The following is a 72089-nucleotide window of genomic DNA, read 5'->3' on the forward strand; positions in this document are numbered from 1 at the left end:
AAGCCCGTAATTAGAATTCCTAGTGCCCACTTCATCTGAGAAATACATTTATAGCTACAGCTTATAGCTCTGAGGAATTAGAAGATTGTCTGGGATTCATAATCAAAAACCATTCTCTCTAAAATGTTCACTATATTCTGAAAGTCACAGACCAAAAGGAATCCACACAATCCAACTACCAGAGCAGTTCAGAGTCTAATGCGCTGATGCAACTACAACTGTTCAAATTAAATGTTTAAGTGAATGCTCGCCATAATTTGATGATAATGTTCATCAAACGCCACACTAATAATGGTAGAATGTCTGTCCTGCGGAGGCACGTGAAAACACGACATACGCAAACTGAAGATAGATCATTAAAGTCATCCCAAATTAACACTTCACTCGAAAACGATTTCATGGTTACGCGTATCCCGAGTAACTTATTACTGCATCCGAGGGTGTTTATATCAACGATACCGACGCGACGCGACTCCCAGCACAGGTGGTGGGCTAATCAGCGTCTGGAGAGAACTGGGGCCTTCTTCTTCTCGCGCAGCGTTCTTATATATAAAGCCGCGGTGCCGACGGCTAAGGGAACGACTGATCAAATCTGCTCTCCCGACTAGCCACTGGGCTAGTAATGCGCCACTTTAAGTTATCGAATAAATTATTGCTTCCTGTGCTGATGACCGATGAAGCTTTCAGTTTAATTGTGCAATCACCACACAAGTAAGTAATCATAATAAAAGTCTGACGTGGCTAAGTCAAATATTTTGGGCGAGAGAATTAATTTAATTACACTACATGCAGTAGACGAGCTCTGAACTTGCTCTTTGGAGATACGCTATAGGTATAGTTTTATAGTTATTCTGTTGAAACTTCTCACATTTTTATGATTATAGCGGGTCTCCCTTCCACTTAAATTTAAACATCCTAGCCTTATTTATTCACCTACTTAATCTATCTTGCTTCCTTAATTTCTGAGACAAAAACCAGAAAATCATGAATTTCAACTAAAATTTTAATTTGTGAGATCCAGAATACTGTTTCTACTAAATTATTATGCAAAAGGAATCCAAATATAAATTTTTAAGTTTCTAGCTCTTTTCTGTTGCGCCAATGATTTTTACAGAAAAACGTCCAAATTTCGAAAATGGTTAAAGTTATTGAACTGATATCCAGCACATATTGATTTTGTATTACTCCTGACATGCTAGAAACGTTTCAGGTAATTCACTTCATTTTAAAGTATTGCGCAATATTTATGACGTCAGAGCTAGTTACAGCGGACTAGGCTGGCACACAATGGAAAGACTGATGTGAATTTTACAAGACGTGAGTATGCTGCTTCCCTACAGTCCGTTACTTCGCGAAAAATTGGTGACCATGAACACTGGCTCATCTCATTCGCTTTTCTCGATCAGAGCATGACTTGATTTTGAGAGTATGTTTGTTCTGTAAATCTTTTTATTTTAGTTACGTTTTCTTGCCTTACCTGAGCTTTTGTCTAACAACCTGTACAGGGTGCACCCGATGCTGCAGCTAAAATGCTGTGAAACCGATCGTACTTGTAAATAAATTACTTACAGCTGAAGCGGTTTTACCTTCAAAATATCACTTATTCATTCTCTTACTACATTTGCTAACGAGAACAAAGTTACGAGAATACAGGAATGTGTACAAATATAAAAAATATCAGACTCGTCTGAAATAAATAAAGTTTACATATGTTCATAAGTATTTATTGTCAACGTTTACTTTCACTCTTCGACCAATTTGAAGGCCATGTCGGCGCAGGAAGCTTTCTTGTCTTCTAGAAATGACTCCACGTGCAACTTGTAGTCCCCTAGAGGCAGAAACATAGAGTCCACTGGCATCTTCAGAGTCTGATCTGTGAAGCTGTAATTTCCCTGTGTACGTAAAGGAAAAATACGGATTTTTAAATGTCATAGCACAGCAGGGAAGATCATATGCGCAAGCAACACAGTCTTCTGCAGAAACACGAATGTCGAGGAAGACATATATACATACATATATACAAAAAGTCATGACCTAACTATCGGTAAAACCACATGGCCACAGTCGTTTGTTCTGTATGAACAGTCAGTGACGGTTGTAAGACAGCTCCGTTCGAGCAGCAGCACAGGAAGGTACAGTGTTCGTTTGTGTATTATTTTACGAGCTTATAACTAGAAGCTTGGCTTGGTTTCACCTACACCTTTTACACGCTACCAGATAACTTCACTGTCGCACTCCACTTCGACCTCAATAGGTACAATATTTTTGTCAATTTGCAATCAACACTCCCGCTCCCCCCCCCCCCCCCCCTGCTATGGCCGCTAATCTGTCTTTCCTTTGCCGGCCGAAGTGGCCGTGCCGTTCTAGGCGCTACAGTCTGGAGCCGCGCGATTGCTACGGTCGCAGGTTCGAATCCTGCCTCGGACATGGATGTGTGTGATGTCCTTAGGTTAGTTAGGTTTAAGTAGTTCTAAGTTATAGGGGACTGATGACCTCAGAAGTTAAGTCCCATAGTGCTCAGAGCCGTTTGTCTTTCCTTTATACATTCCTCGACTCGCTAAATACACTCTTGGAAATGGAAAAAAGAACACATTGACACCGGTGTGTCAGACCCACCATACTTGCTCCGGACACTGCGAGAGGGCTGTACAAGCAATGATCACACGCACGGCACAGCGGACACACCAGGAACCGCGGTGTTGGCCGTCGAATGGCGCTAGCTGCGCAGCATTTGTGCACCGCCGCCGTCAGTGTCAGCCAGTTTGCCGTTGCATACGGAGCTCCATCGCAGTCTTTAACACTGGTAGCATGCCGCGACAGCGTGGACGTGAACCGTATGTGCAGTTGACGGACTTTGAGCGAGGGCGTATAGTGGGCATGCGGGAGGCCGGGTGGACGTACCGCCAAATTGCTCAACACGTGGGGCGTGAGGTCTCCACAGTACATCGATGTTGTCGCCAGTGGTCGGCGGAAGGTGCACGTGCCCGTCGACCTGGGACCGGACCGCAGCGACGCACGGATGCACGCCAAGACCGTAGGATCCTACGCAGTGCCGTAGGGGACCGCACCGCCACTTCCCAGCAAATTAGGGACACTGTTGCTCCTGGAGTATCGGCGAGGACCATTCGCAACCGTCTCCATGAAGCTGGGCTACGGTCCCGCACACCGTTAGGCCGTCTTCCGCTCACGCCCCAACATCGTGCAGCCCGCCTCCAGTGGTGTCGCGACAGGCGTGAATGGAGGGACGAATGGAGACGTGTCGTCTTCAGCGATGAGAGTCGCTTCTGCCTTGGTGCCAATGATGGTCGTATGCGTGTTTGGCGCCGTGCAGGTGAGCGCCACAATCAGGACTGCATACGACCGAGGCACACAGGGCCAACACCCGGCATCATGGTGTGGGGAGCGATCTCCTACACTGGCCGTACACCACTGGTGATCGTCGAGGGGACACTGAATAGTGCACGGTACATCCAAACCGTCATCGAACCCATCGTTCTACCATTCCTAGACCGGCAAGGGAACTTGCTGTTCCAACAGGACAATGCACGTCCGCATGTATCCCGTGCCACCCAACGTGCTCTAGAAGGTGTAAGTCAACTACCCTGGCCAGCAAGATCTCCGGATCTGTCCCCCATTGAGCATGTTTGGGACTGGATGAAGCGTCGTCACACGCGGTCTGCACGTCCAGCGCGAACGCTGGTCCAACTGAGGCGCCAGGTGGAAATGGCATGGCAAGCCGTTCCACAGGACTACATCCAGCATCTCTACGATCGTCTCCATGGGAGAATAGCAGACTGCATTGCTGCGAAAGGTGGATATACACTGTACTAGTGCCGACATTGTGCATGCTCTGTTGCCTGTGTCTATGTGCCTGTGGTTCTGTCGGTGTGATCATGTGATGTATCTGACCCCAGGAATGTGTCAATAAAGTTTCCCCTTCCTGGGACAATGAATTCACGGTGTTCTTATTTCAATTTCCAGGAGTGTATCTCAGAACTCTCCACTTCGGGTTTCAGCCAGCTTTCGGCTCCAAGAATAATTTGTGAACGAGAGCTTTCCTGGAGGGCAGTAAATTCTAGACATCTGTTACTAATACGTTGACGGTTTACTGATAAAATTTTGACAGTCGAAGTGTCCTTACTCTCAACACGGTCTGACTTCCCATGCTGCATACTTGACAGAGAAGAGTTGAGTTATCCATTGCAGATAAGAATCAATCGTAGGGCCTAAACGATCTTTCTGAGGTGAAATTAGGGGAGTATATTCATTTGTAAAATTTTCATATAATTCTGTAAAACCATTTTCTAAGGGTGCATAGTTTAAATACGCGACAGTTAAGCAATGTGTTGTGATTGATGAAGAAGCCATTCTGTGCATTGCTGATAGCCAATCTTTATACTCAATTTCATTAACAAATAGTCAGATTCAGTTTAGAGCAACTGGCAAATGAAAGTGATGTGTAAAGTTAATGTTCGTGTTAGAAGGAGGGTAGCAAAAGCTATTCTAGATCAGAATACAGGACAACTCTGTAATCGAAATTTAAAAGTTACACAGTCCTGAAATACAAGTTTTCTTAGATAACAGATTTTAAAGTGATTAGTTTAAAGTCAGTAACTGACCCTAACAGAGGGTCAACTGTGAAGCTGTTACGTGGACAGAAAATCCCTGTGATCTAAGCAAGTTCTTGAAAATCATTCTGCACTGGCCATTGCCACAGCTGCTGCGTGCGCAAGGGCCGCTATATGTCTACACTAAGGACATGAACAGGATTAAAGCATATTGCACACTTTACCATTGGAAGCAGAGCAATGATTAGTACAGGACAGAAACAACAAGTACAGTTCTTTCTATCGAAATTGCATATGGCGAGGGAAGATTCCTGACTACTGGCATCATAGTTGGCAACTCCCGACCGCGAGGAGCAAAGTCCTGCCTAACACCCATAGTTGCTATCAATAACGATACCACAGTGCTGTTGCCACGGAAACGTAAACAAACGCTCTTTCCGTTACTGGCCGCGGTAGACGCGCAACGCAGCCACACTAAGTGCGCTTTAACTGTTAGGAATCTTCTTTCGCCGTATAGCGACAGAGAGCCAAATATATATCGGGTGATCAAAAAGTCAGTGTAAATTTGAAAACTGAATAACTCACAGAATAAGTAGATAGGGAGGTACAAATTGACACACATGCTTGGAATGACATGGGGTTTTATTAGAACCAAAAAAATGCAAACGTTCAAAAAGTGTCCGACAGATGGCGCTTCATGTGATCAGAATAGCAATAATTAGCGTAACAAAGTAAGACAAAGCAAAGATGATGTTCTTTACAGGATATGCTCAATATGCCCACCATCATTCCTCAACAATAACTGTAGTCGAGGAATAATGTTGTAAACAGCACTGTAAAGCATGTCCGGAGTTATGGTGGGGCTTTGGCGTCAGATGTTGTCTTTCAGCATCCCTAGAGATGTCGGTCGATCACGATACACTTGCGACTTCATGTGACCCCAAAGCCAATAATCGCACGGACTGAGGTCTGAGGACCAGGGAAGCCAAGCATGACGAAAGTGGCGGCTGAGCACACGATCATCACCAAACGACGCCCGCAAGAAATCTTTCACGCGTCTAGCAATACTTTGTTTTTGTTTTTTTGGTTCTAATAAAACCCCATGTCATTCCAAGCATGTGTGTCAATTTTTACCTCTCTATCTACTTTATTCCGTGGTTTAATAAGTTTTCAAATTTATACTGACTTTTTGATCGACCGGTACGTTATTGTAAAGCTGGCAACGTTTAATTTGTGAAAGTATGTGATATACGTACCTTTGGACCAGGACACTCTGCCTCCCGGTTGACCATGGAGGCTATGGCATCCAGCATGCCGGGCATGGCTGACTTCAGGGTGCGACAGGGGTCCGGCAACTTGAGCACCGTAGGCTTGTCATCTGTCCCGCCCTCTCTCATCGGCAGGTACAGTTCCAACATCAGCTGCGACAGTACAGCGAGTTCATTACCTTCTTACATCGAACAAAAGCTCCGACAAAGCACACGTCTACATTTACTCCTAGCTCTTTTTGGCTTGCCAAGTTACTTTTTTTTTTTTCAACTTTTATCACTCACTCCAAATGTTATCAGTGGGAGCGGGCCGATTAAGTTCATGAAATAACTTGTGATCGGGTACAGTGAGGTCTGACTTCGTTTCCTCTGATTAAATTGGCTATTGGGTCTGGTCTCATTTCTATATTTTGTAGAGGGCGGTGGCCTGGCAGAAGAAGCGATTGGCTGGCGTCTCGCAAAATACACTACTGGCCATTAAAATTGCTACACCACGAAGATGTGCTACAGACGCGAAATTTAACCGACAGGAAGAAGATGCTGTGATTTGCAAATCATTAGCTTTTCAGAGGATTCACACAAGGTTGGCGCCGGTGGCGACACCTACAACGTGCTGACATGAGGAAAGTTTCCAACCGATTTCTCATACACAATCAGCAGCTGACCGGCGTTGCCTGGTGAAACGTTGTTGTGATGCCTCGTGTAAGGAGGAGAAATGCGTGCCATCATGTTTCCGACTTTGATAAAGGTCGGATTGTAGCCTATCGCGATTGCGGTTTATGGTATCGCGACATTGCTGCTCGCTTTGGTCGAGATCCAATGACTGTTAGCAGAATATGGAATCGATGGGTTAAGGAGGGTAATACTGAACGCCGTGCTGGATCCCAACGGCCTCGTATCACTAGCAGTCGAGATGACAGGCATCTTATCCGTATGGCTGTAACAGATCGTGAAGCCACGTCTCGATCCCTGAGTCAACAGATGGGGACGTTTGCAAGACAACAACCATCTGAACGAACAGTTCGACGACGTTTGCAGCAGCATGGACTATCAGTTCGGAGACCGTAGCTGCGGTTACTCTTGTCGCTGCGTCACAGACAGGAGTGCCTGGGATGGTGTACTCAACGACGAATGTGGGTGCACGAATGGCAAAACGTCACTTTTTCGGATGAATCCAGGTTCTGTTTACAGCATCATGATGGTTGCATCCGTGTTTGGCGACATCGCGGTGAACGCATATTGGAAGCGTGTATTCGTCATCGCCATACTGGTGTATCACCCGGCGTGATGGCATGGAGTGCCATTGGTTACACGTCTCGGTCACCTCTTGTTCGCATTTACGGCCCTTTGAACAGTGGACGTTACGTTTCAGATGTGTTACGACCCGTGGCTCTACCCTTAATTCGATCCCTGCGAAACCCTACATTTCAGCAGGATAATGCACGACCGCATGTTGCAGGTCCTGTAGGGGCCTTTCTGGATACAGAAAATGTTCGATTGCTGCCCTGGCCAGCACATTCTCCAGATCTCTCACCAGTTGAAAAGGTCTGGTCAATGGTGGCCGAGCAACTGGCTCATCACAATACGCTGCATGGGCGGCTGTACCTGTACACCCCATCCAAGCTCTGTTTGACTCAATGGCCAGGCGTATCAAGGCCGTTATTACAGCCATAGGTGGTTGTTCTGGGTACTGATTTCTCAGGATCTAAGCACCCAAATTGCGTGAAAATGTAATTACATGTCAGTTCTAGTATAATAAATTTGTCCAATTAATACCCGTTTCTCATCTGCATTTCTTCTTGGTGTAGAAATTTAATGGCTAGTAGTGTAGTTGCACCGCTGAGTACGGCTTACTGGTCGACGTCACGTCGCCAGGCATATGGATTGTGAGGATGTCCTTCTCAGAAGTCGATGTCTGACAGTGTGGGGTGCCGGACAAGCAGGCACCGCACACAGACTCTGTTTTGCGGTGCTCGGGTGCAGTTTCTCACGTCTCTGTCCTCCTGCGCTCGGTAAAACAGGAGAAAGATGATTGGAGGACTGGAAATTGTTCATTCTGAGGTCATAGAGCGCCATTGAAATTTTGTGGCAAGTCTCTCTATTAAAGGAGGATTTCGCGTGGTGGTTTTGGAGGGGTTTTGTATGACCTCCCGGACAGCCACGTTTGGAAGTGTTGAGCCGTGGAGGGCCTGAGGCACACTAATTATACAGAGTAGATGCGCCGAGGAGGGTTTTCGAGGAGTCTCATCTGGGCCGCCAAAGACAGAGGTCCTGCCGTCTCCTCTAGTCCGTCAGAGACAGTGTTTCACCGTGGGGTAGAAGACCAAATCTGTGGTCGACATAGGAGTGATTACTGTCTGTGTATCCCGGACGAAGATCAGCAGATTACATTCATAATCATGGGTTGGAATAAGTTATCTTCCGAATTCATGACATGTCGGGAAATTATCCGCTGTTGCAGCTCGTAATGGAGGTCGGCAATCCTGTCTGCATTCTGTAGAGCAACCCAGTGCTGATAGCTATCTACCCGCGACTCGACTTCACAGTCTGATAAAGTACTCACAGGACCAGTAAGGGAGGGACCTGTTTATTCATGCTCACTCTCTCAGCTGCATGCACCATCGCACTGTGGTGGCCACACCAGGAATTTTTGCGTATTTGAACCTATAGATGAGTAATCTTACTCAATGACTGTTCACAGCGTAGTCGAGTTTTTAATCCATTTGAAATTCCATCCTGCTCACAATACAATGCAGGGAACTATAGTTACGTAGTAGGACCCCATTTGACTTCGCCAACAGCTTATTTTCAAATATCTTTTTTGCTTATGATATTACAGAACCATTACATTGTATATTGAATTATCTTTGTGTCCTAGGATAACAAATCCTATAGTGATACTCAGTCTGATTATCGTTTTAGAAGTTAAGGTACTACGTTTAAACCCTGTCCCTGAACCATTCATTTTTGGGGACATTAATTAATCAAAATAAATTATGATGTGCATTTTGTTTTTGTGGCTTACATATATTCAGGGACAAACTTGATGTCTCCTAGTGAATGTGAAATTTCTAGTGATGACGATGAAGAGGTATATATCGCAAAATACTCAGTACACAGAGATGATCATCATGAAGAATCCCTTTACGAAGGTGGAGAAGAACAATTTAGTGCAAATTCTGTTGAGTATGACTTATTATTTTTATCGTAATGGGAATGAAATATGGGCTACAGCTCCTCAACAGAAATTTCTGGTAGGCAGAGTAAATGGATGTATTGAAAGAAGACCAGGGACAAGTTGTTCGATTAGGAACTGCGATAATGAAGACTCTTGTTTTACGTTCTTCTTTCGTGTATCCCTCACTGACAAAGTGTGAACGTGGACCAACTAGGAATGTCGAATCTTTTATAAGGACTGGGTGGATATGGACATGAATGAAATAAAAAAAGTTTATAGGTGCTCTGATCCAGGACTGGAGTTTACAAATCAAGAAATTAAGGAAGCAGTCAGATATGGAGTGTTGAGAATTGCCGACCACTGTTCATTGAAATTATGTCTCGCAACTGCTTGCATGCTATTCCGAGGGTGTTGCGCTTTGACAATGAGACAGCCCGACGTGAATGAAGGTCAAGTGAAAAATTGGAACCAGTGAGAGCAGATTTTGAGATGTGGGAAATTACCTTTGGGGATGACTACATTCCTGGATGGTGCGTGACTGTGGATGAACAGTTGCTCACATTTCGAGGTCGCTGTCCATTTCGACAATACATCCCATCAAAGCCTGGTAGATCATCTAGTTCTGGGCAGATTGTGACAGTACAACAACCTGGTGCTGGGAGGTGAAAATGGACATCGGGAAGAAGGAAAAAACCAGTGCCATACGCCTTGGAGAGAATATTGTGAAAACCCTGGTGATTGAACTTGAAAAGTCTGGACATAATATCACCTGTGATAAGTTTCTAACATCTCACGATTTAACTGATAGTTTGTTATCAAAATATCTGACACTAGTCGCTACTGTCAGAAGAAACAAATGTGAACTGCCTGTCTATTTTATTATACCTAATGGACGTTAAGTATGCTCTACATTATTTGGTTTTCAACCAGATGTAATGATAGCCTCTTATGTTCCTAAGAAAGACAAAGTTGTTACCGTCCTTAGTTCTCTTCATGACCAGGCAAGGGTGTCATCATCACAAGCCTGAAGTTATAATAACATACAATGCCACAAAGCGTGGCCTTGACACCACGAACCAGAAGATGAGATTCTACAATGTGAAGAGAAGATCAAGGCTCTGTCCATTGGTGGTTTTCTTCAACATGATCGATGTAAGTGTAATGAATGCATACATAATTTGGAACTTGCTGGCTACCAATAAAAAAATTGAGATGTCAGACCCCCATCGTCAATTTGAGAAAGCAACCAGCAGGGAGAAAGAAGTCAATGAATTCATTAGTAGCACCGGGTCCAGGAAGGGCAATGAAACCACCAGCTGAGAAAAGGAGAACATGTGCATACTGTGTAGAAAAGAAAGAGAAAAAGTCAAATTACATGTTATAAGATCACCAAATCTGTGTGCTCGGAACGTTCTGCTATTGTCTGTAGACCCTGTGCAAATTTGCAATGAGAATGAAAGCTACTAGGAAAAGCATACAAATTGTGTTTTTTAAAATGTAAACTTTAAATACATAACATTATTTTTAAAGTATTTACACCTAAAAACTCGTTCATATCATAAGAAGTCAAAATAGTGTCAATTTGTCTCCTTTTAAACAACCGGTAGGTAGATGGATGAAACAAACTATGCACATTTAACTCGGGCTTCGTGTGGACGCACTAAAACATTTTCGGTGTCTCTGCATTGCAGCAGTCCAACATCAAAAGCCACAATAGTGCATTACCCATATGTTTTGCACGATTCGTTCCATTCAGTTGTATTTTAATCACTTAACTAAAACTCTATATTTGCATTTGGATGTCGAGTAAGGGAACTCATGATTTAGGAAATATCACTCAGAAAGTACTGCATGAGTTAACACATTTTGTTTCAAGGAAATGTTTATCTTTTTGCCGAATATTACTTCATTTGTGACTCTTGTGAATCTGCTGGTCATAACAGTACACGATACTGCCGCTTCAGTGACCGCCAGCTACCAACTATCCACAAAGACAGGCAACTGTCCTTGATGAACGGCAGAACAGACACATCCTCGTATTTGAAAACTATTTGTATTCGATTATAGCCGTTGGATATAGGGGTACTATCCGGGTAAGAACCATAAATATGGAATCGAAGGAGTTATAGTATACAGCGAATCAAAACATTCCTTATTCCCAATGAAAGGTAAATGTTTGATATCAAGGTACATAATTATGTAATGTACGAGGGTGATTCAAATAGGTAAAAATCGCTCTGCGAAAACAGGTTTATTCAAGAAACCAAAGAGATACACGAAGTTACCACGGTGCTAGTGCATATTGCTTTTCCACATAGTCACCACGGTTGTCTAAGTACGTACTTGTTCCATCGGTAAACCACTCGCTCGAAATAGGCATAAAAGAAACATGGGTCCTGGTCTAGGACCCACAAGCACACACAGAACGTCGGCATAGGTTCCGAAGAGACGACTGAACAAGTCTATCTTTGAGGTCAGAAGAGATGAAAATCGCTTGGTGCGAGTTCCCGATGGTGTTCCAACTCTCCGTCAGAAGAGCCGGATCCTAACATGCGTAAAAATAAGCGGTCTATTGTTGTCGTGCAACAATGCGACACCTTCAAAATGCAGTCCCACTCTTTTCTGCCGAATATCTTTGTCCAAGCATCCTATCGTTATTGTCATCAGCGACCGTCTACCCACGGACGAGGAAATCAACTAGCAGCACACGCTGTCCATCTAACAGTCAGTGACGATACCCTTCATTGCAGATAGTATTGTTTTGAAATTCTTATGGGGAAGGGGTAGATGAGAGGTGTTCCCTTGACACTGGTTCCTTCTTCATATCTGTTGTCACGTGTTGCACCCATGTTTCGTCACCAGTGGTGATAAGATGTAGTGAAGGAACACCATCCATCTGATACCGCAGTAAGTGCTCGAAAGGAAACCTCATTCGCTTGGTTTTGTTCTCATCTGAGAGTTGCGGCATACCAAAAGAGAACACCTTTTCCCAAAGAAAGAAGGAAGGAAGAGTAGGATTTAACATCCGATCGACATCGAGATCATTATACAGAGAGTGCAGCGGTACCAAACGACAACACGTTTTGCGGAAGCAGGAAGGGAGGAACTTGGGGGTTAGCATCTGGTCGATATCGAGAGTAATGAGATGGTGCACACGCTCGGATTCATTCAAGAATGGAGAAGGAATTCGGCCGTGCATTTTCATGGGAACCATCCTGGCATTTGCCTGGAGCGATTTAGGGAAATCGCGGGAAACCTAGATCAAGATGGCCGGACGCTGGTTGAAACCACTAGCTCTCCCGAATGCGAGTCCAGTGTTCTAACCACAGCGCCACCTTGCTCGGTAACACGTCTTCCACTAGCCCACCGTGTTGTGCACGAGACATTGCTGCAATGCTAGATGTCGAGTATGTGTGCAGTCTGTCACACATGAATGCAACGATCATCTTGAATGAACACGGCTACAAGGCACGGATCTTCGTCTGACGTGCAGGTGCTTCGTCGCCCAGATCTTTCTTCCTATCGCGTATCTTTCCTGGCTTTATCAGCTTACCAGCACTAAACCGATACCTGTTTTCGTGACACTACACTCGCTGTGTGAAGATCCCCGGGTTAACAATGCGTTCCAACCAGGGACTTTCCTCTAAACTCGGTATCCCGTTAAACTTCGCACTTCAGTCGGCGGCCACAATAAACGCTATCTGTATCTTCAACTGAATTTGTTAGCACACTGGCACCGATACTTCCATGTATTGGCGGCGTTTGAAAGTTTTGATCATCTTAACTACGTATAAATGACATTTAATTTGTTGGTAGTATTGATACACCCATGAGAGCTCATACCTGCACTTTGCGTTGTTAGTAATTTAAGGAATATGCACACTGGACTTGGGAACTAGGAAAAGGAGAGCCTTTTACTGCTTAAAGAAAGTCAAATGGAAGTACAAAGTGTGCTTGGAACTGAGGCCAATTCGAGAAAGATAATAAAAGATTGCGTGTTGCAACTGTGGCAAAATGAATGGGACAGTTCAAGCACAGGCAGGAGAACGTATGAATTTCTCCCTAATATCAGGGAGAGATTAAAAACGAGGTTTCTTAACCCTTCGAGTGGACTGACTAGCCATGGCCGAGCTTGTGAGGACTGTGGTAGGGAAGGCGAATGGTAAACTTCGGTTTATTGGGAGAAGTTTAGGAAAGAGTTGTTCACCTGTAAAGGAGACCGCATATAGGATGCTGGTGCGACCTATTCTTGGGTCCTGCTCGACTGTTTGGCACCCGTATCTGGTCGGGTTGAAGAAAGACATCGAAGCAATTCAGAGGCGGGCTGCTACATTTATTACCGGTAGGTTCGAACAAACAGGTAAGTGTTGTGGAGATACTTTAGGAACTAAAATAGGAATCCCTGGAGGGAAGGGTACGTTCATTTCGAGAAACGCTATTGAGAAAATTTAGGGAACCGGCATTTGAAGTTGACTGCCGAGCGATTCTACTACCGCTAACATATACTGCGCGTAAGGACCACGAAGATTCGAGAAATTAGCATTCATACGGGGGCCTACAGACAATCGTTTTTCCCTCGCTCTATTTGCGAATGGAAGAGGACAGGAATTGACAAGTGGTGGTACAGGGTACACTGCGCCACGCACTGTACAGTGGCTCGCGGAGTACCTGTGTAGATGTAGATGTAGATGTGTTACGTTTCTAAACAAAATCAATAGACCGATGAATGACAGCTGCAGCTGCGGCAGTGTGGGCACACCAGAACACACATTGTGGGATGGCGCGTATTGTGAAGATGCGGATGCTAATGGACGTCAGGTATTAGGATATTTGATCCGAAAGCAACACTAAGGAGCGAGTCGACCTGGCGATACTGCAGCCGCAGTATCCAGGAAGTCCAAGGAAGACGAGACATTCAATCTTAAGTCATCATGCTACCAATCAGGCTGGACAATACTTTCTGGAGATTGAGAGAAGATAACTGAGGCCGGCCACCACCGAATGAAACAATTGCCCAAAAATCTACGCTATGTTAGTGCAAGTGATCATGGAAGTGTGGAGTTTAAGACGTAACAGTAATGGGTGGAACTGCCTGCTACAGTGGAAACACTGTTGACGAGCTGTCCGACGGTGGAATCCAGCACATAATGGCTGTTGACCGGTGTAGTATGGGGGCGGATCCAGCAGTGCAAACAACCTTCTCCAAGTTAAGTGAACAAAAATAAATGAACAAAATGAGAACGGATTCTGTAGGGCTTATATGAGGAGTAGTAGTTGGGTAACTGGTTAAGGGTCTTTTCGTAGTCCTGCAGCAGTAGAAGTAGTTGTAGTATTTAAAAAAAAAAGAATTAAGTGTCAGAGACAAATAAAATTTATTGCTATTCAAGGAAATGTAATTTGTATGGCCTGTTTTAGCTTATCAGAGAATAGATTGTAATTGTGAAGAGTAAATAAATAACACAGTCGCCTGTGAGGCCAACATCGTGGTGCATTGTGCGCACCTCCGCAGTTCAGCAGCGCCCACTCACCATGAACTTTTCGTCGACATCTACAGGCGTGTACACGTAGCCCGAGAAGAGATGCTGGCCGTCCGCTCCCTCGTGCTGCTCCACGGACGCCTCCATTATGGTGTCCCCCCCGCACCACGTCACCTGCTCTGGGATTGCCATCTTCCTGCCCTGCAAAATCATTGTAAACGCCTTTATAGGTTTTGGGGGCAACTAATTCTCAATAATAAGTAATTCTCAACAATAACTAATTCTCAACAGTAAGTAATTCCAGTACTTTTTTCTAAAAAAAAAAGTTTGAGGGTACTTCGACATTGGATATAATGCAGCGAAAATTACTTACAATTGAAGCTTGGGATACCACCCGTCTGCTTTTAGTCATGGCGTCATCAACATGTCGAACTACAAAAAAGTGCTATTGGACTCTTCAGTTGACTTTACGTAAAGAAACCATTTCCTCTTTTCTGGAACCACCTGAAGATGACACAGATACTGTACCCCAAGGCTGTGCAACGCATGCTTTGTTTATTTCATTCTACGCCTAAACTTCCTACTTCTTTGCAAATTCTTCAGCCAAGTTTTTTGTTTGAAACGATCAACCAGTCATTTTTTTTACAAAATGCGATTTCTTGTTCCAGAGTAGACTTGGGCACTGTTTCTATGTTTCGATACAGTGTATCGATACGTCGAAATGTTTCAGTGTTTCGGAACGGCTGTGGTTCACTGTTTCGAAACAGTGGTGTTTCATTCCGCCCCTGTCTCGGATAACCGGACCAGATTCGATCTCGAGCCAGACACAGAAACTGTATCGTTGTTTCAAAATAAGGCTGTTTCAGTCCACCTGTGCTTGGAACGGACTAATTGTATCGAAACAGTGATGTTTCATTCCGCTCTGTGTCGGGCGAGATTCGGGCTCGGCACAGGTACTGAAACACAACATACCACTTCGTGAAACACTTTCAAGAGTGTCGAAATCTTTTTGACAAGCAATAGCATGAAGCTTAAGATATCCGAGAATAAAGCTTCGTTTCTAGCTGACTGTCCTATTCCGAAATGGCGTAACATCTGCTTTATAAACACTAACCAAACAACAAAACAACGCATACTATTCACATTCAAAATAATAAATAAGTGAAAATCATTCAGTTAAATTACACTTTTTTATAACATACGCTTCTCTGTTCATGTACAGTAATCATATTAAGAAACGCAAGTAAGCCTACAACATTTCGAATAAAAAGAGGCGTAGAGTGACAGTTATTAGACATATACATAAATTTGATGTAGGTATAATTGCAAGCAATCTGTTTGACATATCACTGATAGTGTAATGGTGAACGGGAAGGGCTGGCAAGCATGGTGAATTTATAGTAACGGTTCGAAACACCTTGAAAGACAAAATTGAAAAGTATGAAAGTCATACGACACAAAAGCAGCGCATTTGCTGCAGGAAATACGAAACTACCAAGACACCTGCGATATGATTAGCGCTCGCGTACCTCATTTGTGTTTATATACTGTATAAGTATGTCCATACTTATACAGTAGACATTCAAGATGATAAAATGTGTAGATTTATTAGATAACAAAACAGAAACTGTTTCACTGTTTCGAAACAGCGTATCGAAACATTACATTGTACTGTTTCATTTGTTTCGAAACAGTTACGTGTTTCAGTTTGCCCATCTCCATTCCAGAGTCCAACATTCTGGACGATCATTTAGTCTTCTATCATGCACACTTTCGTTCACTGCATTTTCACACGTAAGTTCAGTGCTCGGGTTTACAGTTTCACTTTCGTCATCCACTGATAAACTTCCTAGATTTTCACTCGCACGCGAATTATTGACAGTTTTTGGTTTTTTAACTGCAGGAGAACAAGTAAAATACACTCCTGGAAATTGAAATAAGAACACCGTGAATTCATTGTCCCAGGAAGGGGAAACTTTATTGACACATTCCTGGGGTCAGATACATCACATGATCACACTGACAGAACCACAGGCACATAGACACAGCCAACAGAGCATGCACAATGTCGGCACTAGTACAGTGTATATCCACCTTTCGCAGCAATGCAGGCTGCTATTCTCCCATGGAGACGATCGTAGAGATGCTGGATGTAGTCCTGTGGAACGGCTTGCCATGCCATTTCCACCTGGCGCCTCAGTTGGACCAGCGTTCGTGCTGGACGTGCAGACCGCGTGAGACGACGCTTCATCCAGTCCCAAACATGCTCAATGGGGGACAGATCCGGAGATCTTGCTGGCCAGGGTAGTTGACTTACACCTTCTAGAGCACGTTGGGTGGCACGGGATACATGCGGACGTGCATTGTCCTGTTGGAACAGCAAGTTCCCTTGCCCGTCTAGGAATGGTAGAACGATGGGTTCGATGACGGTTTGGATGTACCGTGCACTATTCAGTGTCCCCTCGACGATCACCAGTGGTGTACGGCCAGTGTAGGAGATCGCTCCCCACACCATGATGCCGGGTGTTGGCCCTGTGTGCCTCGGTCGTATGCAGTCCTGATTGTGGCGCTCACCTGCACGGCGCCAAACACGCATACGACCATCATTGGCACCAAGGCAGAAGCGACTGTCATCGCTGAAGACGACACGTCTCCATTCGTCCCTCCATTCACGCCTGTCGCGACACCACTGGAGGCGGGCTGCACGATGTTGGGGCGTGAGCGGAAGACGGCCTAAGGGTGTGCGGGACCGTAGCCCAGCTTCATGGAGACGGTTGCGAATGGTCCTCGCCGATACCCCAGGAGCAACAGTGTCCCTAATTTGCTGGGAAGTGGCGGTGCGGTCCCCTACGGCACTGCGTAGGATCCTACGGTCTTGGCGTGCATCCGTGCGTCGCTGCGGTCCGGTCCCAGGTCGACGGGCACGTGCACCTTCCGCCGACCACTGGCGACAACATCGATGTACTGTGGAGACCTCACGCCCCACGTGTTGAGCAATTCGGCGGTACATCCACCCGGCCTCCCGCATGCCCACTATACGGCCTCGCTCAAAGTCCGTCAACTGCACATACGGTTCACGTCCACGCTGTCGCGGCATGCTACCAGTGTTAAAGACTGCGATGGAGCTCCGTATGCCACGGCAAACTGGCTGACACTGACGGCGGCGGTGCACAAATGCTGCGCAGCTAGCGCCATTCGACGACCAACACTGCGGTTCCTGGTGTGTCCGCTGTGCCGTGCGTGTGATCATTGCTTGTACAGCCCTCTCGCAGTGTCCGGAGCAAGTATGGTGGGTCTGACACACCGGTGTCAATGTGTTCTTTTTTCCATTTCCAGGAGTGTAGTTCTATAGTTTTCTGCTAATCTCTCACCTCCAACTTAACTTACAAGTTGCAACGAAAGACAGGACACACTGAAAACTTCGCACAACCGACAAGAACGGAACAGCAAACGCAAACGAATAAAGAGCAACAAAACAAAGATGGCAATGAATCGCGAAGGATCATGGTAGCGGGACCGTAGAGACATCCGCCGGTAGCTCGGCGTTTGAGCGTACGCATATGCGTTTAGCACTACTAACACCCAGTATTAGCGGGCGAGGGCACGACATGCTTGTCGAACTGTCTGCCAGCGATTCAGTTGTCGAGAACGGTTGCCGTAGCTTAGAAATGCTTGAAGCAGTCAATGACATCGCTTTTCCCACCAAAAACTGCACTGGTATCGTTCGTATTGCAATTACCAACACTAAAAAATGAAGTAAAAAATTTACGTCCGTCAAATAAATCTTTGGCACTCTTCCAAGTTCTCAACATTGTAAATAAATTACTTTGTCGACGAAAAAGTTTAGGGGTACGCATCCCCTAGCGTTCCCCTAGAAAGACAGCATTGAGTAATTCTCCTCCTCGTCTTCCTGTTTACTGCAATAAACAGGGAATTGTCAAAATAGCGAAAGGAATTATTGTGACGTCAGTCGTTAAAATAAACAGTTAGTTTCTTCCTAGAGCTGACTGTGCAGATAAGGCGTGAAGACGGGGCTCTTGCGCTCATTGTGGGGGAAGTGCATAGTGCTGAGGGTCAACTACGGCTGGTTTAATTAATATTTTTTTCAACAGAAACAATATATTTATGAAATAAAACAATGTACATACAGGCCAATGTCAGTTGAGTAGGTCCATGCTTGGACTTGGAAACCCAGCCCTACAGGAGACAAACAGTTACAGATTCCTGGCTGCGGTAGAGGCCAGTTGTATGACTTGAGAAAATCACATAGATAAGATTTATTCGGAAAAAAGCTGTAACTCATTTCTTATGAGGAAAATATCTAGTACTTTAGACGAAGACACTTCATTAAAAAAGTGCTACAGTCCCCTATATTCACACTTAGTTTACTGCAGTTTGTTTCTTACTTCCTTCATTGTTTCACTACATTTCTTTTTCCTGTCTACAGATCAATTTGCGCCAATTTTCTTTTCCAACAGGAGTTTTCCTCTTTTAAAACATTTTCCCTAAAAATCTCTCTTTCCAGTATCTCTTCTTCTCTTTTAATGTTCCCTTCTAAGTCGTTCCTAGTCTCTTGAATCACGGTGGTTGTTAATTTCTTTTCCCTAAGATATCCGAAGAGCTGCTTGGTAAGTCTGTTGTCAGCCATTCTGTAGATATGTCCAAAAAATAGTACTTTCTTCATCCTTGTTGTTTCTTATTTGTTTTCTATGTTCTGAAAAATTTCCAAAACGTTGCATTTTTCTGAGGATCTAATTTTTCCGTAAGAATTATTCTCCTTTCTAATAGTCCTACACTGAAACGCCAAAGAAACTGGTATAGGCATGCGTATGCAAATATAGAGATATGTAAATAGGCAGAATACGGCGCTGTGGTCGGCAACGCCTATGTACTGCATGATCAGCCAATATGTTTTACAACGTTGCTGACCAACTTCGTAGCTGTAACTCGTTTGTCGCTGTAACACACTCCTTACTATGGGGATGACTTCTTCAAAAAATCATTAGCGTAAAAGTGCACTCATTACTGGTAGGCACAAATGCTCAAAAACAGTATTGAGAAATAACATTCACAGCCGATGTAATATAACGGAAAATAGACCTTGTACAGATAGACGTGTTCCTCTTTCACTTCAGCTCTGGTTTTTGTGAATGGCACATGGTACCATAACGAATATGCGCTTGTGTTCTAAGGGGGTTCGGAGGAAACGTCATGATCGAATGATTTTCTTCTAAGTGACCTAGAGTTCGGACAATCGTTAGAGAAAACCCAATCGCAAAACATTTGGAAGGATCATGGTTCCGCTATCTATCGTTGCCTGGACATAATGAAGCATGTTTCTCAGTGATGGGTCTAAATTAACGGATCAGACGAAATGATTTTCAATCGTACGGCAGATTAACTTTGAATTCCAAAATTGCTGCCAGTACAGCAGATTTGTGTAATCGATTTCAACGTTAAAACTATAGGCATATAAATGAATATAACTCCTGATTGTCTTTTTTAAAGTTGAGTAGCTGAATATTATATTCTACCATTACCGAATAATCGATTAAATTTCAGTCTTCCACATCAAGTATACATCCAGCTTAAAACGTAACACGAATGTATTGTAATTTTAGGAGTCATAACCAGAAAAGACATCACTATCAATACCATATGATCTAGCATGATGCAAAATGATCTTAGGGATACATATACGAAAATCTTAATAGGTAATGGTCTAGGTCTCCTCGATATCAGGAAGGCCTAATTTTCTCCATCACAACCAGCCATATTCTCCGGAGCAGATGCATAGTTGTTCTTTGCATTCTCAGATTACTCTCACTAGAATTTTCCATACTGATTTGCTTACGACAAACAGAATCATCTCGATGTGCAACATCAGTACTATCAGTGTCCCGTTTGGTATTTTGTGTAACCCTTTATCATTTTGGGTGAGTGGGAGTGGGGGGGTGGAAGCGTATCAGCCCAGTCATATTTACATTAATTCTCCGGATGGTGGTGAGCTGATCTCATTTCACTCTATCTTAGTAACTTTATACAGGATGATTTTTTACACTGTGTACAAACTGCAGAGATTTATCGATGAGAAGATACATAACAAAGAAGGTCTAATGAACTTATATTCGGAAGTGCCTGGTTTCCATGCTAGTGACCATTTATTCAATCACATTTTGTTACAGAGACTGCGGTCTACTACGCTCTGTACCACGCAGTCACAGTTAAAGTACGCATGGTTTCCTCCTATAGGGTGGTACTGTTCATTATACGTCATGCCCTAGCGCCCTTTCCTGCCATAGTTATTAGTAATGTTGTGTCCGATTCACTTCTCTTGTTGACTAAACCTGTAGTGGATGTAACATAGCGTTGTACACAATGGTTTCGTATTCGAATCGAGAGCTTGCCGACATAATGTTTACTTACGGAAAAGCAAATGGCAACGGACAGCGGGCAGCAAGGTTGTTATCAGGAGATCTATCCCCGCCGACAACTGCTACAGCATTCAGTGTTTGCAACAGTGTTTCGCCGTTTGGAGGAAACTTTGACTAACACTGTGGAATGAGACCGCCGTGTCAGTACAAGGCAGTCGTCCCTCCAGTACGGGGCAAGCTAGATGACCATGTGGAGCATTATTCATGACAATTTTACAACCCTTATCTTTTCCAGCGTGTGCAAGGCTTACTAGCGACAGACTTTCCGCACTGGGAACAGTTTTGTCACTGGTTACTTCACCACGCAGCCACGATTCAGGGATTTGTGTCATCCATCCTTTTCACAGATGAGGCCACCTTTATGCGAAGTGGTACCTTTAACTTTCGTGACAGTCATCTGTGAGATAGTATGCAGAACCCCCACGGCGCGGTGACAGCGAATCACCAGCGTCGTTGCAGCCGGAACGTGTGGTCCGGGATAATTGTCGACCGTATTTTGGGACCAGTCTTCCTTCCACGTCGCGTAACAGGCCGGAACTTACCGCGTTTCTTGCGTGTGACTGCTGGAAGAAGTGACATTGATGATTCGAATCGTTATGTGGCTGCTACATGATGGTTCTCCAGACCAGTCCGCCGCTAACATCCTGACGCAACTCAATAGTGTCTTCTCTTGTCGATGGGTCGGGGTCCAGTTGCATAGCCTGCTCGTTCACTGGATCTCAATCCGTGCGATTTCTGGGTAAGGGGTTATCTCAAAGTATCGTGTATGCAGATCCCATTCCAGATGTGGAGACACTGGAGCAGCGTATTGATGCTGCCTTTGACACTGTTCGGATGCAGCCTGCCCGACATGAACGTGTGAGACAGAATATGCAACGGCACGTACACTCATGTGTTGAGGCACATTGAAACCATTTTCAACAAATATTGTAACTGTGGCTGCTTGGTATAAGGCGTATTAGACCGCAAACTCTGTGACAAAGTATAATTGAATAAATGGTCTCTAGCATGGAAACCATGCGTTTCCGGACATAAGTTCATTAGACCTTTTCTGTTCCGTATCTTCTCGTCGATCAATCCCTAGAGTTTGTACACGGTGGAAGAAATCACCCTGAGCCGGCCGCTGTGGACGAGCGGTTCTAGGCGCTTCAGTCAGTAACCGCGCAGCTGCTAGGATCTCAGGTTTGAATCCTGCCTTGGGCATGGATGTGAGTGATGTCCTTAGGTTAGTTAAGTTTAACTAGTTCTATGTCTAGGGGACTGATGACCTCAGATGTTAAGTCTCATAGTGCTTAGAGCCGTTTGAACCATTTGAAATCACCCTGTCTGTATGTCTGTCACTTCGCTATTATTGTGTAGGTCAAATCCTGGAATGCATATTTCAATGGTAAATAATTAAAACTATGGGGATACAGTTCTATAAAAGATCATTCAACTGATTGTCAGGAATACATGTGACTCTTTACACATCATCCATATTTACCTTGACTACCAGGAATATTCTGTTTTAGATCTCACATCGACCTTAATGTTTACGATCTCTCTCTCACATGTGTCATCTTGTGTATGCATGTGGTAAACTTGGGATGACGATTATTCGTACCGATGATAGGAAACAACATCCGGGTAAACAGGGAAGCACTTCCTGCCATATAGCGTCGCTAGCCTTTCAAACACCTATTATACGCGTGCTCGAGACATCGCACCCTTTAGACATCTGTACAACTACCAGTTAGGTACCTCCTTTGCATTATCAGAATTACTCTTACTAGTTGCTTGTTTCTCCATTATTCTTAACAAACCAGTAAAAATCACTGGGAAAGTTGACGCTTTTGGAAATCATAAATAACAACCATGCCTCCCAGTCTTGATTCAACAGGGTTTGCCAGACCGCCAGACGTAACTATGACGAACGGACGATCATCCTATCCCTTTCACACTGAGAGAGAGAGAAAAAAAATACGTTTCTACAGCATTTTAATCTACTTACGAGGAGTGTCGAACACTGTCTGGAAAAAGCAATGTTGTTTATAAAGAATAATTTTTCAAATATTTCTATAACTGGAGGCTTGAGACGGGAGAAGCTTCCTGGATAGCAGGCAAAGCTGTCGTCGATCCTAGACGGTTCAGTATTGATGGACATGACGTACCACACCCAGTGGGTGGAGCACGATTTTGACGTCCCTGATGATTCGGTTACGACGGTGGGATGACCTGCCGCACAGATATACTGTTGTGGCCATTACAGTTTGTGGATATCAGTCCTAATTCGGCGTTATCTTTATTTGAACGTACTGAAGTAGAAAAATGGTTCAAATGGCTCTGAGCACTATCGGACTCAACATCTTAGGTCATAAGCGCCCTAGAACTTAGAACTACTTAAACCTAACTAACCTAAGGACATCACACACAGCCATGCCCGAGGCAGGATTCGAACCTGCGACCGTAGCAGTCCCGCGGTTCCGGACTGCAGCGCCAGAACCGCACGGCCACCGCGGCCGGCTACTGTAGTAGAGATCAATGTCCGGGATTGAGAGAAATACGTTCTCATGCTTTAATATTGCACAACTGAGTAATACTTACGTCGTCTTTGTTGGAGTCATATTAACCTCCATGTAGTAGATAATTAAAACAGTATGCAGATAGTTCAATCCCGCGTCTGACCATCTTGATTTAGGTTTTCTGTGACTTCCCTTAATCGCTCCAGGCAAATGCCGGGATGGTTCCTTTGAAAAGGGCACGGCCGACTTCCTTCCCCCTCTTTCCCTAATCCGATGAGACCGATGACCTCGCATTTTGGTCTCTTCCTCCAAACAACCCTACCAGTATGCAGACAGAATATAATTAACAAGCCTCCATCGGTCTTGCGTCTCAAGACGGTTTAAGGCAATTTTCGGGTATTCTTACCATCTCCAGTAGACAAACTTAACGCTGTTCTGCAAGTCGTCTGTTAGTTGACACCATATGGGTGTAATTGGCACAAAGTGCAGTGCGCACACTGTAAATACAGTTTGTTTTAGTTCAAAAATAATTAGAACGTCTTGCACAGGATCAAACACTTGATTCATTCTGTAGTTACATATTGTAGCCTTTAGCCAAGGAGTACGTAAAAGCTCCTTATAGTCACACGCCTGTACACTTCATAAAATTTACAAGGTGGTTTGTTCACGCCTGGGCTTGTGATTTGACATATAAATTTATTATGTATCTACATTTCACTTTAAACATTCTATTCCAACTGCCAGTCTCCTTCCATGCAGAAGTCGTGGTCTGATTTTACGTAAACGGTATATGTAGCGTCACCACTACCCCAAATCTACTCGTTACACCTCCACTCCACCGATTACCCCATCTGTGTAATGATCATGTTTTTTCTAAGCTCATCAATGACGCCATGTCTATGACTTGAACCTGCCCTGTATTCCTACTGATGTCTACCAGAACTTCCTGCGTCCTCGTTATGAAGGTCGACTCGCTATTAATCAGCCTGTCGGATCAGACTGTATCGATTCCTATCCATTACTAACTAATTAATTAACTAGTGTGATGTAACGATTGTTCCTACAGCGACTCATTACTGCTTCAGCCACGCTAAGAGCGATAGTTGATCCTCCAGAATTGTTGCATGCGGAGGGCTACATTGACCAAATCGTAATGAGAAGCTCCGTGACTCACCATTAAGAAGTTTGCTTACCTCGTGTCATGTCAAGTTTCCTCTTTGTCCCAAATGGTCGTCACCTCCGCCGTTCGTGGCTCCACACAAGCATACAACCGCCTATGTGTAATAGAATGGCAAGTGGGAAATCTCATCGCCACTTTAATGAAAGTCTCGGAATAATGTCATTTCACAATGGTTTTTAATTGTCTTTAGAGCCAGCCTATCGATAATACTTGAATGCAAGTTCGTGGACTCTAGTCGTCACATACCGAGTACCATTTCTTCATAAATTTATCTCTACACGAATAATGACAGTTCGAAGTAGCAGACTCGCGAATTCGCATATAAACTTTCTCCAAGACACTGTTAACCTACCAAATCAATTTTACGCGAAAGCATATTCATTCCACTGCTCAAATGTTGGACCTCTCCAGAAACTAATCCAACATTGTCTAGTAAACAAGAAGGCACTTGGTATGAGGGGCAAACACAACTATAATAATATATTTGAACTGATGAATACCGCAACAACTGCGTCAAAATGATTTATCGATCACGACTTTCTCGCAAAACGACAATGTTTTCACACTTTCTGGCTCGCTAAGTCGTTTCTTCTAGTCTGCGAATGCGCTACTGAATTTTCTGCCCAAGTCGGTGCCCACTTATTCAGCATATGTTTATCTAGTGTCCTGGCCGCTGATCGTGAAAAGACGTACGGCATATGTCAGGGTTACATCCCGCTTTTGTTTCTCTGATTATTTTATTGATGATGGCTACCTACTTTATGACTCTAGTTTTTTGTAGGAAGATATGGGACTTTGTTATTTACCTGTACGTAAATTTTAAGGATATTATGTATTGAAAGGACAGAGGTTTGTCTTCTGAAGATGTGAATATAATGTTTCAAAACTAGTCGTGATTAATAAATCATTTTGACGCAGCTGTTGCGCTTTTCGTCAGTTGAAATGTCCAGTTAACTTTTCCCGACGCTGACTAATACTTAATCTGAACAAAGTAAAGCATTCACTCGCATTGAGTCATGTTGCCAGCCTGAATATTAGTCGAATACTGACTGTTTGAACCGCTTTAAGGTTCGTTGTAAACTGCATGAGCCATCAGCTTCAGTGTTTCGCGTCTAACTGCACAGGGATCGTTTCTGATTATTCGGTTTATCCGGCCAAAGACTGAGAGTCTTAAATAAAATGCTAATTAAAATGTGAGTTTGATTTTGTAATTCGTGAAATCATGGATAGGAAACTGGCAGTGTGGATAACATCGACAGTCTAGTTGGAGGCGAATACACGTATAAACATTAAAACAAGTAATGTAAATTAGCAAATTTATGCATTTGCCGCCGAGCCTCGCAATGTGAATCACCGCATTCTCTGTACAAAATTTAACCAAGATTATGTTTATGTAATTTTTTTATTGTTTATTAGCCATGCTAATGAACGACATGAAACTTTGTTCCCAAATTTCAATATTTTACATATAATTCCAAAATATTCACTTCTACTGATACTAGACTAATGTAACTGTTCTGTTCGACAAACAAAAATAAATAATTAAAAGAACGCCAGGTCTTATGATACCCAACAGGCATTCCAAACGGGTATTTTTTGTTTGGTGAGAATTTAAATAAAAAAACAGCTTTCCCGTGTATGTGGTACTATCTCCATTTCATGTACTAAGTCCAAATACAGTCCCACATTGTAGATGTATCCCACGTTCCTTGTTTTTTTTTTTTTTTTTTTTGCATAGCCTGAATGTGTTCGCGAAAACTTTCACCATGCTCACTCACATTTCCCACATTCTGCTAAAGAAATCAATATGTGAACGCAAACAGTGCATTCTAATTCATATTCTGCATCCAAGAGAACTGTAGCTTTGAATTAAAGCATCTATAACTTCTATGTAATTCTCATTTCTTTTCTTGCCTAGAAACCCAAGCACCAGCATTCCGAATGACTCCCATACATTACGTTCTTCTAGAGTCATTGCTTCCTCCAAATATTTTGATTGCAACATGACCCGAGTTTGAGGCCAGGTAAAGATTCCACTATTCAATTTTGTATGAGATATCTGGAATAACACTTGTCTTACAAAGTGTAAAGCAGCAGAAGCACTAGCCAAACCTTTAATGAACTGCTTAATTAGTCCCAATTTAACAAGCAGACATATTATTTAATATACCAACAACTGATGTAGCACATAAGGACGAGTCAGCAAATAAAGTAGAATACTGCAAATTTTTGGGTTCATATATTGATGAAAACTTGCACTAAAGCATATCACTGAGCTTCTCGAACAATTCAGTTCCGCTGCTTTGGCTCTTTGTGTAGTTGTAATCTTGTAAACAAATGTACCAATTTCCTGACATATTTTGCACATTTTCACATAATGATATCTTACGGAATAATTTTATGGGGCAATTCATCATTTAGAAAGAAAGTGATGATTGCACAAAAGGGAGCAGTATAAATAATATGTGGTGTTTACAGATGGACGCCATGTCCTCGTCAAGGAGCTAGGCATTTTTACTGTATAGTCACTATATATATATATATATATATATATATATATATATATATATATATATATTCGCTAATGAAATTCGTCATACATAATCCATAATCCAAGAAATTATTCAGATAGTGAAGGGAGACGAAAATTTATTAGTCATGGGTGACTGGAATTCGATAGCAGGAAAAGGAAGAGAAGGAAACGTAGTAGGTGAATAAGGACTGGGGATAAGAAATGAAAGAGGAAGCCGCCTGGTAGAATTTTGCACAGAGCATAACTTAATCATAGCTAATACTTGATTCAAGAATCATAAAATAAGATTGTATACAAGGAAGAAGCCTGGAGATACTGTCAGGTTTCAGTTAGATTATATAATTGTAAGACAGAGATTTAGGAACCAGGTTTTAAATTGTAAGACATTTCCAGGGGCAGATGTGGACTCTGACCACAATCTATTGGCTATGAACTGTAGATTAAAACTGAAGAAACTGCAAAAAGTTGGGAATTTAAGGAGATGGGACATGGATAAACTGACCAAACCAGAGGTTGTACAGAGTTTCAGGGAGAGCATAAGGGAACAATTAACAGGAATGGGGGAAAGAAATACAGTAGAAGAAGAATGGGTAGCTTTGAGGGATGAAGTAGCGAAGGCAGGAGGGGATCAAGTAGGTAAAAAACAAGGGCTAGTAGAAATCCTTGGGTAACAGAAGAAATATTGAATTTAATTGCTGAAAGGAGAAAATATAAAAATGCAGTAAACGAAGCAGGCAAAAAGGAATACAAACGTCTCAAAAATGAGATCGACAGGAAGTGCAAAATGGCTAAGCAGGGATGGCTAGAGGACAAATGTAAGGATGTAGAGGCTTATCTCACTAGGGGTAAGATAGATACTGCCTACAGGAAAATTAAAGAGACCTTTGGAGAAAAGAGAACCATTTGTATGAATATAAACCCAGTTCTAAGCAAAGAAGGGAAAGCAGAAAGGCGGAAGGAGTATAAAGAGGGTCTATACAAGGGCGATGTACTTGAGGGCAATATTATGTAAATGTAAGAGGATATAGATGAAGATGAAATGGGAAATATGATACTGCGTGAAGAGTTTGACCGAGAACTGATAGACCTAAGTCGAAACAAGGCCCCGGGAGTAGACAACATTCCATTAGAACTACTGGCAGCCTTGTGAGAGCCAGTCCTGACAAAACTCTACCACCTGGTGAGCAAAATGTATGAGACAGGCGAAATACCCTCAGATTTCAACAACAATATAATAATTCCAATTCCAAAGAAAGCACGTGTTGGCAGATGTGAAAATTACCGAACGATCAGTTTAGTAAGTTACGGCTGCAAAATACTAACGCGATTTCTTTACAGACGAATGGAAAAACTGCTAGAAGCCGACCTTGGGGAAGATCAGTTTGTATTCCCTAGAAATGTTGGAACACGTGAGGCAATACTGACCCTACGGATTATCTTAGAAGCTAGATCACATAACTAATGAGGAGGTATTGAATAGAATTGGGGAGAATAGGAGTTTGTGGCACAACTTGACTAGAAGAAGGGATCGGTTGGTAGGACATATTCTGAGGCGTCAAGGGATCACCAATTTAGTATTGGAAGGCAGCGTGGAGGGTAAAAATCGTAGAGAGAGACCAAGAGATGAATACACTAAGCAGATTCAGAAGGCGCCATAAGCGCCTATTCATCGGCGAAGAACGGCAGCTTCCAGTACAGCATTGCCGCGTTCAGTTTTTATTGAAAGTAGAGGGACATAATTTGGGAAACTGCAAATAAATGCTCGATATGCAAGCAGCTGACAGTAAATGAACACTTATGCAACACATTTCAACAGTAAATGGGAAAGCCGATTAGCTCGAATAAACTTTACAGTAAAGGGTGATAACTAAAATAAAATCTACCTTAATCGCTTTCACTGCTAGCTGAGGTCTCGCTGCCGCTAATGCACTCGTGCACTTGGACAGTTCTATTGCTGTGTCAAGACAGTGGGCTCTTTGTGCTTAACTGTTTTCAAGTTTGTGTACATGACTCACTGAATTCCTCCAGACACTTTGGGGGCACTTTCCAGAGCGGAGCAGCACAACTGTAAACTATCACTTATTTTAAAATTCTCGTCCTCCTTTGCTATCTTGTTCTTGACAAATGCCCAAATAAGTTCAACGGCATTCAAATCGCAGTACGCTACAAACAGCTAGTGAACTTTAATTTCCTTGTCCACTGATCGCAATATAGTTTCCAAAAGGTACTCCCGCGCCCTGAAGTGCTGTCGCGCGTGTTCAAGTAGGCTCATATGATGTGTCATTAGATGGAACTTCTACATTATTGCTTTCCATCCATTTAATAATAGAATCCTTTCTCTATTCCGTAAATGGATTTCATGATACTGGATTTATCATCGTGTGATATGGAGCCTGATCCAAAACAATCGCAGATCTGTTTAGTAATTTTTCGAGAACGCTCCCAAATCAGTTTTCATAGTGTCTGGCATTCACTTCAGAATGATACTCTGCACCTCCTTTCTGCTCAATACCATAAAACATAATCCAGCATTTTGCACGAACCCATCTTCGTTCCCAATGCGGCATAGTATAATCCTTTTTTCAGAACTGGACGGTGTTTGAATTCTTCGTTTCCAGCCATTCCACTCTTGAACACTTTTTCTGTCATAATCGTATAGATTTTCTGATGAATAAGGAATCTTTTGTTCCTGCTAACCAAACTTTCTGGGATGATTTGCACCGCACCAACTCTCAGCGTAATAAGTAGTCCACCCAGTGTTGGGCAAGTGTATTATTCCCCGCAAGAATGCGGCTCTTTTTCCTGCTATTTGGTTATTTTCCATCAGCACAGGTTTTCTGTTGAACTTTTTGTATCTGAAGCCCAAGTTTCGAATAGCACGCGAAAGGGGTGTTTCACTCATATCAGGAAAATCATCCACTTCTGTCTTCAGCTTTTCCAACAAGGCTGCCACTGTTGGAAACTGCTTTTCCACACAGAAGTGGATTTTCTTCTTATGACTCCCTACGTAAACTCGTTCAGCTCAAACTTCTTTCGCCTGTCGAAACTCCTTTTTTGGTGATACAAGACGTAAAGTTTCTCGATATTCCCTCTAAATTCGCTTCACTGCTCTTCCACAAATACCGAGACACTCAGAAGTTCTCTTTACTGGCTGTGGTACGGAACTGCTCGCGCCCTGTTCTATTTCGGCGTCAAAGTAAGCACGCGCACTGATCGCCATAGACTTTTCACAACTTCGTAAGTGTTACATGATTTCACACAAGTACAAGGCATCTTTTTATGTTACGAGCACTGTGTCACATCAATACACAACGACGCGTGGAAGCACAGTTGTTTCCTATCTGGCAGGAAGCCTCGATGTAAACACTGCAACAACAGAGCTTGCATTTACACTTTTCGTATTGTTAATATGTATCTCCATTAAGCGAATTGCGGCAGTCTATGCCCACCATTGTTAGGACAAAACGACTGATTGGAAACCAATGACATTTCGCCTGAAAGTTCAGCATGGTTGCATCATTAAACTGTGCAAAGGAAATTTTTCTACTAATTGCGGTCTGACTTCTATGACTCCTCAAACTTGAAACTCGCCAAAAAATGGTCGAAAAAACACGCTTTCTCTTTAATATTACCGCGTATGCCGTCCCATATTCAACTAAAATGTAGTATTCATACACCAAGTAAAAGCAGGTATTTCCACAACTCCGACAAGGTGTAACACATTGATGTTCGTCATGCGATGTCACCAGAATATGAGCTCAAAGTCAGGGGCAATCATTATGAAATGGGTAATAGTAGAAACTAATTCTTTTATAGAATAACCACATGTACATGGATGCTCTTTGATCAACATCGAAATTCCAGCTTATGACAAAAGAAATAGATCACTTCGCGCGATATATAAAATAGTTCTGACTACCACGTGGCTGAGCAGAACTAAGATAAGAACGAGAGCAACTTACTGCGCCTCACAGCACGCCGAGTTCAAAGCGAATTCTCGTGGAAAGCATCGATTGGCGGCCACAAGCCAAAGAGCCTTCCGTAGGACGTGTCACACGTCCGTCTAGACGAGAAAGCCACACCATCTAAACCTTCATGACTACATGCGTGGCTCTTTGGCAAGACAGAATACCGCAATTTTAATGTATCAGTGAAACAAGTCAAGGCAAGACGCATAGATGTTTCATAAGGTACCTAAAATCCCTTTGATGTTATTTCAGTAGAATGATTGAGACCCCCCCCCCCCCCCCCCCCAGAAATTTACGCATATTTGAAAGTCAACATGAGTCAGCAAATAAGTACTACTCGATTCTCTTAAATAACGGTTTGGATGATCTGAATGAAATCCTATGGAATCGCCAGGGACATAATAGGATTATTAAGTAAGGGCAGCAAATTTCAATAAAATGAGGGCAAAGATTTTCAGTGCTCGACATTGTAAGTGCGATTTTTGCTGAAGGATAATTTCAAGGATTCTGTTCCTGTAGCGTAAGGGGATAGAACCACGGCCACATAGAGTGGTAACTTGGGCAGAGAAGTGGAGTGCTGTGAAAATAGAAGGTGTAAGTGGAGATCCCTCATCTGATCTCGCAGTTCAGTGCTACTGTACATCAGCATGTACTGACTCCAAGGATCAGAGACTGGGACCATGTCACCCAACTGGGGGCTGAAATGAGCCCTAGATGTAGAAGTATCTGCACACATTTTCGTGTCCCTAACAGAATGTAATAATACTAGATAGAATATGATACAGAATTATTACAACGTCGTACACGTACACAAAGGAGCCTAGTTAAGTTGATTACATTAACAACACAGGTTTAGCTTATATCTTGATTATAACTTGGATGTAATATAATAACATACTAACAATTTAGCTCAAGACATGTAGTTTACTAACGTTCTGGCGTAACTTAGCACGAGAGTATCCTCATCTTGGTATGCAGAATTCATATGCCATCAATTAAATATTTCTGTAAGATGACCTGGTACATTACCAGACAGCAACTCAGTGGTCAACGTGTAACGGGTCCGCGATCCCTTACCGAACTATTAACACTTGTTTGCCCCACACAGGTCGATGGCGGGCAAAACTGACTGTCAAGCGCCGCTAGAGCTAGAGAGTGAAGTGTCAGTTGAGTTTGTGTTTGGAGTCCGGGCGAAGCTGTGAGCTACGCGTCGTGTCGTGCCAGCTGAGTTGAGTCCCCACCGCCGTGGGTTGACCCTCAGCAAAAACATTCTTTTCTTTCTTTTACTTGTGCCTTTGTTCCCGCGGATACGCAGGGTCGGCATGGTTAATCGGATGTGGCAATTTTAGTGGAAGGGGTGGCCGGATGCCCTTCCTGCCGCCACCCTGTACCCCCCCCCCCCCCCGGGACGGAATTAGGGTACCCCAACTGTCTGCGACTAGTGTAATCCGTGGAATAGGGAATAGTGCGAAAGTGTTCAGACGTCTGCGAGCCGTGTAACTGAGGCGGGACGTGGGGACCAGCCCGGTATTCATCTATGGGGATGTGGACAGCCGCCTAAAAACCACATCCAGGCTGGCCGGCACACCGGCCGTCGTCGTTAATCCGCTGGGCGGTTTCGATCCGGGGCGGCGTGCCTACCCGAGTCCAGGAAGCAGCGCGTTAGCGCTCTCGGCTAACCTGGCGGGTACCCTCAGCAAAAACATTACTGATTCGTAGTATATTATATTCCTGACAAGTGTTTTACAAAGGTCTGGCGTATATTCGTGTTCACGTCAGCCGCGCCTGCCGTATCTTGTATTGCAGTGAGGATTGTGTGTGGTGAACATTATTAGAGCGTGTGACGTAATACTAAAAGTCTGATCTTTAATGAGATCAACTGCAACTAGAAGTGTGAGACAAATGTAGTGTTTGCCTCATATAGTGTCTAACAGAATATGTAAGTCAAACAATTTAAAACATCTTAGTAATGGCTATTGCAAAACTCTTTATGATTGTGTGAACATTGTTGAGCAGCCGCACTCCGATTAGAAACGACTCCTGAAGCAGCAAAATCCGGTTAGCATTCATTAGGCCACAGTCACATCAAAATTACAGTTAGGTTGCTGTTTCGGTTAACAACACTCGACTCCATATTAATCGGGAGCATTACAAATGTCACAAAATAAGTAGGTAAATAAACAAGCGTGATTATTGCAGCAGTTGCAAAGAAAATTTGAACAAGTAGTGTCAGACACTTAACTGCCGACAACCAGCTGAATTTGTCACTGTAGCAGCTTTTGAAGAACATGAGAAAAAGACGCTTTTCATTGAATCGGATCGGTCACATCGATTTAATATAACTTCGTCTCGATATGACGTAATTCCAATGTTCCATTGCCACTAGCTGCCTGTATGCGACGGTAGCAATCATCCAGAAGGGAACGAGTCATTGTTCACACCTGAATTTTGTGTAGCTGCGTCTTTTCTGTGTCCTAATCCTGTCATTAAGCCCACAATTAGGATTGTGTTTTATTTGAATGTGTATTTCTCGCTGGTCACGGGACTCTGTAGCCTGCTATAACAGTTTTCCCAGGATGAAGTGATGTAGGCAGAGAGGTTAGCTGTATGAGCAGGACAAATTGGTTTGTCATGGGGCTACTGTTAGATCGATGAGGGGAGCTTCGTTCCTCTGTGGATGGTTACCCCCAGCAGGAGAGATGGTCAACAACGTCCTCTGGGTCCGACACTCTGACGGTGGTATTGAGTAAGGGCAGTCGTGTCTTGCCCACGCTCTGTTATTGTTTGGCTTCAGGTATTCGAACGTGTCATAAGTGAGCTACGGTCGTGTTCCATAATTTTGCTTCAGTTTTTGGATGTTAGTAAGAAATTTGGTAGTTGTTTCGAGTGTAATTTTGCATGTGCACAAATGACTGCGATTTCTGTGGGAAATACTCTGTGCACCAATTTAACTGATACCACATGCTGTGGTATTACAAAGAAACAATGTCTTCTTTGAACAACTAACAAGGTAACTTCACCGCCAATGTATCAAGTAAATTAAAGGGAAGCAATTGTGCTTAAATTTTAACGATATGTGGGAATTTGATAAATTGTACCTTGGCTAAGCCTTATTCTCTCATGGCACTGAGGTAGGGTGTCTTTCCAATCTGTAATAAATGTTTGAAGCTTCAGTGTATGTTCGCTGTAGGTGTGGATTTCCGAATTAAAGTTTTTTTCTGACGAAGTAGACGGGTTTTTCTTTGTCCATGGTAATGCTATGTAAATCCACATGCTTCTTAGGTTGTACATGAGGTCATATTCTCACCTGTTGGCGTGTAGTAATCAGTTTAATGAATTTGTCGTGGTTTGGTACATGCCCACAATTGGAGTCCCCTTCTCTGCCGAGTATGCAGTGTAGTTTTTATAGATGTCTTTTTATAGTTCAGAATGTCATTTGCTACTTTTATTTAATGGACGAACGAATGTGCGATTGTTTTTTCCTTTCTGTATGTCCACATCTGTTACCACATGCATTTTACAAACCTTTCTAATACAATGAACATTCATGCATATCTAGAAGGCTGTAGCTTCACTGTACTGATGTGGAGATGCTTTATTTCATCATGAGTAAGGACCATTTTTTGTTTGCGTAGGTGTATATCTTTTCTGTTCACCAAGATCTTCTTTTACTTGCTAATAAATCTGTTTAGCGGAAAATTTCAAGATCTTCTATGTTAAAACCTCTGCCAAATCCTTATTTACATTCATGGATTTTAAGATTTTGTATCCACTGTCTAATTTAAATGTTGATTTCTTATTTCTGGTTAGGATGGCAGTCACCAAAGGTAAAATAAGCATAATAAAATAAATCCCTGCTGGGAACAATGCAGGTGATAACTTTTATATCGCCGACCCTGCCAAGATACCTTTCACATAGGAGACCCTGCCAGATAACTTTGATTGGGTTATTAAAATTTTTAATTTGACGTGTGGTCTGCTGGACAGATAAAAAAACTGTCTAATCTGAATTTCATGGACACCCTGCACTAGCACTGGTGACCACTTACTCGCACTTTTCGGCTACCGAGGTTCAGCGTGGTTATAGGAAGACTGAATATAAAAGTTGTCCAAGTGTGAGTAGGACTCGCACTCTGAGGGTACAAACTTAATTATGTGCATGTACAGTTTATTCCATCTCGGGAATCGAGAATCTCGACGGTTTTTCTCTATTACGAATATCGATACTGGCGAGATATGGATCCCAGGAATTACAAGACTTTCGAGAATGTTTTTTACGAGTGGTATAATTATGTTGTTGTTGTTGTGGTCTTCAGTCCGGAGACTGGTTTGATGCAGCTCTCTATGCTACTCTATCCTGTGCAAGCTTCTCCATCTCCAAGTACCTACTGCAACCTACACCCTTCTGAATCTGTTTAGTGTATTCACCTCTTGGTCTCCCTCTACATTTTTACCCTCCATGCAACCCTCCAATAAATTGGTGATCCCTTGATGCCTCAGAACATGTCCTACCAACCAATCACTTCTTCTAGTCAAGTTGGGCCACAAATTTCTCTTCTCCCCAATTCTATTCAATACCTACTCATTAGTTATGTGATCTACCCATCTAATTTTCAGTATTCTCCCGTAGCACCACATTTCGAAAACTTCTATTCTCTTCCTGTCTAAACTATTTATCGTCCATGTTTCACTTCCATACAAGGCTACACTCCATACAAATATTTCAATAACAGACTTACTGCCATTTAAATCTATACTCGATGTTAATAAACTTGTCTTCTTCAGAAACGCTTTCCTTGCCATTGCCAGTCTACTTTATATACTCTCTACTTCGACCATCATCAGTTATTTTGCTCCCCAAATAGCAAAATTCATCTGCTGCTTTAAGTGTCTCATTTTCTAGTCTACCTTCCACACCATCACCTGATGTAATGCGACTACATTCCGTTATCTTCGTTTTGCTTTTGTTGATGTTCATCTTATATCCTCCTTTCAAAACACTGTCCATTCCGTTCAGCTGCTCTTTCAGGTCCTTTGCTGTCTCTGACAGATTTACAGTGTCATCGGCGAACCTCAAAGTTTTTATTTTTTCTCCATGGATTTTAATTCCTACTCCGAATTTTTCTTTTGTTTCCTTTACTGCTTGCTATATATACAGACTGAATAACATCAGGGATAGGCTACAACCCTGTCTCACTTCCTTCCCAACCACTGCTCTCTTTCATGCCCCTCGACTCTTATAACTGCCATCTGGTTTCTGTACAAATTGTAAATAACCTTTCGCTCCCTTTATTTTACCCCTGCCACCTTTAGAATTTGAAAGAGAGTGTTCCAGTCAACATTGTCAAAAGCTTTCTCTAAGTCTACAATTGCTAGAAACGTAGGTTTGCCTTTCCTTAATCTATCACCTAAGATAAGTCGTAGCTTCAGTATTGCCTCACGTGTTCCAACATTTCTGCGGAATCCAAACTGATCTTCCCCGAGGTCGGTTTCTACCAGTTTTTCCATTCGTCTGTAATTATAATTATAAATTATCAATTTTCGAATTTTTACCTTTATGTGCATTCTAAAAATTTCATGATTCTGGATCAACGGGAAGTGCCCAATAGGTTTTGATGAATGCATTTGAGAGTGTCCAAATACACTCCTGGAAATGGAAAAAAGAACAGATTGACACCGGTGTGTCAGACCCACCATACTTGCTCCGGACACTGCGAGAGGGCTGTACAAGCAATGATCACACGCACGGCACAGCGGACACACCAGGAACCGCGGTGTTGGCCGTCGAATGGCGCTAGCTGCGCAGCATTTGTGCACCGCCGCCGTCAGTGTCAGCCAGTTTGCCGTGGCATACGGAGCTCCATCGCAGTCTTTAACACTGGTAGCATGCCGCGACAGCGTGGACGTGAACCGTATGTGCAGTTGACGGACTTTGAGCGAGGGCGTATAGTGGGCATGCGGGAGGCCGGGTGGACGTACCGCCGAATTGCTCAACACATGGGGCGTGAGGTCTCCACAGTACATCGATGTTGTCGCCAGTGGTCGGCGGAAGGTGCACGTGCCCGTCGACCTTGGACCGGACCGCAGCGACGCACGGATGCACGCCAAGACCGTAGGATCCTACGCAGTGCCGTAGGGGACCGCACCGCCACTTCCCAGCAAATTAGGGACACTGTTGCTCCTGGGGTATCGGCGAGGACCATTCGCAACCGTCTCCATGAAGCTGGACTACGGTTCCGCACACCGTTAGGCCGTCTTCCGCTCACGCCCCAACATCGTGCAGCCCGCCTCCAGTGGTGTCGCGACAGGCGTGAATGGAGGGACGAATGGAGACGTATCGTCTTCAGCGATGAGAGTCGCTTCTGCCTTGGTGCCAATGATGGTCGTATGCGTGTTTGGCGCCGTGCAGGTGAGCGCCACAATCAGGACTGCATACGACCGAGGCACACAGGGCCAACACCCAGCGTCATGGTGTGGGGAGCGATCTCCTACACTGGCCGTACACCACTGGTGATCGTCGAGGGGACACTGAATAGTGCACGGTACATCCAAACCGTCATCGAACCCATCGTTCTACCATTCCTAGACCGGCAAGGGAACTTGCTGTTCCAACAGGACAATGCACGTCTGCATGTATCCCGTGCCACCCAACGTGCTCTAGAAGGTGTAAGTCAACTACCCTGGCCAGCAAGATCTCCGGATCTGTCCCCCATTGAGCATGTTTCGGACTGGATGAAGCGTCGTCTCACGCGGTCTGCACGTCCAGCACGAACGCTGGTCCAACTGAGGCGCCAGGTGGAAATGGCATGGCAAGCCTTTCCACAGGACTACATCCAGCATCTCTACGATCGTCTCCATGGGAGAATAGCAGCCTGCATTGCTGCGAAAGGTGGATATACACTGTACTAGTGCCGACATTGTGCATGCTCTGTTGCCTGTGTCTATGTGCCTGTGGTTCTGTCAGTGTGATCATGTGATGTATCTGACCCCAGGAATGTGTCAATAAAGTTTCCCCTTCCTGGGACAATGATTTCACGGTGTTCTTATTTCAATTTCCAGGAGTGTATGTGACATGAATTGCCGTATCTTTAGACTACAATGACTTATAAGCTTAAATGTTTTACGCCGTCGAGGGACTGTAGACCCTAGTATGCGACATAATTTTGGACTTGATACGTCTGCACGTCCCTCGGAAACAGGTGTCCTAACAGTTGGACAGACATACAGACGGATAACAAAGTGATCCCGTAAAGGTTTGTTTTTTACCGACTGAGGCACGGAACGCAGAAAAATGCTGGGACACGTCAGTTGACGACAGCATGATGAAAAATCACTGAATAAGTTCATGATATCACGGTGCGAAATAACCAGTCGTGCGCGAGGTAATTGAGTACGAGTACACAGTACCATTCACGAACAACTGGAAATGAAAGATATGTACTCAGTATATGCAGCAATTGCTGACACTTAAAAAAAATTACCCAGTATTCAGCGATATTTCACTGCACTCAATGTTTCTGCTTCTACTTCTAACTTTGGATGAAATGCTAACGTATCGTTGCACACCAAATTCAAAGAACAGTCAAAACAACGGGCGAAGTTCCCTAAGACTGTGTCGAAGGGAATAAATCCGTTTTGTTAGTAGATGATGACATGCCCATAGAATTTTGGGAACCCAAGGGAATAATACTCGTAGAGTATTTGTAAAAGTGCAGCATCGTGAAAGAGGCCTGTTACATTTCATGCTGCATCGCCTGAAACTCGATTTGAATGAAAAATCATCATAACAGCTTTCAAAAAGATGCTATACGATTGTGATAAAGTCCCACACAATGGGAATGAATTCGTTCGTAGTTCATCACATTGTCCAGATTAACCTCCAAATGAATTCCTCCTGTTTTTCAAATTTAAAATTTCGCTCTGTGAGAAGAAATTAGAGTCAACCGAGCAAATGATGTTTGCAGAGTTTGACAAAAATTTTACTTGCGTATTGAAAAAACTTATTTTGCGGACGGAATGAAAACATTGGAAACTCAGTGGACTATTAGCCAAATGAGAAAGTAATCTTTCCACACTGTAAACATTAGAAATTCGGGCGCCAATATAAAATGACTTTTATCTTAATAATATGAATATTTATATACGTGTCTGGAGAGAGAGAGATGGATTTTTGATTGAGACTTTACTTTACGTCGTAACTGCTGCTGGCTGTTGCCTCCTTAAATGATCAACTTCTGAACCAGTTGGTGACGTATTATAATTTGGAGGAAGTTATTGTTCTTTAGGGTTTAAAATACGGCTCTGTTGGTTACTTGGCCGTATTGCGGATAGCTTTGAGCCCAAGTTTTCGTAGCTTTTCATACCTAAGGAACCACTGTTGTAAGAATATAAGATCAAAAAACAATCTGCTTTTCGTGAGAAAAGGAGGTTGCTTGGCACGCAAACTTCCGTCAGACTACACGTCCTGCTGCATCAAAATTGATCAGTGGAGTTCAGCACCATACTATTATACAAGAACATAATCCATTTACTCCAATTAAGAAATTATGAGAGGTTGTTACGTATTGAATGAAAACTATAGAGAATGCATTTCCTTTCCCGTAATTTAGTGAACTTTGTACACTTACAATTCTGTCGATTCATAGCCGGTAACGACAATGAAGTTCACTTCCTTTTCCAAAAACAAGATATTTCTATTCTTCACTTCCAGAAAATTTGTATACACGAATGTTTGGCAACTGTTACACATACATTACTCTGTTTTTATCACTGAAACAGCAATTTTCATTAAATGTAATAATACCTTCTGAGCGACGGCCTAGCAACACGTCCTCTTTCCACAAGATACAGGTTAACTGTCCTCTTCTTTTAAAATAAATCAGTTTTTTTGTTTTGAGTCCATACTCAAAGAATAACAACTACTTTCGTTGCGGGGATGGCGCGCTAAAGAGTTTCTTGCTGTCCAGCTGCGAGTCACTTCACTTCAAGAACTTTTTGAATCAAATTTACATTTACTGTATTAACATACATTACTGAGATTCTCATAATAAAACCAGGCATAAATTATTTTTTTAAAAAAGGGCAGTGAGTCTCACATAACATTACACCACCCTGACGGAACTTTCACTTGCAGTTTGATAAAAACCTACTTCGCAGCGGTAAACTCTTTTAAATATGTGTTTACAGTTTTGATTGTTGCTTGAAGTCAAGAATACGATTATGAATCCAAGATGCATTCACAGTTACAAGTGGATGCAAACATCCTTCGTTTCGTGCCTAACACTGGCACATTCTTCGTTAGGTTACCCTTCCACATTATTTGTTGGTCAAAACTAACAGTCACGAAACCACGCTTCAAAAGGGCTTTTTCTTGTTTAACTTTTAACCACGAATGTACGCGCACTCATTTACTTGAGAAGCCTAGCGTCTTGAACACATTCGTTCGGCGATTTTAGATAAGCATCAAACGAATTTTTCAAAAGGTTCTTGTGTTGGTCCCAAGTACCGGCGCTTTGCCAGTACTATACAAAGACTATCACATTTAAACTCACTAATCCAAAAATAAATATTATTGTGTATTACAGTGCGTAATCCACATGAACCTAGCACGATTCTATTGTCCTGTGCGCAATTCTGGAGCCACTTATATAAATTTTAAATAACCTCAAAAACTCGTTTTCCTCTATCTAGGATCTAATAATTAAGAATAACATGAAGTCAATTTCAGTCTTTCAACGAGCACTGTACAAGAATTGTGATAAGACTAATGGTGCGGTTTAGCCAAAAGTCTCGTTCCGTCGTAGAAATTCGTACGCCTTTACAATCTACCCACATATGCGGCTAGAGAGGTACTCACACTCACTACTCCAAGGACTGCGCACAGCGCGACTGCGCCAAGAACCTTCCAGCTGCCATACTGTGCTCCCATCTCATCGGCCGCGAGCTGTCGAACAGATATGCCGCCAGTCGCTACAGCCCTATATCGTCCTCGCCAGAGCAGTTTGCGTGTTGACCCGCTTGCCGGAAACCATTTCTACAGTGCTGACAGGAAACACACCTAGATAGCAGTCACGTATTTCCGTATGCCTCCTGTTGTTAATGAGTAGAACCCGGGTTATTATGTAATCATACGTTTTTCGCCGTCGCTCCTATGTACCTGAAAAGTGTAGATTTTCACGAATTACATTGCAACATCGATGTGTTTCATTTCATCGCAAATTTTTACACATTTCAAAGAAGTTACATGTTTTTGCATAGTTTAACTTCATGATACGTAATATTACCTATTGCTACTTTTTACTGTACTTCATATTTCCCCAAACCCTCAGTAGGCCGATCCATTAGATAAATATCTGAATCCGACTTAACACAAAAGTTGAACGCACGAAGTGAATTATCTGTAACAATCACGTTCTAGTGCAATAAAATGAGGTTAGCTACACTTTGAGCTAGATTATGAGGTAAATGCTTTTTCTTTATTTTCTAAAAGTCGGAATTTCAGTGTCAAGAGGAAAGCAGGTAATATAACAATAACGTTGCAGCAATCATTATTGTGTGTAGTAAGGAGCTTCGTGTGCTATGTAGATCAGGGGTTCCCAACTTTTCTTCTGAAGGAACAGTTGGAGAGTCCTGGTACTTTGGTGGATCACCTTGGTTATTTTGAAAGTTAATAATTTTTTTAAATTGAGAGAAACTTGTTTTATTCAGTGATTATGTCCATTCTGAACCATAACTAATAACAAATAAATCGTAGTAAAAATTTAAAAAGTAATTAGTATCGTCAAAATGTCGACAAAAACAGACGCCGTGTTATTAACTGTTTTTGCGGAGCACCTGTTCCCGGAGTTCGGGAAGCCATGATTTAGGTTGACAGTGGGACAAACGTAAAACTAGCAGTCTGAAGTTTTTCGACTACTAGCTACTTCTATTGATTCAGAAGTACGTAGCGTGTGCGCATATAAAAGTTGATCACATAGTACTTCTTAACAGTTAACATCTGTTTATGTTCATGATGTCCCCGGCTGCATCAAAATTTTCAGTTAATTGAGATTCTTGGTTACTACTGACGATGCTCCTTTCACTGCTGACGGAGAAATTGTTCTATGTCGAGCGTACAGAAAGTAGATCGGGTGCTTATGAAATCCGACTTCATCAACATATATTTAGTGATGCACACACAAGGAACAAAGCAGGACAATTGGCTAAGACGCAGATATTATTGGGGCTGATGAAAAATACTTCGAAGTCCTCGACTTAATTCTTTTTATGAAGTGCTCCGCTTATGGTTGCTGCGAACATTCGATGGTACAAACTTCAGTGTGTAAGTAGGCTGTTTAGGATTTCTTATTTCTAACGCCACGTAGTGCTCTGTATGAAAATCACTGGCTGTGCTGTGTGCAGTCTGTGGCTAGTTTGCATTGTTGTCTGCCATTGTAGCGTAGGGCAGCTGGATGTGAACAGCGCGTAGCGTTCCGCAGTTGGAGGTGAGCCGCCAGCAGTGGTGGATGTGGGAAGTGAGATGGCGGAGTTTTGAGAGCGGATGATCTGGACGTGTGTCCATCAGAAACAGTACGTTTGTAAGAATGGATGTCATCAACTACTATATATATTATGACTTTTGAACACTATTAAGGTAAATACATTGTTTGTTCTCTATCAAATCTTTCATTTGCTAACTATGCCTCTCAGTAGTTAGTGACTTCAGTAGTTAAAATCTTTTATTTAGCTGGCAGTATTGGCGCTCGCTGTATTGCAGTAGTTCGAGTAACGAAGATTTTTGTGAGGTAAGTGATTTGTGAAAGGTATAGGTTAATGTTAGTCAGGGCCATTCTTTTGTAGGGATTATTGAAAGTCAGATTGCATTGCGCTAAAAATATTGTGTGTCAGTTTAGTGTTGATCAGAATAGGTAAGGAGCGAAATGTCTGAGTACGTTCAGTTTTGCTCAGCTGTTTGAAAATCAAATAATGTAAGAGATTTATCAGCACAGTAATTCAATAATTTTTCTAAGGGGACGTTTCATATGTCGACCCTTAGCCGAGGATACCTCACTGGAATCTTCTGATTTTTTCTTGTAGTTTGTGTAATTAGTGTAGCTTTTGTTTATTGCTAGCGCGTAATTGTAGGGAGAATCTCCTTTGTAGTTGCAGTCTTTCATTGTTGTCCAGTAAAACAGTTGTAGCATGCATGTAGATTTGCACCAAGTATTACGCAGCTGCGCTTGCAATGTTAATGTGTTCTCTTATTTTTGCTCTTCAAATTGTGCTTTTCTGTGTTATCGTGTGAAATATTGTGACAATAATGGCGTGTGAAAAACGTAACACTAGGCTCCAAAGTAAACTGAGAAATAATGGTGACGACGAGCATAGCTTATCAGCACCACTGTGTAATGAATTAACAGACATTCGAAGTAGTAATTTGGTAATCGTGCATAGGGAAATGGAGCGGGCGGCAAATAATGGTGTAGACAATGAAACAAGTAGTGAACAGGGAAGCATTATCGATCGATCGGTCGGCAACAGCTCGCCTCAGGAATCCGAAATGACAGAACAAAATATTGCAAATACTGTTGACTCAGGTTTTGGGTCCTCACCGTTTTCTCAAATGAGTCAAGACACATTTTCTGCTTGTCAAAATGTGAATTTTGCCGGTGAAAATGCACTGCCAAAAAGCATAGAGAAACAGATTCCAGACACTAATACATTATTATTGCAATTAATGCAACACATGGAACAAAATCAGAGACAAACACAGCAAAAGCTTCAAAAGTTAGACACAATGGAACAAAATCAGAGACAAACACAGCAAAAGCTTCAAAAGTTAGACACAATGGAACAAAATCAGAGACAAACACACCAAAAGCTTCAAAAGTTAGACACAATGGAACAAAATCTTCGGAAGTTAGACACCACACTTGAACAAACACGTGAAGATTTAACTACTGAGTTACATAACATTGAATCAAAATGTCAAAAAGGCTGTAATGACGTAAAAACATAAATTTGTGAGCATTTTCAACCTATTTTTTTGCGGCATGAAAATGCATTATAGAATCACGAAGCAGCCATAAAAGAACTGCAAACTATTGTTCATGAAAATCATGACACCTTGCAAGCTAAAATTGACTCAGTTGCATCTACCGATTCGGTTACGCAACTTGCAAAACTCAGGAAAACTTAAAGGACACAGTAGATAAGATTTCAACACAAATGGACACTCTGAAACTTGGTTCAGAAAAACACACCGAGGAAACTGTTCACTGTCGGAGAAAGTAGCCGAACTTTCGGATCAGTTCACTAACTTATCTACAAAGGTAGATGATGATCTGAATGACACAAGACCCGTAGCCTTCACTGAACAGAAGAGTATGAACAAAATAGAAAATTCAAACAAAATCAAAATCAAATCAATACACAGTACAAAAGAGAAATCCGGGAAGTACAAGATCAGTTGACGCTGGTAATACAAGAATTACATATTTCAGAGGACACTCGCGCTCCAATACAGGAAGAGGGACATAGAAATATGGAACAGCCACAAAATAATAACACGAGGCACTTCGGAAATTATGAAAGAAATTTGCAAGGTACACCGAATTTTGAGATGGAACCGCCGAAACGAAGTAACAGTGACCGATATGCGACTTGCCGACATGATGATTTTGACTATAAGCTGTTTATTACTACACGTAAATTCAAAACATTTAAGAATTCCGGCAACAGCATTCATCCACAAGCGTGGCTTCATCAATTCTCTCATTATTTTTCTCCCAACTGGTCATTAGAGCACAGATTAGAATTTATGTGTGGCTATTTAGAGAATGAACCAGCTGTAAGAATGCGATTGGGCATTCACGACTGTCACGGTGCCTTCCTCTCAGCATACTGGTCTCAAGCTACACAAGACCGAGTAAAACATAGCATCATAATGATGAAACATTTCGAACAATCTGAATTTTCCAGTCTTGTGAAACATTTTGAAGACATGTTGCACAAGAATCAGTACCTGTCAAATCCATACAGCCCCTCAGAATTCATCCGCATTTGCTTAATCAAATTACCTGAACATTTACGACATATTATTTTGGCAGGACGTTGCAAAGACGACCATGAAGCTTTTCAGGGACTTTTACAAGAATTAGAAATTGACGCTGACAATTGCGGAACGCGAAAACTGGAACACAACAATTACAGGTCGCATCCATCACAATTCCGCCATGACAGAAATAATAACTGGACACGACAAGTCTATTCTTACAACGCAAATCGTGAACAAAACAGACACCACCCATATGACAACCACTGGCAATGTAATAGTTACAGAGAAAGATCGCATTTCTGTAGTAATGAATATGACAGAGACAATCGTAGAAACAGACAATATGGCAACCAGAACTATTATTATCACGGGAGACAGAATAACTTCAGACACAACGGTCCACCGTGCAGTGATAATTCAGGGAGAAATTCTCCACCACTTAACCGACAAGAAAGAAACTACAGGAGCTACCGACATGACGACAGACGATATAATCGAAACGACAGACCTGAATTGCATCAGAACTGGCGGAATTCAAAGAGGGCAGGGCCCTATCGACAAGGTGAATTTGTAGAAGTTAGGTCTCCTAATCGCAATAACGATGCACGCCAACAAAGAGACAGACAATGACTCGCACCGCAGGCAGCCACGTGCGCCGTCTGGCTCAGAGAAAAATAACATAGACGCTAACCTTGAGAAAAATTTTAGCATTCCTTACCGACATATACCACATGATAATTGCATTCAAGTTGTAACTCTGCGTACTAGGAAGAGTAAAGGATCACACCACATTTCACATGTACAACCGTTTATTGGAAGATAATCTGCTTTTTAACTTAGTCTTTGATATAAAATTTTTCACTTCACGTTACTAGTACTCTTTGTCACACTTAGAAACTGTTAAAATGCAACTATGTTTTGAAGTTAAGTATCCAGTCTAGAACCTAGTGAACATATTTAGACAGTAATTACGAATGCATTGTTGTAGTGAACAGATGATACAGTGTTATTGTGTGGGTACATTCTTGCTTGTTAGTTACACGATTACGTAAAGACTATAAGGCTTACCTACTTAGAACAAGTAACGGTACTGCTAATGAGATTTTAATACAACACTTTGGAAAATACATTCTGGATTTAAAGTACTTTATGAGAGATACCAGATGGCACAGTGGTTAATTTATTTGACAGCTACACGATTATATCATGACGCTACTAATATGTGACACAATTTACATTGTTGCTTTTGCGCTGCATCTGTTTTATCTCTGCACAGTTTTTCTGAATTCTTCTGGGAAGGAACACATGTTTTAATAGTAACTTTGTGGTATAGGTACAATGAGACAGCCTTTTCCATAGCACAACAACACGTTGCAATACAGCACTTACTTCATCATGGCAATAAGCGTAATAACTAAGATATCTATACGCACAGCATTTCACTTCCGTTTATTACGAGGTAAGTACAGAACTTCTACAGAACTTCTCTTACGGACGACGATAATTACGACACTTGGCACATTTTTACCATTAAGTAATGACAGAGATCGTCTTACAACAAGATGCACAGTACACGTATTTGAGTGATTAATTTTGTACTTAAAACATTTATTTTTAAAGATTTTTGAATTACAGAGAAAGTTTTCCATGATACATTTCATTCCATTGCTGTTATCTGTAACACTTGATGGTATAATTACATCAGTCCTCAGGGGGTACACGCCTACATTGTGTACTATGTGTCTGGCAAGCACAAGGAGCCCTAGCTAATATGGTATTTGCTTATACAACTTTACACATCGGTACCATATTTCTCTGACACATAAATTACTCAGCTATCTGATCATTTAACTGAGAGAGACAAACTTTTTTTTTACTACATCAGTGACAGATCTTTACACAATTACACAGTTGGAATAACTTCACACTTACGAAATTGTATTTTGTTTGTAGTTTGTGAACTGTTCATATTTTTTCGGAACTATTGTGATACTATGAGAGCTTTGAATGATGTATTTGGTAAGGAATCATGATTTTTAAAGTACGTTTGATGTAGATGACACTATTGAAATGAGCAGAGAATATTTTTTAGGTTCTGAAATTATTGCAGAAAGCTACAACTTTTTTGAGATTTGATTAAGGTGTTATGATATTATTACGACGATGATGTGTATTATGCTGTTGAGGTATGTTTATGATCAATAAGCTGATGCTATATGAGGAATCTGATTATGCTACGTATTTTTAAGGATGAAATATTGAAGTGTCGATGCAAGATTGACGTGTCAACGAATATTTATATGTGTAATAAGGTAAGGAATAATGAGTAGTGGTTAGGGACTCTGACTTGTGAAAAAGGATCTTGGAAACCAAGAATCGTACTTTAAGAGTTATAAAATGTGTGTAAATGCGTGAATGTATCACAATGCCGGCGAAAATTTTTTGGACACTGTTATATTTATAGGATTTTGTTTCTACAGATTTGTAACGCAAATATTTCGACCTGTGAAATTTTATTTGTATCAAACTGTCACTGTAGCGGAAACTGATATCATAAATATTTCGGTAAGGAAGGTAGGTCACTTAAGCACGTAGCTGTGCTACAGTCGCCTGGAAAAAAGCCATTACTGTGTGCCTTTCAGAGGCACAGGTGGAGAAAAAAAAGAGGCCATTATCCTCGCTATTGACATTTCTTTGTAGAAAGCATCGCAAATATGACATGCCCAAACTTGAAAACATATGATTACACTGTGGAGCTCTTAATTTATGATATTTACTAAATTGCCTAATGAAATGATGAGAAACATTTTTACATCTATTGTCTTTCTAGTTGAGAGATTTTTTACTGCCTTTGGAGACGCCATTTGCCTAGTGAATTATGTTTCATGCCTTCCTTTGTACATATTTGCTCATTTTGTTTAATATCTAGTTTCTAGCTGCACTGCAGCATTGGTTAAAATAAAATTTAATAGATGTACTAATATCAATATTTTCTGTCTGCAGACCCAGTAAAGAATAATTTTATGATGTACTTTCGTAGAAAAGAGAGCACAAATAGACATTTCCCTTCAAAGGAATTGCAAAAATAATTTTTTAATGGTTTGGTAACTTGTGTGCTAGAGTAAGTCAAGGTGATGCATCACTCTAGCGTTAAGATGTGACATAGGTATTAGACATGGCGATCTTTACTGTAATATTTTTTCTGCTTGAGCTTTGTCATGTTTAGATATAAGTTATTGCATTTGCTGCTGCTGTTTGCCAGACGTAGTGCTACTGAATTTCACTTTGTATTACTCTGTTAAGCCAGTTTTACTACTGATTTATTTTTCTTATTTGCTGCACATTGCCTTATATTAGTTGTAATGTTGCATTTGCTTTGCTAATTTAGATATACTGCTGCTTGCTTTGCCAATTTGCATTTTTTTGTCATTCTGTTTGTGTTAATTGTTTTGTAGTGCTGTATTGCCTCATCCCTTAGTATATATATATATATATATCTGAGGTCAGTAGATTTAAGTTGGCTTAAGAAGGGGTAGACTATATAACAAACTAACTATGGAGAATAGGGGAAGAATGCTTTGAGAAGTTATATGAAAAAGATTTGGGCCAAAATGAGTATTGTACATTGAGAAATAATTATTTTGAAAGAAATATGAATAGAATACAGAAAGCAGGTATAGATAGGATCTTTTGGGAATAGTGATGAATGTAGGGAGATCTCCAAGAAGTAAAGAAAGTTCTGTTGGCACAATCCTGCAGTAAAGCAAACCCTGTCCTTTCCTTTTGTATTATTCCGCTATGTGTTTGTATACCCTTGTGTATTTGTGTTTTTCCTGTCTTTATGTGTTTAGCTGATGAGAGTAATGTTGTAGAATTTTTCTAATACTATGTTATTTACTTTGTAAAAATGTTTAGACACTATTTATTCTGTTTTGTCTTAATGGTGACATGTGAAGTTGATGTTTCGAAAGTTATTCAGACCTTTTATGTATTTACTTATGTCATAATTCCTGTAACACTGATGTATATGTTTATTTCTATTCTTTTGTAAAGTCCCTATTACTACAAATGTTATTTGTATTGTTTTGTTCTTTAATGATGTATTTTGTACCTTTCTCATTGTATTCTCACGTTATAAAATCGTAATTGACACCAGTTCATCAAATTAAGTAACTTGTAAGCATTAATTTCACTGCACACATTCCTGTTGGTCATAGTATATGCACAGTATGTGAGAAGTTGGAACTTTTAGTGCTCGCACATGTGTTAATAATTCAGCAAGAGACTGGTTAACAGCATTGCTGGTTCTAAGGATAATTCCAAAAACTTTGTGAGTGCACAAGTGGTGGTTTATGGACTTGCTATCTTCTCTGCAAGACTCTTCGATGGTGATTGTGCACCTGCACAGTCGCAACAGATGGCTGCTGGCTCTCTCTACAAGGACTGAAGTGGGTCTGCACCTTTGATGATCCACCAATACCATTATTTCTACAAGGACTGCTGTGGGTCTGCACCTGTGGTGGCCCACCAATACCATACTCTCTACCAAGACTATAGTGGGTCTGCTCTGTGATTACCAATATTCTTCAAAACTTCGAATGACTCTGCTGTGGGTTTGCTCTGTTGTGGCCCATTACCTGTCTGCATGTCAAGAGTCAGCACTGTCTTTCTGTTGGAAGGACAACACTATTTCTTCAAGACTGCATGGAAGTCCACTACTTCCGTGTGTATTTTCTTTTACTGCTTAGACTTTGAGAATGCAATTTTACTGTGATGCACGGTCAGGACTGTCTTTATGGACTGTCAGAAAATTTTAGCTTTTGACCAACATTGTATCAATAAGTGTGTGCATTTGATTTCTTTGTTATTGTAATTGTGAAAAATTTTTAACAAATATGTATTGCCCAGTGCCCAAAACAATTTGTAAATTTTTTTGTGGGGAGCATGTGGGCTATGTAAGTATGCTGTTTAGGTTTTCTCATTGGTAACGCCACGTAGTGCTCTGTATGAAAATCACTGGCTGTGCTGTGTGCAGTCTGTGGCTAGTTTGCATTGTTGCCTGCGATTGTAGTGTTGGGCAGCTGGATGTGAACAGTGCGTAGCGTTCCGCAGTTGGAGGTGACCCTCCAGCAGTGGTGGATGTGGGGAAGTGAGATGGCGGAGTTTTGAGAGCGGATGATCTGGACGTGTGTCCATCAGAAACAGTACGTTTGTAAGATTGGATGTCATCAACTGCTATATATATTATGACTTTTGAACACTATTAAGGTAAATACATTGTTTATTCTCTATCAAATCTTTCATTTGCTAACTATGCCTATCAGTAGTTAGTGACTTCAGTAGTTTAGAATCCTTTATTTAGCTGGCAGTATTGGCGCTCGCTGTATTGCAGTAGTTCGAGTAACGAAGATTTTTGTGAGGTAAGTGATTTGTGAAAGGTATAGGTTAATGTTAGTCTGGGCCATTCTTTTGTAGGGATTATTGAAAGTCAGATTGCGTTGCGCTAAAAATATTGGGTGTCAGTTTAGTGTTGATCAGAATAGGTAAAGAGCGAAATGTCTGAGTACGTTCAGTTTTGCTCAGCTGTTTGAAAATCAAATAATGTAAGAGATTTATCAGCACAGTAATTCAAAAATTTTTCTAAGGGGACGTTTCAAGTGTATAAATGTCATGTGTTTCAACGAAAGCACAGGGGATAGCAGGTTCCTGATGAATAGACGTTTAGGAAAAACTGTTTTGATTTTTGTTAATAGGAGACTGTGAAAAGTGTACGATGTTACATAAGTAACCACTACATATGGATAGCGTTAGACGAAACAACAGATATATGTGGTAATGTGTATGTTTCATTCGCAGTCGCTGAAAACCACTACTGATTTCCTGAAAAGTGCTGGAACTCACACATCATTCAACATTAACAGTGTGGTACAATTAAATAACTTTTCCGATTAATATCGCGTCCCGCATTGGGACAAGACAGAAAGAAGAAAGCTACCAGGCGGCAAGCAACGAGATCAGAACGGGAGGTACGTTAGAAATCCTAAGAATAGTTGTGGAGAGTTCTATATTTACTTGTTACCATCTCGTTGTTATTAATACCTACTCATTATTTATAAACCTACCTATGTGTCACACTTTAATGGGCGTTTGTGAGATATACTGCAGTGGTGAGGCAGATCCTCCTCCTTTCCGTTCTGCATTGTTTCAGGTAATGTGGATCACTGTGCTTGCATTTTTCTTCTTTCGTGTCATCCGACATTGCGGTACGTTAAATCAATGAATTTTTAATGTTCTTTGGCTTTCTATTAGTCCTGTATTGTTTTATTCTTACTGATTTGGCTTTCATTTCTTCTTCAGAAATTTGGATTGTTCGTTTGGTTTTCATTTTGGGTTGGAACTTCTCTTTCTTGTCTTTGGTTTTATCCGGTTTTATATATGAGTATATTTTCCGTGATTTGGAGATCTTGTTTCTTTGTTACGGAAGTTGTCATTTTTTTGTTAATTTATTTTGGCTCATTCTGAGGATGTCTCCATAAAAATCAATCGTTTTTTATCAGTGTGTTTAAGAGTATTTCAGTAGTTTGCTAAAGGGTTTCATTTTTTATGTGAATTAGTATGTGTGGAATTTGGGGCCAAGGATTTTTCTTAATATCTTCCTTTCTTTGTCCTCCAGCCTTCAACTGGCCGTTGTTGGTGATGGACAATGTTTCAGCCGTGTACAGTGCTTCCGGTGCGATTACTGTACTGTAATCTCTTATTTGTGTATTCTACGAGAGGGATTCTTTGTTATACGTGTTTTTGGTGAGCTGGAACGCCAGTTAAACTTTACTTTTTCTAGATCTCGTTTCTCGAGGGCATTCCACTTGGTCTGTTCTCCCAGATATTTGCATTTTTTTGACTTTTTTGACAATCTCTATTTTTTGGTGTCCAACTTCAGTATGTTGTGGTGTGTTTTTTATGTTTCCCATTATCTTGGTCTTCTAAAAGGTGTTATGAGACCTATTTGTTCAGCTTGTTTTTGTAGTTCGACGGTCTGTCCTTTGGCTTCTTTCCAGGTCTCAGCTAGTAGGGCCATATCATCTGTAAAAGCTAGACGGTTGAAAAAAAAAATGTTCAAATGTGTGTGAAATCCTATGGGACTTAACTGCTAAGGTCATAAGTCCCTAAGCTTACACACTACTTAACCTAAATTATCCTAAGGACAAACACACACACCCATGCCCAAGGGAGGACTCGAACCTCCGCAGGGACCAGCCACACAGTCCATGACTGCAGTGCCCTAGACCGCTCGGCTAATCCCGCGTGGCTTAGACAGTTGACTCTGATTCCTTTGTTTCTTGTTAGAAACCGGATTTCACTATGGAACTTCGTATTCCGCTCTCTGAATACTTTTTTAGGGGGGAGGGGGGGGGGCAGTTAAATAGCAGTAGGGAGAGACCATCTCCTTGCCGTACACCAGATTTCATCTCAAAAGTGTCGGATAGTTCGCCCATGAACCTGACTTTGGAGTATGTGTCTGTAATGTTTTCTCTGGTTAGGTTTGTGATTTTGCGGTCTAGATTTAATTATTTTAGTACAGAGATGAGGGATTCCCGGTCTGTTGAGTCTTATGATTTCTGAAAGTCAATTAAACATATGGTTTTGCTCTTGCTTTTGATAGGACATGATATTTTTGAGGTCTCCCTTTCCTGAAACCCGCTTGGTATTTTCCAATTTGATAGTCTAATTTGGCGTCTGCCCCTTTTAGTAGGACATAGAAAATATTATCCTTGTATTTTTATGAATGATTATACAAAAACACGGAACGGAAATAGTGAAAACCACTATTGGCGATAATGGGAACAATAAAAACTGTAAAACATGTGGGAGTATCCACTACCCTCAGAATTATTGAGATCCTCGGCAGAACTATCGCTCCTGGCAGGTACGACATACGAGGCAGGAAAACACTCTCAGACTTGAAGATGAATGTACATTGTTACTGAAAAGAAGACAGGTGCTGACAGGTGTGAATATTACAGAACGATCAGCTTCATAAGTCAAGGTTGCAAAATACTGACACAAATGATTTACAAAGGAGTGGAAAAATTGATAGAAATGTATCCCTTGTAACGTCTTTCCGAGCTCCGGAGAAACAGAGGCATATGCATGTCAGATGACTTGTCTTAGAATATATACAGTAGAAAAGTGAACAAACATTTACGGCATTTCTAGATTTATAGAAAGCTTTGGCAATGTTGATGGAAGACATTCACTGATATTCTGAAGGCATCACGGATAAATTACACTGCCAGAAAAAAATCACACCACCATGATGGTGTTCGAGGTAAACCAGAGTTGGCAGGCTTGTTACTACATTCGAAAGATGACGTCTATTGAACTTTGGCTTCATTCAGGTAAGAATGGCCCTAGTGGCGCCATTAAGAGGATACAAATGAGGTTGGCACTAAGTACGCATTGTAGTGGTCGTGAGTGTTAGTTACCTTTGAGACGGAACGTCGTGAATTGATATTAGTGAAGAATGTCTTTAAGACAAGGACGACGCTATTATCAACACCTCATTAGTTTCAACGCGGTCATGCAGTAGGCCTAAGAGAGCCTGGAAGTTCCTTCCGCGACATTGTGAAAGACTTGGCAATAACGTAGCACTGTGCATAACTGCTGGCAGCCGTGGTCACGGGAAGGTACGGTGGCGAGAAGACCGGGCTCCGGACGGCCACGTGGTACTACCGAGACGGAAGACAATTGTGTTCGGCATATGGCTATGGCGCATCGTACTGCATCTGCAGCAGCAATTCTAGCAGCAGTTGACACCACAGTGACACAACGAACTATTGCAAATCGGTTACTTCGACAGTTCCGAACCATACGCCCTGTAGCATGCATTTTACTGAACACAAACTACCGTCATTTGCAACATGAGTGATGTCAGGCGAGAGTTCATTGGAGGGTAGAGTGGAGGTCTGTTGTGATTTCTCATGAAAACCGGTTCTGCTTTGTCGCAATTGATGGCTCTGTGTTGGTTAGAAGGAGGCCAGGTGAGTACCTGCAATCACCCTGTGTGCGACCTGGACAGAATAGACGTAGACGTGGGCTTATGGCCTGAGGTGCGATTTCATATGACAGCAGGAGCGCTCTCATGGTTATTCCACGCACCCTGAATGCAAATTTGTACGTCAGTGTGGTGGTTGGTCCTGTTTTGCTGTCATTCATGAACAGCGTTCGAGGTGATGTTTTCCAACAGAATAACGCTCGCCCACATACCACTACCGTAACCAGACTTGCTCTACAGAGTGTTTTCAAATTGCCTTAGCCTGCTTGATCACCAGATATGTCTACAAATCCAGCGTTATCCACAACCAGCATTAACCATCCCTGTACTGACCGACCAAGAGCAATAGGCATAGACCTCCATCAGAAAAAAAAATGTTCAAATGTGTGTGAAATCTTATGGGACTCAACTGCTAAGGTCATCAGTCCCTAAGCTTACACACTACTTAACTTAAATTATCCTAAGACACACACACACACACACACACACCCATGCGCGAGGGAGGACTCGAACCTCCACCGGGAGCAGCCGCACAGTCCACGACTGCAGCGCCTTAGACCACTCGGCTAATCCCGCGCGGCAGACCTCCATCACACAAACTGACATTCGGCACCTATACGACATAATGGGTTGGGGTTGTTGTGGGGCAGGAGACCAGACAGCGAGGTCATCGGTCTCATCGGATTAGGGAAGGACGAGGAAGGAAGTCGGCCGTGCCCTTTCAAAGGAACCATCCCGGCATTTGCCTGGAGTGATTTAGGGAAATCACGGAAAACCTAAATCAGGACGGCCGGACGCGGGATTGAACCGTCGTCCTCCAGAATGCGAGTCCAGTGTGTACGACATAATGTGTGCACGTTTGCATGCTTGAATTAAACATTTTGGCAGCTACACCAGTTATTAATGTACTAGCATTTCACGTTTGCAACAGCTTTTGTCGCGCTTATGTTTACGTGTGGTCTTGCAATGTTAATCACTTAAATATGTTACTAGACAAAGGTATTCCTGAAATTTCATTGCTCTACATTACTTGTTTCTTGGTGCTGCTTCTCCGGAGTGTAGAAAGAGCGAAAAGTTATCTCAGCTTGTACAAAACCAGAGTGAAGCTGTAAGAGCTGAAGTTCACGAGCGGGAAGCAGTAACTGAGAAGGGAATGAAACAGGGTGTTGCCTCTCCGGTTTTATTTAATCTGTACGTTAAGTAGGCGGTAAAGGAAACAAAGGAGAAATTGGAAAGGAAATTAAAATACGGGGAGAAGAAATAAACAGGTATGAGCTTTGAGAATGACGTTATGATATAATTTTGTCAGAGGCAGGAAAGGACTTGCAAGATCAGTTCAGTAAAATTGCATCTTGAAAACAGGTTATAAGACGAACATCAACAAAACGAAAATGAAGGTAACAGAAGTTAGCCAGATTAAATAATGTGATGTTGACAGCATTAGATTGCGTAAAGATACACTAAAAGTAGTTGATGACTTTCGCTATTTGGTCATCTTAGTACCGGCCAGCGTAATTCACGGTGGCGGCAGATGAGCTAGCGTGGGTAGAGCAGCGGAGTAATTGAGAAACCTGCCATGGAGGCCGCACATGCCGCGTCGTATGAGGACACCCGCTGACGGAAGTTTTTATTTACGAGCGGCAGGAAGCGGAACTGGTCATTGCTGATGTGGAGTTAAACAGCAGCGATCTCCCCTTGCACTTCATGCCGACTGCTGTTCTGTGCTTGGCCGTTAATCGTCCGCCCCAGCCGAGTACTGAGTATACTGCAGTGCGCGTACCTTCGTGGGTTGGAGCGCTCTCCATCCCGTACATCACTTTGCTATGTTCCTCTCACGGGGTTCTTTTCCTCGGTTGTCACCGAGGCACCGTCGATCCGCGAAATACTTGCGCCGACATTGTTGACTAGAGGCGTTGTCACTTCTTCTACAGATACACTGAGGTGACAAAATCCGTGGGATACCGACAAGTACATATACAGATGGCTGTAGTATCGCGTACACGAGGTATAAAAGGGCAGTACGTCGGCGGAGCCGTCATTTTTACTCAAGCGATCCACGAGAAAAGGCTTCGGACGCACTACGGGGATTAACAGACTTTGAACGTGGAACGGTAGTTGGAGCTAGACGCATAGAATATTCCATTTCAGAAAAATCGTTAGGGAATTCAATATTCCGAGATCCACAGCGTCAAGAGTGTACCGAGAATACTAAATTTCAGGCGTTACCTGTCACAACGGGCAACGCAGTGGCCGACGGCCTTCACTTGACCACCGAGAGAAGCGACGTAGGCGTAGTGTTGTCGGAGCTAACGCATAAACAACACTGCGTGAAATAGCCGTAGAAATCTGTGTGTGACGTGCGACAAACGTATCCGTTGGAGCAGTGAAGTAAAATTTGTTGTTGATGGACGCGACTGCCTCTGCTAACAGCACGGCGTCGCCTGCAGCGCCTCTCCTGGGCTCGTGACCATATCGGTCGGAGCCTAGACTACTGGAAAACCGACGCCTGGTCAGATGAGGCCAGATTTCAGATGTTAAGTGCTGGTGGTAGGGTTCGAGCGTGGCGCAGACCCCATGAAACCATTGACTTAAGTCTTCAACATGGCAGTGTGCAAGCTGTTAGTGACTCCGTAACAGTGTCAGCTGTGATTACATGGAATGGACTGGGTCCTCTGGTACAACTCAACCTTTCATTGACTGTAAAGGTTATTTTTTCAGTCGCTTCGAAATCATTTGCAGCCAATCATGGACTTCATGGTCCTAACCAAAGATAAAATTTTTGTGAATGACAATGTTCCATGTCACGGGCCACAATTGTTCGCGATTGGTTTGAAGAACATTCTGAACAATTCGAGCAAATAATTTGGCCACCGAAATCAGCCGACGTCAATCCTATCGAAAATTCATGGATTGTAATCGAGAGGGGGTTCGTACACAAAATCCTCCACTATCAACACTTTCGCAATTATGAAAGGCTGTAGAAGCAGCATGCCTCAGTATTTCTGCAAGGGACTTCCACGGACTTGTTGATTTCATTCAAAGTCAGATTGTTGCACTAAGTCGCGCAAAAGAAGGTCCGACACAAGTTGGGAGGAACACTATGACTTTTGCCACCTCTGCATAATTATGTCAGAGGCAGCCAAGGATTTGGAAGACCAGTCCAGTGGAAGGATATCATCCTGAAAAAATGTTATAAGACGAACATTAACAAAATGAAAATGGAGGTATGAAATGACACCATTTCAAGGATTTTACTGGTCTCTTACATACACACATCAAAAAAGTTCTGCATCTCCTCGGTTCCCAGAGTTCCGGAAACTGTACAGAAAACTGGAATAGAAATCATCATAAACATCATTTCCGCCATTTGTATTGCTCATCAAAACCACAAATAGCATGATGTACCACCATACAGCGAGACATTCAGAGGTAGTGGTCCAGATTGCACTACACACCGGTACCTCTAACACCCAGTAGCACGTACTCCTGCATTGGTGTATGCCTTTATTCGTCGTGGCATACTATCAACATGTTCATCAAGGCAATGTTGGTCCAGATTGTCCCACTCCTCAACGGCGATTCGCCATAGATCCCTCAGGTTGCTGGGTCACGTAGTTCATAAACAGCCGCTGTAAGTAGGCTGTTTAGGTATTTATGTTGGTAACGCCAAGTGGTGCTCTGTATGAAAATCGCTGACTGCGATGTGTGCAGTCTGTGGCTGGTTGGCGTTGTTGGAATATTCGCTTGTGTAGTGTTGGGCAGTTGGAGGTGAGCCGCCAGCCGTGGTGGATGTAGGGGCAGAGAGACGTCAGAGTTTTGATTGAAATGGTTAAAATGGCTCTGAGCACTATGGGACTTAACATTTGAGGTCATCAGTCCCCTAGAACTTAGAACTACTTAAACCTAACTAACCTAAGGACATCATGCCATACCCGAGGCAGGATTCGAACCTGCGACCGTAGCGGTCGCGCGGTTCCAGACTGAAGCGCCTAGAACCGCTCGGCCACAACAGCCGGCAGAGTTTTGAGCAGACGATCTAGACGTGTGTCCGTCAGAAAAAGGAAATTTGTTTAAGTGGATGTCACAAAATTATATATATAATATGACTTTTGAACGCTATTAAGGTAAATACGTTGTTTGTTCTCCATCAAAATCTTTCATTTGCTAACTATGCCTTTCAGTAGTTAGCGCCTTCAGTAGTTTAGAATCCTTTATTTAGCTGGCACTATTGGCGCTCGCGGTATGGCAGTAGTTCGAGTAACGAAGATTTTTGTGAGATAAGTGATTTGTGAAAGGTATAGGTTAATGTTAGTCTGGGCCATTCTTTTGTAGGGATTATTGAAAGTCAGATTGCGTTGCGCTAAAAATATTGTGTGTCAGTTTAGTGATGATCAGAATAAGTAAAGAGAGAACTGTCTGAGTACGTTCAGTTTTGCTCAGCTGTTTGAAAAACCAAATAACGTAGAAGTTTATCAACACAGTCATTCTTAATTTTCAAAGGGGACGTTGCACCCTTTTCAATCCATCCCAGCCGTTTTCGACAGGTTTCATGTCTGGAAAACATGCTGGCGACTCTAGTCGATGATGTCGTTATCCTGAAGGAAGTCATTCACAAGATTTGCACGATGGAGGAGCGAATTGTCGTCCGTGAAGACGAATGCCTCGCCAATATGCTGTCGATATGGTTGCACTATCGGTCGGGGGATGGCATTGACGTATCGTACAGCCGTTATGGTGCCTTCCATGACCACCAGCGGCGTACGTCGGCCCCACATAATGCCACTCCAAAACAGCAGGGAACCTCCAGTTTGCTGTACTAGCTGAACAGTGTGTCTAAGGCGTTCAGCCTGACCAGGTTGCTTTTCCAAACACGTCTACGACGCTTGTCTGGCTGAAGGCATATGTGAGACTCATCGGTGAAGAGAACGTGATGCCAGTCCTGAGCGGTCCATTCGGCATGTTGTGGGCCCATCTGTACCGCTCTGCATGGTGTCGTGGTTGCAAAGATGGACCTCGCCATGGACGTCGGGATAGACGTTGCGCATCATGCAGCCTATTGCGCAGAGTTTGTGTCGTAACACGACATCCTGTGGCTGCAGGAAAAGCTTTATTCAACATGGTGGCGTTGCTGTCAGGGTTGCTCCGAGCCATAATCCGTAGGTAGCGGTCATCCACTGCAGAAGTAGTCCTTGGGTGGCTTGAGCGAGGCATGTCATCGACAGTTCCTGTCTCTCTTTATCTCCTCCATATCCGGACATCGCTTTGGTTCTCTCCTAGACGCCTGGACATTTCCCTTGTTGAGAGCCCTTCCTGGCACAAAGTAACAATGCGGACGCAATCGAACCGCGGTATTGATCGTCTAGGCATGGTTGAACTACAGACAACACGAGCCGTGTACCTCCTTCTTAGTGGAACGACTGGAACTGATCGGCTGTCGGACCTTCTCCATTTAATAGGCGCTGCTCATGCATGTTTGTTTACAACTTTGGGCGGGTTTAGTGACTGAACTGTCAAAGGGACCGTGTGTGTGATACAATATCCACAGTCAACGTCTATTTTCAGGAGTTCTGGGAATTGGGATGTTAGAAAACTTTGTTTTATGTGTGTATATGATTTTATGAATATTGACTGAAGTGGCGAGAAAAAATTTGTAACAAGGCTAGGAATCGAACCCAGCTCTTCTGGTTAGTAGGCAGGTGCGTTAACCAAGAGCAGTTCACACAACTGCACGAATTAGTCTCGCACGCCTCTCTCCTCGATCCGAATTCTCACTGCCATCCAATTATACTTTAAATTTCCCCTTACACACGAACAGAATTGCCGAGGCTCTCCAATGTTCTGGAATAGCACCTCAGTATCGGACGTAAACGGAGAATCCAGCTTTAAACCCAGGAGCAGATATTTACAGAAATGAAAATACACAGTTTCAGAGATTTTACTGGTCTCATACAGGTACGATATTTTTGTATATAGACTGAAGCGGCAAGCGAAAATTTGTACCAAGGCTGGGAATCGAACCTGGGTCTCCTGCTTACTTGGCAGGTGCATTAGCCATTAAGCCACCTTGGCACAGCGGTTCACACAGCTGCATGGAGTATCCTGGCACGCCTCCCCCTTCGATCCAAATTTTCACTACCGACCCAGTCTACTTTTTAGGCTGGATCCCCCATTTACATTCGATGCTGAGGTGCTATTCCAGAACATGGAGAGCCTTGGAAATTCTGTTCAGGTGTAAGGGTGAATTTGGATCGAGGAGGGAGGCATGCCAGGGTAATCCGTGAAGCTATGTGAACCGCTGTAACAAGGTGGCTTAGGGGCTAAAGTACCTATCTATTAAGCAGGAGACCTGGGTTCGAGTTATGGGCTTGGTATAAATTTTCACTCGTCACTTCACTCTATATACATAAACAAATGAAGTATATATAGTTTGGCGTCCTCTGCTCACTTAAGGGGTAGTCTGAAAGATATATTGCTACGAATGAAAAAGGGTTTGCAGGGCAAAGGGCTGCTAGGGTGCAAGCACTGAGTCCAATTCGAAGACATACAGAATTAATATGTATTTATAAAGAAACATGAAACAATCCACCATTACTAACGGCATAGACACGCTCTGATTTCCAAGTGCAGTTATATAAGCGAGTGCAATTAAAATGTTGTCGCGTCACTCCTATTATGAGTTAAAATGAAGATACAGCCAAAGAGCGACAAAAGAAATAAACTTATGACAAAAGCAGCAAATTTATTTTAAGTTTGGTTACCAAAACAAGTTAAAAAATTAACGGGAATCAAACTTCAACAGCACTAAAATTTAACTTCAAATGTCTGGTTTAAATTTATTTAATAAGTAAACTAAAGAGCTTTAAATCGTCCTTCAAATTTACTTTAGTCACCAAGAGTTACTGGCAACATCTTAGTTAAAAAATTCACAAACAATCAAAATGGATTACAGAGTTGCTGAGCTTGGCAGGTGACAGGCAGTTTAGGCTGTTTAGTTAACTCGGTCACGTGACCTGACGCAACGCCATAGGCAGCAAAGCTAGACTAACAACAGCTTGATCTAAAAACAGGACAATGATATTGGCATGAGGCTCACTTTCAGAAGTTACCACGGCAGCCAGCTTTACTATGTAAGATAAATAACTGATGTTTGGACACAAGTTTTACAAACTGTTATGAACAGTTACTTATGCTACAACTGCTTGAACCAAAGCATAGTATTAAAAGCTCTTAATTTGACTGAGAGATTTTTGCAAAATCTTTGATGTCCCCACAAACCGTAACACATTAAAAAAGTATTAAATCATACAATCACCAACAGTCAGATAATACACAGGGCACTGCTAGAACAACTCAATAAGCCCGGATGAGAGACTAAGATGGCAGCAAAAGTGGGACTCGGCAAAATTATTTCCACACCATGAACAACACGGAGCACGAACGCGCTTGAATGTCAGTAGCGCAGTAGCAAGGCTGGTCACCATTTAACACAATCTCCAGTCGGCAACAGCAGAGGCACAATGAGGTTAGCAAGTGCCTCGCCATCCATAGGACAGGCTACGGTGGGTGTAGGCAGTTACAAGCAGAACACCAAGGGCGACTGTACCTGCTTCGTGACCACTGCCAAACTCCAGTTCCTCTGCAAGCAAGACCCCGCGCAGCGCCGTCGAATACTTGTCACACCCTATTTTCAAGCCACAGTCAACCAACCCAGGCGCTCCTGGCCAAACCTCAGCGTTAGGGCAGATAAACCCAAAGCCAGACAAGAACATCGCAGGGTGTTACGAAACAGGAAAGGTGGAGATGGACAGAGAGCTGGGAGAAGGATATGAACAGAGAGAGAGAGAGAGAGGGAAGATGTGATGGACTAACAGAAGAGTGGAATAAATACATACCTGGCAACGCCAGGTACTCGACTAATGACACACCAAAACTAATGCATGAGTTTTGCTGTTTGGTCAGCAAAATAAGCAGCTGAAGTAGAGAGGAAATAAAATGTAGATGGGATATAGGAAAAAAAACGTTCCTGGAAATGAGATATTTGATAACATCAAATATAAACTGAAGCGTTGGAGTAGTCTTTTCTGAAAATATTTGTATGGCGTGTAGCCTAGTATGGAAAGTAAACGTTTATGATAAACAATCCAGACAATATGCTTTTGAAATGTGGTGCTACAGAAGAATGCGTAACTGGTGAATCGAATTAGGGGAAACACGAATTTATGTCACAAATTGACTAAAGAAAGGAATCGGTAGAAATAACCTCTGATAACTGTACTCCACAAGCTAACGTATAGTGTGAGGCTTTAAGAACACGTCATTTGGTAATGTCGGGAAGTGAGGGAGAGGTAGTTAAAATTGTACAGGGGACCAAGCTTCGAATACTTTAAACAGGTGCAAATGAGTGGAGATTACAGTCGATGAAGAGATCTGCACAGGATAGACTAGAGGCAAACTGGAGAGCTGCACCAAACCAGTGTTTTTACTGAAGACCCCACCAACTACGATAACAGCCATTTCGAGCGATCAATGTAGACTGTCCACATAAAACGATGTAATACTGCTGTGGATCATGATTGGATCATGTTGCGATTTGACAGGCCCTCCTGTAGTTTGACCAGCCACAGATGGTAGACAAAAATAATTTAATCGCGCGTTAAATCACGTATTTTCAATGGCAAGCACATGTACTAGACAGACTTAACGACTGTGACGTTGGATGTACACGATGTGATTTAGTATACAATACGTTCTGAAGAAGACTGTTTTAAAACTGTCGAAACCAAGGTTTAACAAACCCGTTTTATGGAACTGGTTGGCCATTATTTCAAATGCACTGAGGTATTTAACTGATCTGAGTAATTAATATTCTTAAATAACCTATTCAGGATCAATGTGGTAAGGACTAATTCTGGTTAAGTGAGAATAACAGGATGCATATCAAGATATTTAAGAAAATTGCAAAACACAAACTGTACAATTACAATATTCAATTTAAGACTGACACAGCCCCAATCTTCTATGCAACAATCGCGCCCCGCATTTTCACTACAGAAACAATTAAATGATTAATACTATCTAGTCTCTTTGATAATAAAAACCTCCGCCTTCACTGGCGCTGACAACGGAGAGCACAGACAACAGTCCAGTGGGACTGCACACGTTTATCGTTACGGTTCCCTCTTTACTGCCACCTTTCAACTTTCGCCCGTAGCCCTGACAACAGGAGGCGACTCTCGCTGTGCCGCTCCAAAGGATGGCTTTTGCGCAGGTCTGTAAAATTCTGCCCTTCGGCCGCTGAGAGAGAAAGCTCCCAGCTCGTCTCCGATCTTCCCGCAGTTCGTCGCCCCCTCACCCTCTCTCGCTATCCTAGCCAGCGCAAATATTACTTTTGTAAAGGATACAGTAGTACAGTTCTTAGTGACAAGCTGCCGAGTATCAACCAAGACGATTAATAAACTGATAAACCCACCTAACGTTCGATCCCAAACTATATAAATACACTCCTGGAAATGGAAGAAAGAACACATTGACACCGGTGTGTCAGACCCACCATACTTGCTCCGGACACTGCGAGAGGGCTGTACAAGCAATGATCACACGCACGGCACAGCGGACACACCAGGAACCGCGGTGTTGGCCGTCGAATGGCGCTAGCTGCGCAGCATTTGTGCACCGCCGCCGTCAGTGTCAGCCAGTTTGCCGTGGCATACGGAGCTCCATCGCAGTCTTTAACACTGGTAGCATGCCGCGACAGCGTGGACGTGAACCGTATGTGCAGTTGACGGACTTTGAGCGAGGGCGTATAGTGGGCATGCGGGAGGCCGGGGGGACGTACCGCCGAATTGCTCAACACGTGGGGCGTGAGGTCTCCACAGTACATCGATGTTGTCGCCAGTGGTCGGCGGAAGGTGCACGTGCCCGTCGACCTGGGACCGGACCGCAGCGACGCACGGATGCACGCCAAGACCGTAGGATCCTACGTAGTGCGTTAGGGGACCGCACCGCCACTTCCCAGCAAATTAGGGACACTGTTGCTCCTGGGGTATCGGCGAGGACCATTCGCAACCGTCTCCATGAAGCTGGGCTACGGTCCCGCACACCGTTAGGCCATCTTCCGCTCACGCCCCAACATCGTGCAGCCCGCCTCCAGTGGTGTCGCGACAGGCGTGAATGCAGGGATGAATGGAGACGTGTCGTCTTCAGCGATGAGAGTCGCTTCTGCCTTGGTGCCAATGATGGTCGTATGCGTGTTTGGCGCCGTGCAGGTGAGCGCCACAATCAGGACTGCATACGACCGAGGCACACAGGGCCAACACCCGGCATCATGGTGTGGGGAGCGATCTCCTACACTGGCCGTACACCACTGGTGATCGTCGAGGGGACACTGAATAGTGCACGGTACATCCAAACCGTCATCGAACCCATCGTTCTACCATTCCTAGACCGGCAAGGGAACTTGCTGTTCCAGCAGGACAATGCACGTCCGCATGTATCCCGTGCCACCCAACGTGCTCTAGAAGGTGTAAGTCAACTACCCTGGCCAGCAAGATCTCCGGATCTGTCCCCCATTGAGCATGTTTGGGACTGGATGAAGCGTCGTCTCACGCGGTCTGCACGTCCAGCACGAACGCTGGTCCAACTGAGGCGCCAGGTGGAAATGGCATGGCAAGCCGTTCCACAGGACTACATCCAGCATCTCTACGATCGTCTCCATGGGAGAATAGCAGCCTGCATTGCTGCGAAAGGTGGATATACACTGTACTAGTGCCGACATTGTGCATGCTCTGTTGCCTGTGTCTATGTGCCTGTGGTTCTGTCAGTGTGATCATGTGATGTATCTGACCCCAGGTATGTGTCAATAAAGTTTCCCCTTCCTGGGACAATGAACTCACGGTGTTCTTATTTCAATTTCCAGGAGTGTATGTTAACCTAATCGACCAAATTAATTACGTTAATTGATTATGTAAGGAGGTAAAATACCGCTGTCTTACAACTAACTGTAGGAAAAGCAGATTCATTAAACAAATCTTAAGGAAATGTAAATCATCCATAAAAGGAGCTCCTTGACAATCAATCGTTCGAGCGAATCTTGTGTACAGTTCGTCAGTCTGGTATGCTTAAGAGGGACGATTAATAGAAGAAATGTAAAAGACCCACTGGAGAAATGCTCTACAAACTCCAACGCTACACGATATAATCGTAACATAGTCTCTCCTTTCAGTAATCGTAAGAACGTTGAAATGGAAGATTTTGAGATAACCGATCACGGAATGGAAAAGCAGCTACACTCTATTAGTAGTGGAAAGATATTAGAACCAGATGAGATACCTATAAAATTCTGCAAAGATTATGCGAAAGAATTTGCTCCCCTTCTACCAGCATTTTGTCGTAGATCGTTAGTCCAACGAAGGACACTAGTGACTGAAAAAAAGCACAGGTCCTTTCTATTTTCAGGAATGGTCATAACACAGATACACGTAATTACAGGCCCATATCGTTGACGTTAGTCTATTGTAGAATTATGGGACGAGTTTTATGCTGAAGAACTGTGACGTTTTCGGAGGACGAGAAACTCTTAAATGAAAATCGCCATGGATTCCGCAAACAGATATTACGAAACTCAGCTCGCTCTGTTCTTCCATGAGATACATAGCACTGAGGGTAACGGCATTCAGGTTGATGCATCTGACACCGTCCCGCGCCGCAGTTTAGTGAAAAAAAAAGAGTTTATCCATTATCGGACCCTATTTGCTACTGGTTTCAAGACCTTCTTGCAGAAGCACTCATCACGTCGCTTTTACCGGAACAAAAACAACAAACGTAAGTGTAATTTCTGGGGTACTCCAAGGAAGTGTAATAGGAACGTTACTGTTTAAAACGTATTTATTACATTGTTCAGTCGTAAGCGTCGGAAGCTCTTTAAAACTGTTCGCAGAGGATGCGGTTGTCTACAAGAATGTAGAAATGCCAGAAGACAGCATAGATTTGCAGAATGACCTGCAGAGAATTGATGAATGGTGCAGGTTCTGGCAGTTTGACCCTCAACAGATGTAACATATTGCGCACAAATAGAAAAAGACATCCATAACTGCAAACTACGTTGTTAACTACAAACGGCTGGGAAAAGTGTCTACTGCAAAATATCTGGGAGTCACTATCCAGGGTGGCCTTAAGTGGAATAACCACAATAAACAAACAGTAGCAACAGCAAATGCCAAACAGAGATTCATAGGAGAGCGTTCAGGAAGTGTAACTCATCCACGAAGAAAGTGGCGTACAAGGCTTTTAGTTGACCGTTTCTTGAGTACTGTTAATCAATATGGCCTCTCTCTGATAGAACAGACAAACAGAGAAAGAGAGAGACAGAGAGAGAAGGTCCAACGGAGAGCGGCGCGTTTCAACACAGGTTCGTTTGGCTGGCGCTAGAGTGTTGTAACAGACGTTACAAGAGAGGCACTGTACATCACGAAGAGATTTGGTATTGAAATTTCGAGCGAGTACTTTCCGGGAAGAGTCAGTCAACGCATTGCTTACACCCACATACGCATCACGAAATGACCGTGACGAGAAAATTCGAGAAATTAGAGCTAATACAGAGGCTTAGCGACAATCATTCTACCCAGATGCCATTTGCGAGTGTAACATGGAAGGGGGGGAGGGCAGTTACTGGTACCATAAGTACCCTCCACCACAAACCTTTAAGTGGCTTGCAGAGTGTGGTACACATGTAGATGCAGAACGCAGGCGATTTGTGTCACGGAGAAATTTTCTTTTAGAATTCCTAGAGAGTATGTTTCCAAGACGCGTCGAAAAACTATTAATTCCTCCCACATAGAGCGGCGCGAGTTATTACCACGACGAAAAAAGCAAGGAAACTCAAAGGATTACCGACAGTCGTTCACCTCATGCAGTGCTCGCGGAAGGAACAAAGAAGGGGGCAAATGACTGTCATGCCAGAAGTATGCTCCGTGACACACCGCGTGGTAGCTTGCAGAATATACCCGCTGATGTAGATTTGGCTAGACGAATCGCGACCAACCACTGGAATTGGTGATAGAAATTAAGTTTAAAGGAGTATCTCTCTAATGTGGCCACATACGAGGTGCATTCAAGTTCTAAGGCCTCCGAATTTTTTTCTAATTAACTACTCACCCGAAATCGATGAAACTGGCGTTGCTTCTCGACGTAATCGCCCTGCAGACGTACACATTTTTCACAACGCTGACGCCATGATTCCATGGCAGCGGCGAAGGCTTCTTTAGGAGTCTGTTTTGACCACTGGAAAATCGCTGAGGCAATAGCAGCACGGCTGGTGAATGTGCGGCCACGGAGAGTGTCTTTCATTGTTGGAAAAAGCCAAAAGTCACTAGGAGCCAGGTCAGGTGAGTAGGGAGCATGAGGAATCACTTCAAAGTTGTTATCACGAAGAAACTGTTGCGGAACGTTAGCTCGATGTGCGGGTGCGTTGTCTTGGTGAAACAGCACACGCGCAGCCCTTCCCGGACGTTTTTGTTGCAGTGCAGGAAGGAATTTGTTCTTCAAAACATTTTCGTAGGATGCACCTGTTACCGTAGTGCTCTTTGGAACGCAATGGGTAAGGATTACGCCCTCGCTGTCCCAGAACATGGACACCATCATTTTTTCAGCACTGGCGGTTACCCGAAATTTTTTTGGTGGCGGTGAATCTGTGTGCTTCCATTGAGCTGACTGGCGCTTTGTTTCTGGATTGAAAAATGGCATCCACGTCTCATCCATCGTCACAACAGACGAAAAGAAAGTCCCATTCGTGCTGTCGTTGCGCGTCAACATTGCTTAGCAACATGCCACACGGGCAGCCATGTGGTCGTCTGTCAACATTCATGGCACCCACCTGGATGACGCTTTTCGCATTTTCAGGTCGTCATGCAGGATTGTGTGCCCAGAACCCACAGAAATGCCAACTCTGGAGGCGATCTGTTCAACAGTCATTCGGCGATCCAAAAATGGTTCAAAATGGCTCTGAGCACTATGGGACTCAACATCTTAGGTCATAAATCCCCTAGAACTTAGAACTACTTAAACCTAACTAACCTAAGGACATCACACACACCCATGCCCGAGGCAGGATTCGAACCTGCGACCGTAGCAGTCCCGCGGTTCCGGACTGCAGCGCCAGAACCGCTAGACCACCGCGGCCGGCCGGCCGACGATCCCCCAAAACAGTTCTCTCCACTTTCTCGGTCATGTCGTCAGACCGGCTTGTGCGAGCCCGAGGTTGTTTCGGTTTGTTGTCACACGATGTTCTGCCTGCATTAAACTGTCGCACCCACGAACGCACTTTCGACACATCCATAACTCCATCACCACATGTCTCCTTCAACTGTTGATGAATTTCAGTTGGTTTCACACCACGCAAATTCAGGAAACGAATGATAGCACGCTGTTCAAGTAAGAAAAACGTCGCCATTTTAAGTATTTAAACAGTTCTCATTCTCGCTGCTGGCGGTAAAATTCCATCTGCCGTACGGTGCTGCCATCTCTGGGACGTATTGACAATGAACACGACCTCATTTTAAAACAATGTGCATGTTTCTATCTCTTTCCAGTCCGGAGGAAAAAATCGGAGCCCTTAGAACTTGAATGCACCTCGTAGATCTAACCATGAGCAGGACACAAACATAACTGAGAGTTACAGTAAAAAAACCTAAGAAACTGTTATTTCTCAACGAATGAGTTATTTTACAAATCCCTAGTTCGACGAGATTTTGAATATGTCCGTCAGATGGGATCGTTCAAGTCGGATTAAAGGATTAGTGCGCAACGTCATGGGTTTTTCTCATCGAGAGAGTGTCACAGACAAACATAAAACTCAAAATAACTGAAACTGAAGAAATGAGGAGCTAAAAGAAGTCGAGATATCCATTTTCCATCATAGTTGGATATCCAAGGATTCCAGCCAGTTTGCTGTTGCAGGTGTTGCGTCCACATCTGCATCTACAAGGCTACTCTGCAAATCACACGTAAGTGATTGGCAGAGAGTTCATCGAACCACCTTCCCAATAATTCTCTATTATTCCACTCTAGAACAGCGCGAGGAAAAAAATAGGAACACCTATGTTTTCACGTATGAGCTTTGATTTCCCTTATTTTATTATGATGATCGTTTCTCCCTATGTACGCTAACGGCCTCGCCCCAGTGATAACACCGGTCCCCGTCAGATCACCGAAGATAAGCGCTGTTGGGCTGGGCCTGGACTTGGATGGGTGACCATTCGGTCTGCCGAGCGCTGTTGCACTCAGACCTTGTGAGGTAAACTGAGGAAGTACTAGACTGAGAAGTAGCAGCTCCGGTCTCGTAAACTGACATTACGGCCGGAAGAGCGGTGTGCTGACCACATGCTCCTCCACATCGGCATCCAGTGACGCCTGTGGGGTGAGGATGACACGGCGGCCGGTCGGTAACCGCTGGGCCTTCATGGACTGTTCGGGCGTAATTTAGTTTTTCTCCCCATGTAGGTCGGCTTTAATAAAATATTTTCGTTCGGAGGAGAAAGTTGGTGACTGAAATTTCGTGAGAAGATCCCAAACCTTGCGTCATGTCTCTATAATGCCGTTCTTCGAAATTTCTCGATCTACTCCGTTAATCTTATCAGATAAGGTTCCCATACCGCGCAGCAGTACTCCAGAAGAGGACGGACAAGCGTAGTGCAAGCAGTCACCTTAGTAGATCTGTTCCATCTTCTTATCCAACCAATAAAACGTAGTCTTTGGTTCATCTTCCCCACAACGTTCTCTATGTGTGTTTTGCAATTAAGTATTTCGTAATTGAAATTCCTAGGTATTTAGTTGAATTTACGGCCTTCAGACTTGATTGATTTGTCATCATCACCATCATCATCATCATCATCATCATCATTTAAGACTGATTATACCTTTCAGCGTTCAGTCTCGAGCATAGCCCCCTCCTCCATGATCCCCTATTCAGTGCTAACATTGGTGCCTCTTCTGATGTTAAACCTATTACTTCAAAATCATTCTTAACCGAATCCAGGTACCTTCTCCTTGGTCTGCCCCGACTCCTCCTACCCTCTACTGCTGAACCCATGAGTCTCTTGGGTAACCTTGCTTCTCCCATGCGTGTAACATGACCCCTCCATCTAAGCCTGTTCGCCCTGACTGCTACATCTATAGAGTTCATTTCCAGTTTTTCTTTGATTTCCTCATTGTGGACACCCTCCTGCCATTGTTCCCATCTACTTGTACCTGCAATCATCCTAGCTACTTTCATATCCGTAACCTCAACCTTGTTGATAAGGTAACCTGAATCCACCCAGCTTTCGCTCCCATACAACAAAGTTGGTCGAAAGATTGAACGGTGCACAGGTAACTTAGTCTTGGTACTGACTTCCTTCTTGCAGAAGAATGTAGATCGTAGCTGAGCGCTCACTGCATTAGCTTTGCTACACCTCGCTTCCAGTTCTTTCATTATGTTGCCATCCTGTGAGAATATGCATCCTAAGTACTTGAAACCGTCCACCTGTTCTAACTTTGTTCCTCCTATTTGGCACTCCATCCGTTTATATTTCTTTCCCACTGACATTACTTTCGTTTTGGAGATGCTAATCTTCATACCATAGTCCTTACATTTCTGATCTAGCTCTGAAATATTACTTTGCAAACTTTCAATCGAATCTGCCATCACAACTAAGTCATCCGCATATGCAAGACTGCTTATTTTGTGTTCACATATCTTAATCTCACCCCGCCAGTCTATTGTTTTCAACATATGATCCATAAATAATATGAACAACAGTGGAGACAGGTTGCAGCCTTGTCTTACCCCTGAAACTACTCTGAACCATGAACTCAATTTACCGTCAACTCTAACTGCTGCCTGACTATCCCCGTAAAGACCTTTAATTGCTTGCAAAAGTTTGCCTCCTATTCCATAATCTCGTAGAACATACAATAACTTTCTCCTAGGAACCCGGTCATATGCCTTTTCTAGATCTATAAAGCATAGATACAATTCCCTGTTCCACTCATAACACTTCTCCATTATTTGCCGTAAGCTAAAGATCTGGTCCTGACAACCTCTAAGAAGGCCTAAACCCACACTGATTTTCATCCAATTGTTCCTCAACTAATACTCGCACTTTCCTTTCAACAATACCTGAGAAGATTTTACCCACAACACTGATTAAAGAGATACCTCTGTAGTTGTTACAATCTTTTCTGTTTCCATGTTTAAAGATTGGTGTGATTACTGCTTTTGTCCAGTCTGATGGAACCTGTCCCGACTTCCAGGCCATTTCAATTATCCTGTGTAGCCATTTAAGACCTGACATTCCACTGTTTTTGATGAGTTCCGACTTAATTTCATCCACCCCAGCTGCTTTATTGCACTGCAATCTATTGACTATTTTCTCCACTTCCTCAAATGTGATCCTATTTCCATCATCATTCCTATCCCATTCTACCTCGAAATCTGAAACATTACTGATCGTATTTTCACCTACATTGAGCAACTCTTCAAAATATTCCCTCCATCTGCCCAAGGCATCCACAGGATTCACCAGCAGTTTTCCTGACCTGTCCAAAATACTTGTCATTTCCTTCTTACCTCCCTTTCGAAGACTGCTAATTACACTCCAGAATGGTTTTCCAGCAGCTTGACTCATAGTCTCCAACCTGTTTCCAAAGTCTTCCCAAGATTTCTTCTTGGATGCTACAATTATCTGTTTGGCTTTGTTTCTTTCTTCAACATAACTTTCTCTGTCTACCTGAGTTCTAGTATGTAGCCATCTTTGATACGCCTTCTTTTTCCTTTTACAGGCTGCCTTGACTGTGTCATTCCACCAAGCTGTTTGCTTCATCCTACTCTTACACACTAATGTTCCAAGACATTCTTTAGCC

The 72089-nt window shown here is 42.9% G+C and overlaps 1 protein-coding gene across 1 annotated transcript; it reads right to left on the minus strand.

The window, feature by feature from the left end:
- Window positions 1-1708: 1708 nt before the first annotated feature.
- Window positions 1709-41111, minus strand: LOC126162663 (uncharacterized). The gene is made up of 4 exons (XM_049919311.1): window positions 40964-41111; window positions 14543-14692; window positions 5825-5989; window positions 1709-1892 (listed from the first exon to the last, which is right to left on the minus strand). Exons 1-4 carry the CDS (start codon window positions 41033-41035, stop codon window positions 1743-1745), a joined length of 537 nt encoding a protein of 178 aa, XP_049775268.1. The 5' UTR covers window positions 41036-41111; the 3' UTR covers window positions 1709-1742.
- Window positions 41112-72089: the final 30978 nt, after the last annotated feature.

This window comes from Schistocerca cancellata, chromosome 1, assembly GCF_023864275.1.
Source record: "Schistocerca cancellata isolate TAMUIC-IGC-003103 chromosome 1, iqSchCanc2.1, whole genome shotgun sequence".
NCBI classification, from domain to species: Eukaryota; Metazoa; Arthropoda; class Insecta; order Orthoptera; family Acrididae; genus Schistocerca; species Schistocerca cancellata.

Coding starts and splice junctions, on each gene's coding strand:
- LOC126162663 (XM_049919311.1), bottom strand. CDS start 41,035: ATGGGAGCACAGTATGGCAGCTGGAAGGTTCTTGGCGCAGTCGCGCTG. Junction 14,693..40,963: donor CAGTCCTTGGAGTAGTGAGT/GTGAGTACCTCT, acceptor ATGATTTTGCAG/GGCAGGAAGATGGCAATCCC. Junction 1,893..5,824: donor CAGAGTGTCCTGGTCCAAAG/GTACGTATATCA, acceptor TTACGTACACAG/GGAAATTACAGCTTCACAGA.